Genomic DNA, 72,089 nt, shown 5'->3' on the forward strand with positions numbered 1-72,089 from the left:
CTAAGGCCTACATACTTCTTTTAACCATTTCTTAAAAACCCTCTAACCTTATGGATTCCAACATTTCCCCCTCTCCATTTGACCCAGAAGCCTTCATTTTCTTGTCGCTTGCTACTTGCGTTTCATATCTCTATTGCAAAATTTCTGCTTATTATCTGTTAGAGACCTAATTGCACTAGACTGAAGCATTGCTATATTATGGCACAGCAACTTAATGCTGTGAAGACCCAATTCCTGAAAGAGATATGATTCACGTTTGGCAACAGTCACAAGTCATCGTTTGAAAAACTCTGATCGATTCCAAGGCCTTAATTCAAAACCTTCGTTCATGTCAATACCCTCATCTACTGCTTTCGTGAGATTTCGTACACTCTCCGTGCTTCTACTTCCTAATTCTCCTGCTTGAATGACAAAAACTTCTCGGACTGTTTTGTTCATCATTCGCCGAACACAACAGAGTATACAAGGTACCACTATCAATATCAGTATTAGAACACCTAATACGTAAAGACCTATCTTGCAAAGTTGCCTTAGCCAAGGTGCAAAACTCCAATTTTGAAAAAAATCATCCAACCAGGAACCTCCATCTTCTTTAATTTGGGCTGTCAGATCCTTCAATTTTTGAATGCTTTTGTGAATGGATTCAGAATGATCAGACAAATTCATACAACACAATCCTTCAAATTCCTCACAACCATGTCCTTGTGCCAGTAAAAGAAAATCAATGGCTGCTCTGTTTTGAAGAGTAGCATGTCTAATACTATCAACATCGGTCAACATATCACTGATTACATCTCAGCAGTACACCTGGGACCTGTGGGGACCGTCCTCCAGTCCTTCTGCAAGAGGCCTTGACAGATTTGGGCAGAAAGATTTGGTGTCACTGCTTCCCTAAGTTTTGAAATTCAGGACACTTTCAAATCTTAGGCCATGACTCCATGTCTCTAAGCACTTGAAAATGACTGACTTATGCAACCAATGATCTAGACTAACCTGTAACTTTTATCTATGCCCACATACCATAGGGAAAATGGGTTTTTCTAATATATCACAAACTCATCATTTATCTCTTGCAACTTATCCCTGTGGGCAGGCTCCTTTTTTAACCAACAAAAAATGAAAAACTGTCCCTTTACTGGCCAGCAGAAGGAGACCTGAGTATTTTTTGAAACTGTGTCACCTGCTTAATATTTGAGCAAACCTCAGATTGACTTTTATCTCTCTTCTTTGGAACTACTTCTGGAGTTTGGGCACAGGTGAGCATGGCTGTGCTAGCATTTATATTTCAATTCTTTGAAAAAAGTTCAGGTAAGGAATATATAGCTTTTGGATTTAGGGCTGTGTTTTCCTGATTCTTCTCAGAGACACTCAGGACTTTGAACACTCAGGATGGAAGCTGTTCAGACTGCATTACTTTTTAGAGGCAAAAATTTCTATCATCATTGCTGACTCCACAAAACAACTGATATGGAAGAGGAGCTAAATATATACTGGTGCCTACAGGCTTACCATAGCATAGCAAATGTAACCTAAGATGTATTCATAGAAACATTCCCAGCAGAGGCAAAGAGGTCCAGTGATGCAATAAGATCACCTTCCCGGGACAGTTTAAGATTCTGATCAGACATGAAATATGAACTAACAAGGAATAGGTCCAATACAGGGTACCATGGTGGCTATGGAAATGGGAAGCATAGATTCTGAAGTCAGTGCAGAAGAGCTCTATTTTGTTTAGGCTGACAAGCCAAATACTGAAACAGAACGGATGCTAGTTCCCTATAAATGCATCAAAGAGATAAACAATAAAATTCATAAGCCAGAAATAAATCTTGGCACAAGTATACATGATGCTAACTAGCAATTAATAAATTTAGCATATGGTTTGAGAAAAAAATCCTAAATGTTATAAGAATGTCATTGCATCAAAGACTTGAGTTTGGCACAGTAGGTCTACAGAAGGAAAACACGGGCTTGGGTTTTTTTCAGTCAGTATGAAGGTAAATTTGTGAAGGCATTCATGTAGCACAGTGGCTGTGATCACAGAGGACTTGTCCCCTGCTCCCCACACGACACCACAGTTAAAAGACAGCTCCTGTTCAGCATCAGGAGTCCTTTAAAGTGTGCTGTCCACAGCTACAGTTGCACAACTCATGTTTGGACACCAGCCACAAGAGCCAAAAGAATCTTTTAGTTTTTCAGCAGAATCCTGCTCTGAGGCAGGTATTGGTGATTCACTTGTCTCTTATCCTGGAACAGATGATAATTTGGCCTGGCAGATCCCATAGACCATATCAACAACAGGGACAAATCTCTACAGACTGTGCTGGGGAAGTTGACAGTTACCTCAGATGTGAACAGCACACTGTAGACACTTGGAGGTAGGTGGCCTGAAGTTATTATGCCCCTGTTATATATATGCCCCTGCTTTTAACAAAAATAACCCAAAATTTCAAAGAGAAATGATAAAGAAAACCAAACAAAATGCACCTCTAATAGGAAACCCTTCACTAAACTGAGAACATCTCCTCTGGTTTTGGATTTGCAATCCACATATGGAAATATTATAAAAGGAAGTGCACTTCTGGTACACTGTCCAAATTGTAAGTTTATCAGGAAATGCTTGCTAGCTATAGGCTTGTTTAAGTTCTGTGTCAAAGATTTAAAGGATCATTTGCAAAGTTTAGAACTTTGCAACTTGGTGGCAAACTAGTTACTTCTGGCATGGCCTGTAATTTTATAAGTGTAAACTCTAGAGACCAAAGGCAAATTTGAAATGTACTTTTACTAAATTAACTAGAAAAAATTGCAGCTGGAACTACCATATGTACCCATGCTTTTGGTCTCAAATGATGATTTTAATCATATATTAGTCATGATTTACATGCTGGCTGTTTGGCATGCAGCATCTGGATCTATTTGTTCTGTGCTAAGGGGATGCAGAAACAACAACATGACCATAATCTCCAATTTAATGTAGTTTTAATGTATTTGTTTCTTTGTGTTGCATTCACAGATGTGCTGTGATAAGGACAGTAACTGTGATTCTATGGAAAAATGAATCTGTATCAAACAACTTGTCTAGCATAAGAAGAGAAATTATTTGCATGTGCCTGTAAAGACAGCAGTAATTTCTATAAGATTTATTGTACTTCAGAAAAACTTCATTAGTTGCTCATGGCATATTGCCACAAGAAAGACAAATAAAAGTTCTTAAGAAGCAATTCTAAAATAATGGCTTGAAGAAAGAAAGATTGAAATGCTTTGGTTGCTAAAAATGTGGAGACCTTTTGTAAAAGAATCAGAAAAAATTTCCATATGTATCAAGCATTATTTATATTCATTAGCTGACGGCAATTTAGCAGCACTATTTTCCAAAAATATCCATACTCAAATCTTATCCTGTAGCAGGAGATTCCATCAAGATAACTAATCTTTAATTAGCATCTCTTTCAGTTAAGAAAATAAGGGGGGAAAAGGGTGCAGGAACACATTGTCTGTTTTCAGGACATGAACCTGAAAACATTTTTTTCTCTGTTTTTCCTGTAGTTGCCCTAGTTTTCTCATTAGCAAGGGGACACTCAGTAAGGCCACACATCAGCACCCATCTGTGCAGCTACTGGGTGCTGAGGGTGGAGGGACCCTGACATCATCCGAGCTGCTGTCTGTATCCATCCAAAGACGCTGGATGCTTTGCCGACTACACGATTATTTCTCCTTGTGTGCTTCGCTTTGGTCTTCGTGTTCAGGGAGGGTCATGGAGTCTCCCTCCCTGGAGATATTAAAAATCCACCTGGACTCGTCCCTGTATCACCTGCTCTGGGTGATCCTGTCTTTGCAGGGGTTTGGACAGGACGATCCCCAGAGGTCTCTTCCACCCTAACGATTCTGTGATCCTGTATTTCATGGAAGGAGATCGCTGATCACAGCATAACCTCAACGAATGGGCTTCAGGACCCGTCAGATCGCACCTGAGTCAGAATACGCCTGGTTTTTGCAGGGAGATGCCCAGACCCGGTGCCTTGCTCCCTTGGGAGCCCAACAGGGCGCAGCCTAAGGGCGGGTGACATCTCCCAGGGCGGGGGACATCTCCCGGGCCCGGCGAGGCGGAGCGGGGCTGGCGACCCCCGTACCGGGCAGTGGGCGGGGTGCAGCGGGGGCTGCGGAGCGGAGCGGGGTTCGCGATCCCCTCAGCGGGCGGGAGGGGTGCAGCGGGGCTGCGGAGCGGGGTTCGCGATCCCCTCAGCGGGCGGGAGGGGTGCAGCGGGGCTGCGGAGCGGGGTTCGCGATCCCCTCAGCGGGCGGGAGGAGTGCAGCGGGGCTGCGGAGCGGAGCGGGGTTCGCGATCCCCTCAGGGGCCGGGGCGGTGCCGGTGCCGAGGCAGAGGCCGCCCGCCCGCGGGGCCGTGGCCGCCGCCCGCCTGCCCGCTCGGCCAATGGGAGCGGCGGTTGTTGGCGGGCCGGGCGGTGGCGGCGTTGCCACAGCAGCGGCGGTCGGAAACCGAGCCCAGCCCGAGCCGGCGGTCGGGGCGCGCCATGGAGGAGATGGAAGGTGAGCGGCAGCAGCGGGGCCGGGGCAGCCGGCGGGCGCCTGGGGCCAGGCGGGTCCTTTGTGCTGCGGCCGGGGCGTTCTCAGGCAGTGGCGGCGGTGGGAGCGGGGCCCGGGCGCCGCCTTGCCCGTTGGCGGAGTCCCCGCGGCCGGCAGTGTTGGGGGCGGCGGGGCTGAGGCGGCGGGGGGGCAGCGGGCAGGGACGGGAGGCGGCGGGGCCGGGCGGCGGCAGAGCGGGCTCCCCGCGCTTTGTCTCCCGCCGCTCCGCTCCGCTCCCCTCCCGCAGCGGCCCCGGCGGCCCCTCCCTGCGGCGGCCGCGCTCCGAGCCCGCTCGCCGGGGCCCTGCGGGCTGGGCTGGGTGCGGCGCGGCGTGCGGGCATCTCTGCCAGGAGCCCGTGGTTGTTTTTCTTTTTGCTAACAGATGGCTGAGGTGGGTGTTAAGATCAGCTTATCTTGCTAGGGAAATGTTCGGTGCGGTGAAGAAAACTAGGTATGAATTTGATGACAGGGTATTTTCAACTTTATCCTGTGCCGGTTCAGTTAATGGAAACGTTCTTGCTCTCTGGAGCGATAGCATCATTTTCATCGATGATGTTGTCCATCATAACATGGATATCAGCTTGGAATTCATGAAGTTACAGCTTGCAATCTGGGCATTTTTGTAGGCCTGTCATTACTACATTTTGCAAGCTGCTTTAACCATACTACTTTAAAAAATACCTGTTCTGAAAAACTGTACAACAGAGTCATTAAGTCTTCATGATCTACTTCTCTAGAGGTAACTGAGTGCTTAAATAGGAGTATGCACAAACTAGCCTTTGTTCTTTATCCCTTCTGGAACAGTTGGAGAACTGAAGTAATTTTCACAGAATACCTGTGTTCTGTCTTTCGTAGATTTTACAGTAATCAGACCCTGTTCCTGAGCCTAGTGACTTCATCAAGACTCTAAATTTGGACATAACTTGGCATTAAAATCCCAAGAGCTTTCTTTGATTCACTTGGCATTCTTTGCTGACTATTAATGCCTTTGAAATTTGAAACGTAGTGTCAAGTGTTTATCAAATAATGCCTTATCAGGCATTCCAGCTCTCAGGACAATGGTATGTTACCTCTCCAGAAGGGAAGAGCTTGCCTTGATTTTGAGTAAGCTGTGCATTTGACTGCAATTGAGACTGCACATCATCTGCAGTACATCTGTCAATTGATTTGGCTGTGTGCTAATTTACCAAGACCAGCTATGCTTGCTATGTTGTGTAAGCTCTAGCACTTTAATTGCAGGGGTAGGAGAAAAGTCTCTACAGATAACAGCAGAATCCTGAAAAAACTTGTGATTTTTTTCATAAAATTTGTCCCGCTCCTGACTTTGTTGGAAATGGCTTGTATTTCAGGAGGTACTGAGAGTGGAGGGAACTGCTAAATCATAGGTGAAATCTCATGTTTTACTTAACCTTTTCTTGAAAGTTCTTTCAAAAGCTAGAGCTTGTCAAAGCATTTTTTCCATCATGTGAAATTATTCTTCTGAATGCTTGAGATTAATTTCAGACTATCACAGGACATAAGTTATGTCTAAAACTCCAGTTATCCTTGCCTTGTGAACACTCATATCTCACACTGTTATCCACTGTCCTTGAATGCAGAAGTTTTTGAAACTGAAGAACAATTTTCTGCATTTATATGGGTCATTTTATGCCATGTTTTTATTTTTTTTAAATCACCACAAAATAAAATACTTCTCTTTCTGCTTCAAAACATGTGAAGCAAGTAGGTTTTCTTATATTTACAGTTTTTCAGTTTAGGCTGTCTCTGTTCATGTTTATTAGCTTATGCTCAGATTAAGTTTTTGTAGAAAGGTTGCCCTAGGACAGAAGAAATGTAAGCAAAGCCAATAACAATAATAATAAATTATTTAATTGGATATTGCACTTTTATTCAGTTATTGCTCCACTGGCAACTCAGAAGAGTGTTGCTGTCTGCCATCTTGGATTAAATTTATATTTGGATGTGCAATTGCACAGTCATACCCATCTGACATAGAAGTATGGGCAGCTTCTGAAATCTGGCTCGGCCTGCTGCCTCATTATATTAGTGCTTAGTAATGTCATGTCCCAGAGCTGGCTGGGGCAGTAGGAGCTTGGCAGCTGTGCCTGCGAGGGTCGTGGTCGTGGGGAAGGGCAGGACTTTGTTGGCAGCAGTCTCTTGGTGAGTCTGTGATGGTGGCAGACACCCTCAGGCTCAAGATGCTTGTCCTGGACTTCCCAGCCTCAGAAAGGTGCTGGTGCTTTCACTTTGCTGAGGATCAGCATTATAGATGAGAGATCTGTTTTACTTCGGTTTATATAAGCATGCTATTAACAAGAAAGGGCTCTACCCAGTTTATAATGATCTTTCCAAAAAGTGGAGAGATGAATGTGTAATGGTTGGCATGTGGAGCTGCATTAATGACATTTAAAATGCTAAATAATATTTTCAGTGTCACAGTTGCATTTTCTCACTCTGTGCAAGTTTAAATGTTCTGTGAGATGGCAAAGTATGTTTCTATGTCACTTTAAAGTTCCTTCTAAAGTTTACTTTTGTTGCTCCTTTAAGGCTGTTGCTCTATTAGGTTATTTTTTATCAGTATTGTTGTAGTACTAGATTGAGTCAACTTTGTACTTTTAAAGGTTTGGAAAAGTAATGAGTGCATACTTGTCATTAGAGATGACAAATCTGATATTAAGTCTAAAGTCGCTACCTCAACATTTGTTACTTTGCAGCTTGCATGCTGCTTGGCTGGTTTTTAATTTTCATTTAATTTACTGATGAAAATAGAGCCACAGACTGGCTCTGTCTGACAACCTAGTGATCTCTAAGGTGAGCTTAAAAATCCGTTCCTGAGTAGTTCACCATGTGGTGAATCTCAGGGCCGTTTTTGATGGATTAACATGTTCTTGTTGCTTTCACTGCTGGATGTCAGAAAGAAAGCTGTCACACTGGCTTGTTTGTTGCTCTCTCTGCTTTGCTTGAGCAAGATGGAACCAAGCACTGAATTCCTGACTTCATTTAAGCCAGAGCAGTCCAATGGTGGTGTTTGATCGGCTTCTCTCCAGTCTGTTGTTTTTTCTGGGAGGAAGCCGACGACAGCTGCTTGAGCCGGCTAAATGCCGCTTCCCACACTTGTTCACAGCCCATCCCAGCCTACGGAATAAGGGGCAGAGGGCAGCTGTGTCCGAGGGCAGAAGGAGTAAGGGGCAGAGGGGCAGCTGTGTCCGAGGGCAGAAGGAATAAGGAGCAGAGGGGCAGCTGTGTCCGAGGGCAGAAGGAATAAGGAGCAGAGGGGCAGCTGTGTCCGAGGGCAGAAGGAATAAGGGGCAGAGGGCAGCTGTGTCCGAGGGCAGGAGAAATAAGGGGCAGAGGAGCTGCTGTGTCTGAGGGCAGAAGGAATAAGGGGCAGCTGTGTCTGAGGGCAGAAGCTCAGCTCTCTGTGGTAGGTGATAGCAGCGCTTGCCCAGCCCCAGCTCGAGCAGCCAGGGAAGGCTGGTTGTGGTTGGAAGGGGCTGGCTGGCTGCTGCCTCAGGAAATAGCCTGCAGTGTCAAACCCAGAGCTTTCCCTTGCTGGTCAGCCTAGGGACTACACCCTGAGCAGTCTGGGTGTGTCCTCGAGGTCTCTCTCTGTACTGCATCTTCGGCTGAGAGCTGGGGTCTGTGCTGCCAGTTGTCCCTGGCATGGGGAATGTCTGAGATGCCCTGCTCCACCCCTAACAGCACAAGATCCCCCCTTTGGGTTTTGTGTTAGTAATGTGACTCTTGAGAGCAAGTGCTTATTCTTGCTTTGTCAGAATTTCTGAATGCTCAATCTTATTTTTTTCCTTAATAGTATAGAAAATTATTAGGTTTTAAAAATAATATTAATGTGAGTGTTCTTTTCCTTTTTAGAGTTGGTCTTTGTCTTGCGTCACTGGATCCATGCAGCAGCTTCCTTGCTTTGGTGGCCATTTTCTTTAGTTCCATTTGACTTCAGGCTTCAGCTTTTATTTTTTTTAATAGGTGTATCTTTTGTCCAACAGAAAAAAGAATTTGTTTTATTGTGCACTGTTCTTAAATCAGCAACTTGGAAACTATTAAAGATTGAAATGCAAAACTGATATTAATGTACATAATTTTTAGTAAGTTTTTAAAATAAGTTATTTGTCTCTGGTAGCCATTTAAACACAAAGATAAATGTGTCTCCACTGAACTGATGCTTCACTGGGCATACTCGAACCTCTGTTAAGTGATCTGAATTTGACATTGAGCACTCTATAACTGGTCAATTTATTTTACTCTTTTTAAGGCCATAATGTTTTTATTTTTTTAAATAATTGTTATTTTACTTCCCAAAAGCTAGTTTAGGCTGATACAATATGGAGAAGTGCACTACCAGAATATGTTTCACCTTTTAAAGGAGAGGAAGTAGACAGGAATGTGTGTAGACAGGAATTGGAATGTTTCAGATTAGTTTCTTCAGTTTCTTAGAAGTAATAGATTTTATGCCCTTTTCTATAGTTTTTTTAAGATTTCTTGCATTTTTAACTTAAATTGAAGAAGCTAGATTGATCTACTAATTGACGTCAGTTGTTTGAATATGGTGGAAAGATGAACATGTTTTACCTGCACACAACACGGTGTGACTGTCATCAAAGGCAGGTGTTGCATCTCATTGAAACCTGTTTCAGGACTGTGGTAAGCACTTGACTGGAGCAGCTGAGGAGTGGGCTTGCTTTCTAAAGAAATCCTGAGGGAGGGGCAAACTAGGAATCAATATGTTACAAATTAAGTTTATTATCAGGTTTTTTTTTAACACATCATATTTTGCCAATTAAGATTCTGATAAGCAAGCAGACTTAGGTATGGATTGCTCTGTCCAATTACACTTGTAGAGTGCCTGAGCCCAGATTTGCTTTGGGGATCGCTATGGCAAGACAGTCTTGGTTTAAGGCTGGTGTGAGAAGGCAAGTGTTTGCCTGACTGCCCTCACATCATCTCAGTGCCTGTAGCCTAATACAGGAGAACAGTGTGTTTATGAAGCCAGAGCAGAACTGTGTAACATTTACATAGGTTTTGCAGGTCACATGCTTTCTAGTGCTTCTAGTTGATCTTGCATCATCTGGCTTTCTATTAACAAGCCTTATCTGGAATTCAGATCTGTCAAATTGTACTTCTTGTTCACCATTTTGGTTGAGTTGCATTTCTGTAGGCTTTGCAGGGGAAGGTTTCATAGATTTTTCTGGGTGACCGTCACGACTGAGTGACTCTCTAGAATGCCTGCACATTTACCCTCAGTATGGGAACAAATGGGAGCAGTCAGAGGTCTGCTCTCTGTTGCAGGGCTAGGATCTGTTTGGGATCATGTGTAGGTGGTAGGACAGCTCACAGACCTACACAGGACTGCTGTGGTGGATGACTACAGGCTCTTCAGGAAGAACCAGCTGGACAGCATGGGGGGAAGTTGCCCTTTACGTGGGAGAGAACCACCTGGGGAGTATGAATCAGGGTTAGCAGCTGTTCCAGTGTGGGAACAGCTATTGTGGCTGTCTGCTAAAAGCCACTTGATCAGGAAAAAGATGAAGTCTCCCTCATAATTGGAGAGGTCAGTGTATTCACAGGCCTTGGTCCTCATGAGAGACTTTAACCTCTGAAGAGACTTTTAATCTGCTGGAGGGACAAATCAGTAAGGTGCAAGTAGCTAGGAGGCTTCTGGTATGCATTGATGGCAAACTCCTGACCCAGGTGATCAAGGAGCTGGCAAGGGGAGGCAGTGCTGCAGTACTTCATAAGCACAGATGTGTGAGATGCAAAGGTCAGGGGCAGCCTTTCCTGCAGTGACTGTAGGATGGTTGAATTCAGGATCCTGAGAGGAGGGAGCTGGGTAAATAGATCTCAGCCCCAGAGTTCAGGAATGCAGTCTGTGACTTCAGGGATCTGCTTGCAAGAGTCCCATGAGAAACAGCCATAGAGAGAGCTGGTTATTTTTAAGGATGTGTAATGTGAGTGGCACATTTTCACATTAAAAGTTACACTTCATATGAGGAAGGAAGCAAAGAAGGACAGACAGTTACAGTAAAAGGTATAGTAAACTCACTATGATGTGAGTTGTGTGTGCTGCTGTTACAATCATTCTTGACTGCATGGAACTCATTTCTCAGTCACCAAAAAAACCTATACAGAATCCTCCTCCAGGCTGTCACTTTGAGGCAATGGGTCTCACCTTGATGTGTTATTTTCAAGAAATGCAAACGAAATTTGCCATCATCAGACTCATTCATGTTCAGTGCAATAACAGGGTTTTTGAAATATAATGCATTTTCATTGTCAGACTGAAAAGCTGGTACAAAAATGTGCAGAGGTACTATGAAAGTCTTTTCAGCTTGAGGGAATGGATGCTACAGTGCTAAGGTGTTATCTTTTGGAAACAGAAGTGACAGGTTTATACAAGATTGTCAATGCAGGAGTACAGGAGAATTCATGAGGCTTTCCTATAAAATTGGGAGTAGATAGATAAAAGTAGATTGATTTGCTGTTAGACAATTGTCAAAACTTAGCTGCTTAAAAATTTCAAAGTATATGGATGGTTGAATACTAAGAAGCAGGACTTACTATGATTTCCTCTTCCTCTGTCTTTTCTGCAAACTGCAGAATAGCACAGATGAGAAGGGATGTGCTTGGTGGGATAAAACATGCACAGTATCATTTATCAAGCAGACTTGACCAAGGTATAGCAAGTACTGTCTGTTGTTAAGAATTACAGTCAGTGTATTTACCTTACTTGCATTTTCATTTCAAAATTCATTTTGGCAAAATAATGCAAATTTGCAAAACTTTGATCGTAATTTGAATACTTTTTTCCTATTTTGGTACATTCATATTTCCATTATGTTGTTTAATTCTCTTCAAAACTGCTTTTAAAAAATTAATGCTATAAATTAAAAAAAATTAATCCTCTCATTTAAAGGAATGTTCAAGGGTCTGTGCAACCTGATCTAGTTGGAGGTGTTCCTTCCCACAGGAGGGGAGTTGGACCTAGATGATCTTCAAGGTCCCCTTCCAACCCAAACCATTCTATGATTCTGTGAAGTGTTCCCTACCTGTGTCACTGCATTGGTTTAATTTTTAGGTGGCTCTTGCTTGTAGTATTTGCCATTGGTTAGGCTATGATTAGTTAGTGTGTTGATTAAAAAATATAACCTAGTTGTTATTGATTGTTGGACATATGTTAGAGACTGGGCAGTCCCTCAGAGAAGCAGATGCTGTGGCTTGCTGATGCAGATTCTAACTAATGTGGGGAATGAACAGCATTTTTTATTGTACTATAAATATGTGGTACTCATAAGTGACAAATACCTTGCCTTTGGGGATGAGAATGGAGTTATGCTAAAAGCAATAAATACAGTTTAGTGGAATAATTTGGCAAGTGCTCTTCAAGTGATGACTTTCAAACTTGCAGATTACTTGTTGGTTTCAAGTAGTCCCAAGGCAGGGAATTGTACCAGGCTGTTTCTGCATGTTTGAATTCAGAGAGGCTTGATGATTCTGATTATCGCTATTGTCTGGCCTAAACAGTTTACTACTATCACTGCTGTCCATAAATAAAAGGTTTTGATGGGCAGTCAGATTTTACAACCTGATTAAATACTGTTGCAAGGTGCAGCCTTGTTTTCTGCAAATTGTATCTAAGTTTAACCACATATTTGGGTATATAGAGCTCTCCAGATGAGAAAAGTGTAAAAAAAATTCAGTTATTCAGCAATAGTGGAGGCTTCTGCTCCCCCTAGGTGTGAAGTCTGTTTACACAACTGGTTTATCTGTAAGCATGACAGCAAGAACAAGTGACTGTGACAGCTATGGCTGTAACTGTGTCAGATCAAACTTGTATGTATTGATGGGTCCCCACATTGTACTGAGAAAGATAAATAGAACTGGCAGCTTGCCCTTTCTGCTGTTAATCAATTGTGCTATTTGAATATGAGAGAAGAGAAAGAATGAAGTTGTTCTCCTGAAATCTAGGTTTCAAAGAAGTCTAAGCTTATCTATAATACTGAAAGTACTATGATACATCTGGAGACTGTATAGCTGTGCTGTCAGACTTAGTGGTCCACCCAGACTTTACAACTGAACTCTTAACTTCAAGATCAGAAAGTACAGGCAACTGGACTGTAGCCATACTCAGAAGGGTTGTGTGCAGTAACTTGTGTAGCTGCCAACCCTGTGATTTGGAAGTAGAGCTGGAGGAGGAGGAGCCCTGACAGGGGCAGTTTACAAACATGAATGATAAGATTATTGTAGTCCTGCTAATGAGCTTCCAGTCTGGTTAAGCATCATAGTAGGTTGTGCATTGTGTTTTTGTCTGAGACCTGGTCTCAGGAAGGCAGTAGAATAGGATGTAAAGCTCAGCATCTTGTGAGCTTATCTCAGTATTCTGTGGTATTCACATAACAATTTTGATCATATTTATCTTTTCTCAAGGTGCGTTTTGATTAGATAAACAGTAATAAATATTTCAGTCCTTCTTCAAGTTAAGTAGATTCATTCATGTTTAATACAAGCATCTCAGCTGCTGGTGATTAGCGATATTAAAGTTGGTAAAAAGGAAAAGAAGTGTAGCTGCTGTATAAATAAAATTACTTTAAAAAGTCCTGCATTGTTGCTAAATTTAAAGAGACTGAAGAAAATTGCCATGACACTATCTTACTACCAATTTCTATTCTCAAGACCAATTTCTCAAGCATATCCTCTTTCTGATTCTTGATTTGAGAGTTCCTTTTTTTTTTTCCTTAACCTCCTCTCTGCAGTGCATCCCAGATTGAAAACTATTTCAGTTAACTTTTTCAGGAAAAAAAATTGCAGTAGATATCACACATTAACGTCTTTTTGTAAAAAATAAAACAAAGCCAAAATTAACTCAATTGCTACTTTCAAAATTTTATTCCCATGCCTTAATTTTAAGTTATCAAATTTCATGTGGATAACATTGCTAACCCTTCTGTAAGGGAAGACTCATGGACTCCTAGAAAGAAATGTTAAGGTTTTGTGGTTTTGATTTATTTGGTTTTGGGATGTTTTTGCTTTGAAAATGAGGAAAATCACAGAGGAGTTAAGCTGAAGGGGTGAGTGTGCCCCTTCATAAAAGACACTTGGCTTTCCATTTTCAACAAAACTTCAGGAACTTTCATTTTTTAAAAAGAACTTCCTTATATGCTTTGGGTCAGTGATTTGTGTTACATGGGAGGTGTTGGCAGTAGAAATAGCTCTAGGCAGATGTGATTACCTGCCAGCACCCGGGGAAGGTGGGAATGCTGTGAGGAAATCCAGCTCTGTAACTGCAGCTGCACTAAGTGGTAATTGGCATTCCTTGTGCTTTGGTATGTCATATGTAAATGCTGCTCATTCAGGTCAGCAGCTCTCAAGTCTGCCTCTTTTCATGTGGAATTTAAACACCAGCTCAAATTCTACAACACAGAAGAAAACTGTGTGATATGTAGCTTCTTTTACAAAGGCAGATATTTGAAAGAATTCTCTTCTCAGCCCAATTCTTAATCACATACTGTATACCTTGTGTCAAGACCACTAATTCTGATTTATTTCAGCTAATTTATTGAAGACACAAACAGTGTCACTTCATATTTTTGGAAAATGGCTCTCCCACTCATTTCTGCAAAGTTGAGGGCTGTATCAGAGTGATATAATAAAAAAAAGTTGAACTCTTTAGCAAAAGTGAGTTTGCAGTGATGTAGGTTATCATTATTAAGAGTGCTAGGGAGTCTGAAGAATGAAGTAATAAAATAAACAAATCTGTGCATATTTTGTATTTTTGAGTGAACTAATTGAGAAAAGGTTAAAATCATTGCTGCTTACCCTTCATTCAGATCAGTGGTGAGGGCAGGTTCCCAGCCATCTAAGCTTTGTACCAGTGTTCATGAGCTCAGCCTTGTGGATTTAAGAAAACAGACCTATGGAAAAAATTTCAGATGTGATTTTTTAAAAAAGAGTTTGAAAAAATACAGTTAAAAAACAAGTTCCTAGTAAATCCTTATCGCATTCGAGTACACTTCAAATACATGAATAGAAAAAACCCAAGATTCATCTGCCTGTTTCGCTTTTTTCCTACTTCTCGTACTTGTGTGCATCTAAATGCACAGATATTTAGATGGCACAAAAGGAAACTTGATTATGGTTTCCATTTGAACTTGGTTACTGTCAGTGCAGTCCTGCTGTGCTGTGGTAAGGATAGTTGTGTTCATATCTACATGGAAAAGGTATATAAATTAATTAAAGGTATGGACTAAATGTTTTAAACTGCACTTTTCATGTGATTTATGATTATTAAAATGCATTGTGCTCTGTAGTATGTTCATACAACTATTACATTGCATACAGTTAGTTACTGGGGGTGAATTTGCTTTAAGGAATTGAAAAAATCAGAAATAGACAATAATTGCTTACTGGTAATACAGATCTCACTCAGTTTTAATCTTTGCATTTGGGCAAAAAAGGTTTTCAGTGGGAAACATGGCTGCCTGAATGTTTGCTTTGAAGTATTTAATTAAATGATTCACTTTTTAGGACTGGTCATACACTTAGTTAGCAAGTGTATATGTTTAGATGGAAAACAGTTTTGTACTGGGAAGCTGGGAAAAAAAGCTGATGAAATGATTGAACATTGCTATGTTAATAACTTTGTTAGTTTAAGATGCTGCTTCACCTAAAATACAAGTCAATTTGCAGTGGTTTTATTTTAATGTGGTGTTAATAGAGGCAGTTTTATTGTCTGCCATAGTCAGATTGAGTACAGAGAAAGCTACTAGTACATCTCAAACATAATCCAAATTTACTGCTTCTTTCTTGATGTATACATGATATAAAAACATCCCTGTATTCCTCTGGTATTCTACTAGATATAATAGATGCCTTTTATTGGGAAGCCCTGCAGTTTTTTGTCTCTGCCACAACTCTGTTGCATAATGCATGCCATATAAATATATTTGCTTGCACAGGTCTTGATACTTAGACTTGTTGGTCTTTTGTCTGGTTCTGTGGATCTGCTGTATGTCAAATGTACTGTTTACATTTTTGTTACCAATGCTTGAATAGCAGCATCAGAAATACTTCTGTAAACCATCAGTAATAATCTGAATAAAATATATAGTAAAAACAGCATCAGGACTGTTTTCTTTACCAGGGAAAGTGGAATAGTTTGTCTTAGTAGAGCAAAATAAATAATGGAATGTGTCCTTTCTGTATTTGATACTAAATTTGATCTTTTCCAAAGGCACAGAAATACCCACTAACCAGCTTTATTCTTGATGTGTATTTGAGCTGTCTTTGGGACTTACAAGGGATTTTTTAGTTCCATATTGATATGCATTCTTTTAAGGGAGGGGAGTTATGTATTATAAGTCAACAGAATTGCTGGTAACGTGTTGCTGGGCCTGACAGCTTCCAAAAGTACCTAAAGACTTTGGTATAATTTTTGCCTTTCTCATCTGCATAGCCTCTGCACAAGTCAAAGGATGTATAGTGTTACAGTAACAAATGTTATTATGGCTAAGTGTATATGAGGTTAGCATTTTTTGAAATAATGTTTAGTCATTAATCAAATTTTCTTAAAGAAGTATGTTTTATTTTTAAGGTGAGGTTGCAGTGCAAACTGGAGATCTGTTGCCATGTAAGATTTGTGGAAGAACTTTCTTTCCAGCAGCGCTGGTAAGTGGTGTGAGCCCTGTTGTCTTTTAGATTTGATAAGTTGATACGAAAGTTAAGCAGGGCTTACTATAGCTAAATAAAATGGTTCTAGGTGCTTTGTTTTGGTAGGGGTTTTGTGTTTTTTCCCCTCCCAAGTAATTACTGATTCCAGTTGGCTCAGGTTTGAAGCTCCTTAGAAGGGGTTTAATTTTCTTTTAAGATCCCATCATTTTTAGAGACATGAAATACATGCCTCTAAAAGCATCTTTTCTAGGATTACAGAATCAATCCTTGTCTTCTGTAGTTTTAAGTCTCAGCTAGTAAATGAAGTGTTTTGTTTGCCATTTCCATGGCTGTCATCTCCATTGCTAATAGAAATCAGTCTCCTTAAATGTGAATATGAATTTCAGACACCTGGGATTTGTTTTGCACTCAAATGGCCACCAAAAGCTGCCTACCTATCATCAGTTTTTTATGTGTAAGGAGCAAATGTAGATGCCTTCAACATTTCTTCATTATCACGTGTGGTTTTGTGACTCTCTATATACATCTGTGAATTCCTGTAGTTCTGTTTTAAAGGTAGTGGCTGGCATAAATGTTTGAGGGAAAACAGTCTGAGCTTATTCATCAAGAGTTGGGGATTTTTTGCTAATATTTTTATCAAGAAAGAGGGAAATAATGTGTTAATAAGTTCTGTTTTCAAAACTAATTTCTGTATTCTCCTTTTATTTCGCTTCTGCTTACAGAAAAAGCATGGACCCATTTGCCAAAAAACTTCTGCCAAGAAAAGGAAGACATTCGATTCCAGCCGACAGAGAGCAGAAGGAACTGACATTCCCACAGTAAAACCTCTTAAGCCACGGGTATGTTATAATTTACTCTGAATATGAGCATTTTAGGCATACTATGTATGCATTTTAGTAAGACTTATTTCTGCTGGCAGTTCGTGTTAATTAGATCAACTAAGATTTGGAAGAAATCTTAACTATGATGTTATGTGCTAAAATAAGGTGCATACTTAGCTTCAAGTAAAAACTTCAAATAGAGAAAGCTTTTTTTTTTGCCTCTTAGCCAGAACCACCCAAAAAACCTTCTAACTGGAGACGAAAGCATGAGGAATTTATAGCAACTATACGAGCAGCCAAAGGACTGAATCTCAAAGACGGTGGAAAACTCCCTCCACCACCTCCACCATCATATGACCCCGGTATGTAAAACAGTCAAGTTCCTTAGAGATTTTTAAGTTAATGTGAAGAAGTTTGAATTGAAAACAAATTTGTTGGAATGCAACATTCACAGGTTCTTGAAGATGACTTACTATCCCTGTGCAGATGCTGGATTGTGACTTTGGGTCTGGCTGGCTCACACCCTGTGTAGATTTCAAAGCCCATGAGTTTGTTTTTAACGTGTGGAAAGATAGCTGGGGCCAATTTGCAGCTTGCTACTGTCTTGTACATCATAGGCTGGACAAATTGTTTAATACCTTGTTTGTGCTTACAGCAGTAGCAGATTGCCCTTTTGATTAACTGACACCCACAACATATCTACATTGTGGGAATGCACTTTTGTGTTTTTCAAATGTAATCTCTGCCATTTCTTGCTGAATTCACATTTAGTTTAATGTATGCAGTGTATTCCTTAATGCCTCGTGTGTTTTTGGTATGTGAGATGTGTGGAGTTAGCAAGGGCAGGACAGTCCTTGGGTATCTTTGAACTGAGCCTGGGTAAAGTGTTCAAGCAGTTTGATGTGAATGAGAAGGAAACACACCTTTCATTTAACTTCTGGGATATGATAATAGGCTGAAGAATAGATATCTTCCTCTTGTCCTAAGAGCTAAACCATTTGATTAGCTGAGTGGCTATTTCCAGCAGGATTGGAAAAAAACATGTGTTTGCTTCTGCCTATCTCTGTGGTCAAGTGAGGGTGTGAAGTGTTCCCTACCCTGTTTCTTTGCAGAAGATGTGTTAGTCCAGCATTAGGATTGTAATGATGCATTCATTCTAAGAGGATGTATTATTCATCATTCTGTACTCACCATCCTGAAAAACCATATAACTAATTTTAAAAAGTAAAGCCATCTTAAAGCCAATTGGAAATGCTTCTGGATGAGAATCACAAGGCTTGATCATGGAAAGAATCGTTAATAATTTATAAAGCATATCTATAATCTGTCTAGTTGTAGTTAGTCTCCTTGCTTCAATCCACTGCAGTGGGCTAGACTTAGGAAGAGGAAACCAGGAATGAAGAGACCATGCACAAAATGATCAGTGCATATTCTTCTTACAAACAGAGCAGGAGCAGCTACTGATGCTCCTTTTCTACTTATCATGTAGGAGAGTGGGAAGATTGTGAACATGTGTATCCCTCCTCTCCTACTCAGCTCTGTCTTGGGCACACTTGTTTCTAATAAGCAGCAAGTCTTTTTCCTTTTAATGGAAAGAGTCTCATATTCATACTTTCTACTTAACTGCTCTGAGCTGGCAAGTATCGCTGCATCTTTCATCTCCTCTTCCACTTTTTCTGAGAAAGTGCAGAATGGCCTCAGGTTAAGAAGGACCTTAAGTCACCCTGAACTTGACTGTATGTGTACTGCCCTCTTATTTTGATTAATTTTTGTTTTATAAAGCTTACATTGAATCCTAGAGGTTCTTCTGGACAGTATGAGCAGTACTTTCAGAGAGCAAAGTGTCTGACTGGCACTATGTTTTTACAAAAGGATGATACAATTCCTGATTCCTGAAAGTATACCTTCATCCTCTCTAGTCTGATACATTTGTGGGCTTTGAAAGTTTTCTGCGGAAATTGAGCTGTGCATTAGCCAATAATGGCATATTATCTAAGGGCTTTCACAGCTGCTTTATTTTTATTTTTTCCTTTTTTTTTTTTTTTTTGTTTCTTTTGAATAATTTTGGTTTAACTACATATCTATTACAGTTCTGTTTCTGGATTTTTTGTCTCCTAAGGTATAGTTGATGTTCAAGTGTTCTGACAGTAGCAGAATATATGTAAAATAAATAAATAAAAAATTATTGTTGTTACCCCATGAGATTCCCGTGCTGTCACTTCTCTGTGTTCTTCCTTTGTCCTTAGCTTGGGTCACTTCTTGGGTCACAGTTCATGGTTTGGTGGCCATTACATCATTTAACTTACTCAAAACTGTTTATAAATATTTAAAGGAACAAGTATTTAAGCCTGATCTGCATTTGGACTAGTAACATGTAATCCAAAACTTATTTTAGATTTTATGATATCTAATTGTAATTTTGGAGGCAGTGACTGTTGGATTTCATCTCATTTTCTTCAATACATTTCTAAAATGACCTAGAAACACATTAATTTACCCTGCTTTGCTGGTGTCAAGCTTTTTTGATGCTTGCATGGTTTTGAATGGTCTAATCTAAGCATACAGCATTTATATCTCTGGGCACTGAAATACACAGTTGTCTGAAACTGTAGTCCAAACATATCATTTTCCAAGGGCACTGTATTTTAAGGTGTGTATTTCCAGTGTACAGATTATGTATCTTTTAATATATTAAGCTTTTCTGTAGCTCTTTCTGTTTTATCCCCAATGAGAGTAAGATTCATGTGTGTAATGCTGTTTGCAATGTGACTAAATTAATCTTGCAGAAGTAACATGGCCACCTGTTACTTTCTTTTGCATCTCTCTAGAGATAGCTCCTTATTTTGGCTGATTTTCTTCTGATTCTCTTTATTTGTTAAATTTCTAATTTTTTTTATAATGATCACTTCCAGTATTGCAGTTGGTATTTCTCAGTTGTTTCAAGTTTGTCAGAAAAAACAGATTTGTTGTCTTTTGCTGCTTGTGTGGGAAAGGTTTTAATGTATTCCTGTATCTTGAACAAACAGAACTGTTAATAATTTCTTTAAATTTTTGATTGCTTGTTTGTTTAGCTTCTTCTCTACTTCCTTCCAGCTGATCTCTGTGCCATGTCCCTTTACCTCTTTGGCTACCTTCTCTGCACAATAGCATCACTTAAAGTGTTTCTGATTTTGCTTAGGTTATTTCTAATCCTCAGCTACTCTTATCCATCAAATCAGAATATGCTTTTACTTAGCAATCTGTATTTCATTTTCAGATTCAAAAAGCTATCATTTCCCCTGGAGAGGAGGTTGGTCTTTAAAAGACTTTAAAACACTGTCATTTTAAAAACAGATTATTAATGTTATATTTCTATGTTTTTAAGATTACATTCAGTGTCCATACTGTCAGAGGAGATTTAATGAAAATGCAGCTGACAGGCACATCAATTTCTGTAAGGAGCAAGCTGCACGTATTACCAATAAGGGGAAATTGGCAGCTGATGCCAAAGGGAAGCTTCCTGCTCGAACTCAGGTGAGCTAAAACACTTTTCTTAACTTGTAACTTGCATTCAATAGCAAATTAAGCTGGTTAAATAGTGTGCTGCTTTTAAAAAGAATGAACTATTTCATTCTGTAATTTTATTATTTGCACTCTCTGAAATTAGACACTAAGCACGAATGAGGCTTTTGCTTTCTTAAACTGCAGAGATCCATAAGTCAGATGGCAGCAGTTGCAAATGAAAACCAGTCATAAATGTAATTGAGAAATGTTCAAATGTCAGGTAAGGATAGCAGGAGGAAAGAGAGATGCAGTTTTTGTAAAGGAAGTTGAATTTCTGTTGTGCTAGTTTCTAAATTCAGTTGAAGACTTGCTTAAGGGGCAGACAAAGGTACCTGACTACAGGACAACTGACAGCAGTATAGTGGTTAATTAGAGACTTTAGAGGGATTCACATGTATTACACAGTATTTTGAATTAGTGCAGGGACTGGTCCGGACCACACAGGTGAAAGTAAGATTTGGATTTTTGAAAGACAAAAATAATTCTACCTTTGAGTATTCGCTTTGGTTTTTATTAATTAATTAATTAATTTGCAATGAGATGATACTTTTAATCTTAACAAAGCCACTAAGTTAGGGAATGTTTCCTGCTAGTATCATCTGTAGGTATTAGAAAACAGACTATCAGAAACCGTTTGCATGTTCCCATACCAGAAACAGGTTATCTGGTAGGAAATCATCCTCTGTTCTCCCACAGTACCTGAAAGAACTACCTGTTGTGTTATAGAGATAGCTTGATTTAATTGCTTAAATTTCTAGGTTGTATTTTGTTACAGTACAAACCTGCTCCAGTTAAGAAGATGCCTTCTGTAGGATCAACACCATCACCATCGTCACGCTTACCACAGCCAAGTGGTGTTAGCAAAACTGTTGTAGGTATGAAATGGATGTTATGAAGTGTTCCATGTCTTTTCTAAATAATAATTCTCAAACTATGCAGTAAAAATTGATTGTTTATTTGATATAGTGGTCTGTAAAATCTCATTTAAAATAAATTTGGAAGGGGCATTGATTGTCATCTGTCTAAAAAGACTCTTGAGCACTTAGGATTCTGGTTTATATACCAGGTCTTTTTATTTTTTTTTTCTGAATTGAGTATGAAAAATCTTTTGGAGTAGTAATGCATGATTGTATCAAAAACTGATCTCTCTCATGCTTAATTCTGTAACTGATTTGTCTGCTGAATGTGATCATAAATTGGTGAAAATACATAGTCAAGGCGTGTATATTAGAATGATGCAAACAGCAGTCTAATTTGGGTTTCAGATATCAGATATCAAGCATGTTCTGTTTGTACATACTTGGACTTTTCTTCCCCCTTTTTTCCTGAGCAAAGTAATTGTGATACAGTATCTTTTCTTAGAATAAAATACTATATCTCAATTACCTATTTTCTATACATTTCATGAAACATTTTCTTTTTGTATTATCTTGATACTGACTCACACCTCTGTATTTCTAAAACTCTTGTTAGGAATTTTGCAATTAAAATGTTTTTTAATAAATTGTATCATTTCAGCAGCAAAATCTTACATTTTCTTATATTTTTGTGCTTGCTTTTCAACTGCAAGGTGTCTCTTCAAGTAAAGCACTGTCTTCATCTGGATCCAGTGGGAGCAAAATTCAGACATTATCACCAGGTCATAAAAACTCACCAGGAGCGGTGAACCCACAGGCAGGGTGAGTTCCATCTAATGTTGTCATTTGTCCTTTATTTCATGTTTATGTTGTTCTAGTTTTAGAAATATTTATGGTTTGGTTCACTTACTTTTTATTTTTTTCCTATGAGCTTTGGAAGTACAGTGTTTTGCATTTATTCTTTATCTGTAAATACAGCTAATATTTAAGGAACATTGGAGAAGTCAAAGGTTTTATCAAGTTGATTTAACAACAAAGGTGGTCAAGCGATAAAAATAAAATATACTAAAAATGAAAGAATAGGCAGATGTGATTGGAGTAATGAATTTTTTGTCGGTAAAAGTGAAGAGTCTTAAGAAAGGAGAAAATATTAGGCATAATTTCCTACACTGCATGGAAATATAAGAAAGAGGTTTCTGCCATAGACTAGAAGGCAATTGTGACAGGATCTTCTTTCTTAGCACAAAAGGATGGAGGCTTTCTCTTTTCCCTTTCCTAAGAGGCAACAAATTAGTGAGCACAAATAAGAGAAAACCAGTGCACTTACAGCAGCAAGGAGTGCTACATGGAGATTATTATTGTTCAGTGTAAGTGCTGTTGTGATCAAGGCTGTGACTCATGCTTTGCGGGAGGGGTAGACATTTCACAGAATCTCATAGAGAAATCTGTGGAGGGCATTGAAGAGAAATTGTTGAGGAGCACCAAGGAGCACTGAAAACACAAAACATAGAAGTGATTGCAATTATAACATTGGTGATTGAAAAAGATTTATTTCTATAAAAATGAGTATCCAATTGATGAAGACAGTATAATGTGAAGAAAACCAGTGTTTTAAGCTCATGAGGAAGAAAAAGGACATTTTGAAAACTCGTGGGGTTGGACAGCAATTACATAAAACTAGAGATTTTTAATTTATCACTCTTAAATTTTACAGGTTATGCATGAATATGAATTTACAGCTCTGTCATGCTTCCCTCCTAATGCCCTGTCAGATCAGCATTCAATTCTGTCCCTCCCTGCTCTGTCTAATCATGATCACTCTTTCAGACACAGGTCACAAGTAGAGTTCATAAGGTTGACAGATATCTTTCTTTTTTTATTTCCCCCCTCTCCTGGTGTCTCACTAGTCTTTAGTCAGCTTCACTACCATTTGTAGGCATCTATGCTGTGACTGTCAGAAAATCCCAGCCCCTTGCTCAGTGATTTTCTTTGTTTCTCCATTTTTTAGAAGTTGAATTAGCACCTACTGATGAGTGGCAAACAAGCAGGTCTGCAAACCACAGTAAAAAAAGTCAGCTGGAATAATTTGAAGGAATGTTTCTGTATCCAGTAGTGTAACCCAGCTGTCTGGGAAGGGTTTTTTCTTGTTGAACGTTCCTAATTGAAGTCTGTATTTGTCAGTGAGGATGCAGCAATTTTGATCTTCACTTGTTAATAAGGAAGTTCTATGTAATTTTACCAGTCATTTGTGTTGCAATAAACATATGAAATTTGGTAGAAAATAAACACCCTTGTGTTCCATCTATTCCTCAGAGATCAGAGGGGCTGAGTGCAGCGTGGCTTCATTTCTGATTGTAACCCGTTAGGCACTGTGGCTAGTTATGTTCAATAAGAACTTATACAATTCCAGATTCACAAATAATGTAGCTTATTGAAGCAGCAGATCATTGACTCTTGTTAGATTGCTGGTGATAAATGAAGTAGATCTCCAAAATGTTGTATAACTGTTCCCAGCTATACTGTTGATGCAGCCAGAGGCACAAACCTTACCAAAGAGTCATCCCTGCTTTGGGGAGGGGAGAGAGAAGCAAGGCCATTGTCTATGAAGTAAGGTCATGTTCTCATACTCTAAAAATGGAGGATTTCAAATACCAATTTTAGACTTTTTGGAAAAGTGGAGGTATTACTGTAGTCAAATATAATTGTTACCAGTTACTGTGATCCTAGTTGGTGGAGAAGCAGCTTTTTTCTCATTTTCATATTGCTGGGTGCATTTTTCCAATGTATTAATTATCTTTGGATACTTTTGGCTGAATTGGTTGTAACAAAGGCAGCACAGATCCCTAATAATTCAGCATCATCCTCCACCCAGGTGAGGGAGCAGTGAAGACCGCCTGACATTACTCCTGTCAGCATGTTACCATCTCACATCATCTTCCCAAAGGAGCAGATTTGTGACAGAGGCTGGTTGTGGATGGCTAAGGTGGAGTGAGGCTGATACTGAGGTCTGGGAGCACTCCTGTGCTTCCCTAATACACCACTGGGCTGTGAGACCTCTGCCTCACCCCAGGCATCATTCAGTTGTTAAGCCTTGCTCGAGCCCAGTGCAAGATTAGCAAGTGACTCAGCTCACAGTTTTGCTCAGCTTTATGAATTCCCCAGAATTCAGAAACTCACAGCATCTCTGTATCTTGACATAATAAGTCTGGCAATTTTCCACATTTGCCTACTGGACTTTGTTTTCAGTAGTCTTCCATTTTCTCCACTGTTGCTTGGAGAAGAATCTGTAACATGATGAAGCCAAATAGCAGCTGGGGAGGTGTTTGCCCAGGTTCTCCCTGTTTATGCATTCTGCTAAGCACAAATAGATGGCTTCTGGCTGGCACAGCTCTCAGATAATGATCTCTGCTGAAAGACAGTAAGTGTTAGCTTGGCTTATAACCTCAATTGCCTACACAATTTCGACATTTAAAGAATATGGGTGTGATGAATGTGTTTCTGCCTGCAGTCCTTCTGAAAAACTTATTGTCTTCTGTTTTCCAACTCACCCTTCTGGCATTTGCTGCTTGTACTAACCAACCTTCCACAGGTGGCTGTTACATGTGCCTGGTTCCTAAGTGTTGCATCTATGACCTGGCATTTCTTTTTTTAGCTTCATTGTATTCACTTCTGGGGAAAAATTTGTCAGAAGTTATATTGAAGCAAAGAGGTGTAGGAGCCAGTTACATCATGGGAAAGTTAGATTTGTTGGATTGGTCACTGGTGACAATTTTGACCTTAATCATCTCAACTTCTGCCTCAGTATTGGGGCATGAAGGGGAAATATATATGGTTCTCTTGAAATACCTACAGAACTTTACCAAAGCAGGGATAGAGACACTGACAGTCAATGTCCTGCATGAGAGTGAAAGTAATTAATACTGCAGTGGCAGATTTTAAACACTAAAACATCTTACAATTTAGCCTATAGATAAGTGCAGCTGGAATTACTTTCTAAAATAGAAGAACTTTTGAACATTGCCCATCAGTAGGATTAAACAAGATCTATTTCTTTTACTACATTTATGATTTAACCAGTAGAATGAAGCCTTAGTGTGAGATTTGGGATTCTGTTACACTGAAATCAGACAGAGCTTATGCTGGAGGATAAGATGTTGTGCTCTTCTGAATTGATAGTGAAACAATTTGCTGAGCAGTGTTGTGTGGGGTTATTTTTAAAGGCAATCTTTTAAATGGAATGTTAATCAATCACTTTTTCTTTTCTCCTTGACAAATATTAAAGAGCCTACACACGTTATTTTGACCAGGTTAAATTTCAGGTTTTGCTGTAAGAGACAAGTTCCTGCAGTTTGCAGTAAGGGAAGCTGTAACTTTTGGTGGTTTTTGAGGTATTACTTTAGTGTGTAACCTTCCATCTTTGCCCAGATTCTTGTAATTCTGGATTTTCCCAGAGACGTAGTAGAAGAGGGGCTTAACAATTGCAATTCTATTGTGCAATATCAAGGATGAATTCTGTGTACCGGGTGATGAGGACACCACTGCGTTCTGTGGGGCCGCGGTCGCCATTCGTGCAGGGACGCGCGGAGCGGCCGCAGGCGCTGTGCTGAGCGCGCAGTGCCGCCCGCGCCCGCCAGGTGGCGCTGGCGCAGCGCGGGCCGGGCCGGGAGAGCTCGGTCCAGGGAGGGAGCTGGGAATTACCCATCCACCGCCTGTAAAGCTCGTGTGCGGCACCGCAGCAGCAGCAGCAGGCACTTTGTCTGTGCACGGCCAGGGGTGGAACCATAACTATGAATCCTCGCCTGTAAACCTCGTGTGCAGCATCGCAGCAGCAGGCACTTCTACTGTGCACGGCCAGGGGTGGAGCCCTACCTTTGAATCCGTGCCTGTAAAGCTCGTGTGCAGCACCGCAGCAGCCCCAGCAGGCACTTTTACTGTATACGGGTGGGAGTAGAACCCTAGCTTTGAATCCCTGCCTGTAAACTTCGTGTGAAGCATCGCAGCAGCAGCTGGCACTGTTACTGTGTACAGGCAGGAGTGAAACCCTAACTTACGACCTCAGTTATTGTAAGCTATTTTCACTGTGCACTGTCCTTTTTTTAAAAAAAAATTGAATTCTCCCATTCTGCTTCCCAAGTGAAGAACTACTGAGAGAACACAGTACAGTGTCATCAACATAAGCTGTGCTAGTGCCAGTCAGGCTTTGTGTGAGTAGATCAGGATGTGTCAGCTGAGTTCTCCTTTTTCTGCCTGGACAGAGAAAGGACACAGACAGTCCTTCCAGTATGAATGAAAGTGTTGCATAAGGGCATCATTTCAGGGTCATACAGAAGTGAGTGAGGAGTTGCATATGACTGTTGTAGTCGGTAGGAAAATCTTCATTCATTTGGATGAAAATAGATTTTTATCCTTTTGATCTTGAAGAACTGAAAAAAGGAAAATTAATTCTATATAAGTTATCTGTCATTAGGCTTATAATTTGATATCATGTTATGAAGCAAAGTTTGACATGCATTTTTTTACAGTATACAAGTTAGTGGTGTCTTACATTTCTTGAGGTATATGGCTGCCAGAAGTAATCAGATGTTCAGGAGAAAAACTTGGGTAGGTTCTTCCTAACCTAAGGATAAGCAAACAGGTGAACCCCACACCCACATGCAAACTGTTTTGTCCATCAGAACCGGACACTGTTTGTGGCCAGACAGGGATCTTTTGTGTGTACAGATTGTCTGTACATGTTTCATTTGTGAACAGGTATGTTTGTTTGGGTTTTTTTAATGAGACTTAGAAATTATATTTTTTAATATGGCAAATGAACCCTTAGAAATTAATGTTTAATTTTTGTTTTATTTTGGGGATGAAACCTACATTTTAATGTTAATGTTTCCCTCCTGGGAATCATGTCTGCTAGTGATACATCCACTACTGTCTTACAGCTGAAATATAATATGAGCAGCACACCAAATCAATAACAGTAAATTTTAAATTCCACTTACATGTTTGCCATAAAGCATTTGTAACCTTTAAAAGCATTATCTTTTTAAAGCGGTTTGTTCCTTTTATGAAGACCGTAACTTACAGGACTTTGTTTAATGAAATCAAGATATGTAAGTAGTTGTCTTCAAGATCTTTGCATTTCAAAAATTCTTGTAATCACGTTTTTTTTTCATCAGAATGTGAGAGCGCTGTCACCTTTGTTTTTTTTGGTTTTGTTAAGGTGTGAAAGAATACTGTAATGCTTTGTTTTGACAGTATTATGATGGCTTCTAGGATATTTATTTGATGTCCTATTCAGTATGTGCCTGGAGTTCACAAATTATGCTGATAATTTAAGTTCAAAAATAACTAAGAAAATCCTGTTAGGTTGGAGTATGTGTCTTACAGTGTCAAAGACCTCAGTCTTGCTTCTCAGTTTCTTGGGAGTATGTAGAGAGTATATATTGGGTCAAACAGGAGTTAATTAGTTTGAACTACAGCATCTATTTGGGATGCTATTTGTAGGTTTTACTTTATGATGATTAGATGATAAAAATGCAGAACTTAACTTGAAGATCTGATTTTCCAATCTAAGTTGCGATTTCTGAAAATCTAAAAGTTTTCCTTATGATGATGTGAGGGATTTTTTTATTATTTTGTTGATTGCCTTTCTTTAAAAATGTTTTGAAAATTTGATTTTTGATTTATTCTTTTTGGTTTGGAAATGTTACCCATAATACTAAAAAATAAGTATTAAATTATTGGCTGTGTATATAGTATTATCTATTTTGAATAAGGTTTTTGTTGTTAAAACAAAGATGGGTTTCTTTCAGGCTGTCTTCTATTCTTATTACAAATTTAAAAAAAAAGAAAAAGGAATTTTTACTTCTTGCTAGTTCTAGAGTTGCGCTTATGCATCTCTTAAATATTTCTAATGTTTAAATTTATTGTGACTTGTAATTATGAGCCCCCTTTTTTAGATGTGTTGTATGAAAGCTGGAAAGCTGTATCATATCATGGAAGCTGTTCTTTAAAGAAACCAAATGTGAATAAATTGTGCAGAGTTTGAGAATAACTGACATTAGTGTTTTGTTGGAAAAAGAATTTTAAATAATATATTGGAGACCTAATCCAATCTCTATGAAATCCAGTGTCTATGAAATCCATTCCTCATCAAAGCAATAAGAAACCTTTTTGTTTGCTGGATAACTAATTGTACTCTTTTTTTATTTTTAAGTCAATGGGATTTCTTTGGTAATATAACTGTTGAATTGTGAGTATTTTTAATTTCTTTTTTTGCATAACTTGAATAGCAATATAGAACTATCTTTATGAGCACCCCTTTATATATTTTAATAGTAAGATGGACAAGTTAGGCCCACCTCTGCGAACTGGAAGAGATGTGCAAAGGTTTTATGACACTGATACAAAAACAGACAGTACCATCAGAAGGCCAGATGAGTTGTTGCCAGTAAAGAAGTGAGTATTAAAAATCAGTGTGGTTTATCTATTTTGCAAAAATGTTTCTCCTGAGGAGAAAAGTGTGTCCTTGATGAGCACCAGCTTGCCGGTATGCCCTCCATATAAATGCTGTGGGAGAAAAGTAGATTATATCATTAGTATCAGAGTGAGGTAAACAGCCTTCTAGGACAGGGTAGATGAAGGTTTCCCTCAGATTTGATTTCTTCTGTCAGTGCTTGATTACAGATTAAAAGTAACAAATTTGCATCTTGATTGCAGATTAAAAGTAATGAACTGGTGCCTTTCTAAACCCGAGATAAAACTGATTTGCATGATGCAAAGCTGAAGTAAGCATTTATGCCTGATAACTATACTGGTTTTTGACAAAGTAAAATTGTAATTTTATTCTCTTGAGGTCAAATATTTCTCTAACTCCTACATCTGTAAGGTAGCTGTGATGATCCAAAAATATGAGGAATGCAGACTTTGTAATGAAAGGTGAAGTCTTTGGTTAAGTCCAACTTACCTCATATAAAATTTCTGGATATTCAGAAGTCTTTATAAGGTCTAAGTTAGAAAGGAAGGTTATTCCAATTATTCTAACCTTTTAGAAAGGAAATAGATACTAAATTGTAGCTAAGCTTTTGTTGTATTTTGGAAGATGCCAAATTCAAATAGGCTGCATTTTAATATTCTAAAAGAGAAATAAGTAATGAATTATGTGGCACATACATGGAATGTATTGCTTTACATAGTAGAAATGTGTCTGAATCTCTTAATGCTGTAACCAAAGCTGTAGTATCTTTGAGACAGGGACTTTGGTTTTGAAGAATCAAAAGCAATAAAAGGAATGGGAGCTCTTCTTAGACAAACAGAATTTCTTTGTTTTTATTTGCTCCTTTGCATGCTTGGTTAGAGTTATAAATCCTGTGAACCATCAAAAATTAGCTCTGTTTTATATTTTGTTATACATTATTAAGAGGTTGAAAATTTAGCTTGGTGGATTACTACAATTGCTTAAAACAGGCCCTATGCATAGAGCAGTGATTTGATTTTTCTTCTCAAGAAAAATTCTTTAAAAGTTATAGGCATTTCTTCTGCTCTTCATACAATCCTGTTGTTACTCAAGTATCTACTTAGTTCAAGAATTAAATCTGGCTTACAGGCAGTAAGTTATTCAGTATATTGCATGCCAACAGCATTCAGCAAGTGTGAATAGTTCCTAAACTTTCTTAAATTGAGCATAGCAGTGTGGATGGTTGCAGTTTATGGCAAAGGTTTCTGGACTTTGGGACGCATGCCATTAGTCAGCAGAAAGTTATTTATGACTTTACACAGAACTATGAGCTGTTGTGGGTAATATTGACAGCTGTTAAGGATATCTGAAAGCACTCTTAGAAGCAAGATTTATATGTCAGTGTTTTATGATAGAATTCAACCAAATCATACATGCATACATAGAAAAATACAGGCTTCTTTTACAAATTGCTTTCAGATTTTTATTTTGCAAGCAGTGGTAATTCAACTAGATGTACAACATGAGCTGCTTTAGGAAGGGTAGTCACTTTCAATCTTATCTCTTTTAAAATAGAAAGTGGATAATAAATTTCTTCAGAATATGTCTAGATTTTAGGAGTTCCTGCTGGTGTTCGTACACAGCCTCATCTGCTGTCAGGCTCTATTCATACTTCATGTGGTACAGTGTAGAGCAGGAATTTATATATCTTTTCAAAAACAAAACACAAAACCCAACCAAACAGGAAAAGTAACAGAAGTGGACAAGGATATAGAGAAGGCAGAGATGGGGCAGATCAGAAGAAAACAAGCTGTGGTGGGACAAGTTGAAATAACCAAAAATACCTGACTTTGTTGGAAGGCAACTGTCTCTAGAGATCAGATTGTTACTTAAGGATGCAATTTCAAGATTTGTCACCAAACATACATGAAACCTGATGCTGATTTTGTGTCCAGATTTAGGCTGAGTAAAGTTGTAGACAGTGGCAGCCTACTCCTTGTGTTCATTTGCTCATCAAAAATGTCGGAAATCACGGAAGGGGTAAGGTTGGAAGGGAAGTTTCTGTTCTGAAAACATATTTTAGGTTTCTTCTATATTTTTAGAAAACTAGTTGTGGAAAAAGACTGCAGAAATATGCAAAAAGCTGTTTTTAAACATCTTGGAATGAAGATGCCCTGTTAGACCTTTAATGAACCATGTTTTATCTGTTCATGGGACTTTACCTCCTTTATACAGGGTGGACTCTGCACTCTGCTTTTCAGTATTTCGATGTGCTCCCCTCCCCAGCTCAGTGGCCTGAATGCTGTATTAAGACACTGATTTCTCTGACATTTCTTTAGTATACACCTAGTACAAAAGCACCATGTGAATTTTCAGAGTACTTAGTGAGATAAGGGTGTTTGATACAGTTGAAGTACAGGGAAGAATAGTGGACTGGTTTTCACATCAGTTTATTTCAAATATCTGGGACTCCTAACATAATGTTCAAAATTGATTCAAAGTACACTCTGAAGAGACTTCAATTTAGGAAATGAATGTTGTTAGTTTTGAAAAAGTAGCATGTTGGTCCCAAGGTGAAAATGCAGAGAAAACGGCATCAGTAATAATTTTGAATTTTTGTTTTCCAATTACTTTAAACTGTCTGAACAGGAATTGAGGCGCAATTCTATTCTTAGCTTCATTGCATGATCATCCCTGATCCATGATGATCCCATAATGTTTCTGTGTTATTATGTTTCCCATAATGTTCTTTTTTTTCTTTATATGCTTTTCTGTCTTCCATAGCAGGTAAAGTAACAGTCCAGTATGTTCTTTCTACTATGGAACTCTAAAGAGTTTTACTCAATTTTAAGCAAAGGTCCCTCTTCACTGTATAATGAGATGGGGAAAATAGCACAAAATGAGTATTGAGCATCTGTACATCGCAGCAGTGTAACTTAGGTTACATTTAGAACTTTTATTCTAGAATTCTGTAACTCCTGAAAGACTGACGTAACTTCTACTAAGTTTAATTCTGATATAGCTAGTGTAGTGCTTTTCAGTCTGCACAATTTTTTTTTTTCTGTTAAGTCCATCTTTAGAATCTCCTTGCAAAATAAGGGGGCAGACAGGGAAACTAATGGAGAAGGTTAGTGTTCTGCCCAGTGATCCATAATGTTTGATCATTCCACTCTACCTGCTACAAGTAGAAGCCATTATTTTTAAACTTGAATGCTTTAGTTAGATATAATTTCAATTTAAATAATCTTGCATTTAGTTGCTGGTTTCCACCTTTGTGCTTAATTATTTTATCACTTCTCCACTGGTTGAAGTGATAGAAGGAGCTGAAAAGCCATCTTTATTCCATGTGCATGATATGAAGGGAGAAATGTTTTATGCAGCATGTCTATAATTAAGGAGTTATTACATGTTCCTTAATTGTGTCAGCGTTGCATTTGAAGTTACTGGAGTTGAATGCATTTCCTTGTATGTAGTTTGAAAACCAAACCAAGACCAGGCAGTTTATAATTAGGTTTATCTGAAGGGGTGAATGGTCTCTCGGTGACTAATTTTTTTTATGGAGTCTTGTTTTAATTTTTTTTAATGTCCTTGAGTGAGTCCCAACTTAAATTTTATTTATGTATTGGTGTTCAAGAATGAGAACAGAAAAATTTGGTCATGCCCAAGATGTCATAGTCTGAAAATTTGCCAAAGAAGAAGAAATCCCAGTGAATTGTAGTTCTTTTGAGCAATGATGAAAACTTCTGTCCTTGATCACTAATGATAAAATGATGCCCCTCCCAATTTATTTTTCTTAGTGCTCCTTGCGGTATTCTGATGTTCCTCTACTCATCAAAGCCAGCAGCGAGATGTTCTCAGTGTTTGGGATGTGCTGATCATTGTATACTGACTTCTCATAGTACTTATGAGTCCAGAGGGGAGCAGTTTCCATATCTGTGTGGTCATACTATTGATCCCAACTTCATGAACACTGTGACAGTTTAGAAAAAATTGAGGCCCTAATGCCCACCTGGATACACTTTCTCCTTCTACTTATATTCATAAATATAATTGTGCTTTGAAGAAAAAGTATTTACATCATTATCTAAGAAGAAAAAAAGTCTTGTTCATATTGGTCACAAAGTATTGAAAATATGGTATCCTTTCTACAGATCTTAAACTATTAAAAGCCGCAGTCATCTGCTCTCTATTTCCCTAAGAGACCTGCCAGTCCTAAAAAGTGACTTACAATTTGTCAAGGTAGACATTAGAATGTACTGAGCAATCAATAATGCAGGATCTACCTGTTAGTAAGTAAGACACATGAACAGGAAGGGACTTACTGTTTCATTTAGCTTGTCATTGTAAGGTACAATTCATAACAGTTTAAACCATGCAAGTTTGTGCCAAAGCTCCTTTGTCTGCTGGTCGGAAATGAGTTATTTTTCATACAGATAACTAATGTGTAGATTGATGCACTTTTATATGTGTGTATATATCTACATATATATTTGGATGTATTTCTCTGTGTGTGTATAAAACATCAGATATTTCTTCTACTTTAGAGGCGCAACAAAAACCCGGACTTCAACCCCTCCTGGTGTGGCAAGAGCAATGAGCACGGGTGCTTTGACAAACAGAAGGAAAACTAGCAATTCAGACATTCACTTAAGGTACCTTTTGACTTTGTGGACTTTGTCATTGATAGAGCCTTCATTAAAGGGGATTACCTACCACAAAAGAGGTTAGGGAATGTATTCTTCTCTGCAGTTAATTGATGATCAATATTATTTGGCTTGTATAAGGTGCTCGATATATTTTGCATGTTTATCATCTGACAGCACGCCTTTGTCGTTTGTCATGTGCATTTTCCCTGTTGGAAATGTGAAAAACTGCTTGGGAGCTGTTGAAAAAATAACCAAATATTTCAGTAGAAACTGCATTAAATCTGCATGCTAAGCACACAAATTGTCTTGCCCTTTTAAAAGGTAGGATGAAAATTGTATTGCTGGTTTAGTCTTCCTTTTTTGACAAGCTAAGTTTTAAGTTTTCAAACACTCCAGTTAATCTAAGTAGTCAATGAAATATTTGATCCTGCTCCTCAAACTCTGGTGGTTTTTATTTTCTTGCAGGGAAGGTGGGTATCTGGAGATATGTATGGGAGCCTGGCTAGCATTGTATATAAAATATACCACTCTCTATAGGAAGTGATGGAATTAAAATGACAGTAACAGTAACTATATTCATTGCAAGGATTATACTAATTTTACATTGTTATACTGAACTAACTAACAGAGAATGTTCTTCATCTGGGAATTTTCAGGTCTGATGGGAAAACTGGGTATGACAATGGAGACTGTGCATCCTCAGTGAATGGAGGAAGTGCAAAAAGCAGCGAAGGAATTTCACCTGCGCAGTTATCCAAGTTCTGCCATGAATGTGGAACGAAGTATCCAGTGGAATGGGCAAAGTTCTGCTGTGAGTGTGGAATTCGAAGAATGGCTGTGTGAACACATTCTTTAAAGCAGAAACAAGAAATTGGAACATCTGCTATGTACTGTGCATGGAAAGCTTGAGTACTCAATCCAGTTAGACTTCATGCTGAAAAAGTCAAAACATCACTTCCTAATTTTCTGAGTGCAATCTTCTGGTTACAAAGTTATTTATAAACAATGATATATACTGTATATAAAATAGCAGCTACCTAAAACTGTGCCATTCAAGGAAATACTCTTTACTCTTTGTTGAAAATATTTAAAAGTAAGGTAAAAATGCTTTAAATAACCTAGGTAGCAGAAGAGGTTCAATGCTATTTTTCTTTGTAAATCCTACTAGGCAAAGGATTTTTTAAATCTCTTATGTAGGATAATGCTTACCTATGGGGAGCTAGCCATGAAAAACTTGGGCTTCAAAAGTTTCTCTGTGGAGGCATTTCTTTCATCTATGACAGTAACTTAGATGCTGTGTTCTAAGTGAAAACAACATGAGGAACTCCTTATAAATTCCTAGATAAAAGTGTAAAAAGTTTAGATCTTTAAACTCTTTAACAGGAATATGCTAATAGGACTTTCCAGTTGCTTCCTAGGATTTTTTAAAGAATCAAAGTGGAAAGACTACCTGAGAATTCTCTTTGCATCTAAGAAGAAAGGCAAGATTTTCTTTTAGTGGCTTTCCATGTTCTGTTTTTCAGTAAAAATGTGTTAATATTTTTATGTATTTATAAGGAAAAATATGTTATTAATTTTATTATTATTCATTTTATTAAGTTCCTTTTGTTTCAAAATACTTGTCTTCCTCCTCCTGTGCTCCACCATGCCTAGCATATCTAAAGGTGTTGTGCTTTGACCTGTTTCCAAAGGTCCTCCTAGTTTTTTCCTTTTCCCTCATTTCCTCAACCAAAGTCGAAGTCTATGCTTATCCTACCTAAATGTTGAACTCTTATTTTGAAAACAGCCTTCTTGATGTATCCAATACCAAAAAAATAATAGTTCTATAAAAAGGAATGCTATTAGAGCAGTAGATCTTGATGTAAGTAGTGAGTCTTTTTTATTCTTATTCCTGTGAAAATAGCACAGCTTACACATGCGAATGAATAGGGGAGTAACTGTGCTTCACTGCTATATGTGTCAATACCTGAATTTTAATTTTTTTGGTGATTTTATGTATTTCTGATCCCAAAACAGCAGTTTCTTCAAGTTAGTAATAGACTTCACATTAATCCATTGGGAAGAAGGGAGAGACTCAAAGTTGTAGGGGTTTTTACTAATTACTCAGTAAATTAGTAAATTACACATTTAGTAATAAAACCATTCACAAGCCAAATCACTTAACTTGTATCTTAATATTGTAATTTATTTTGTGAAGTTTTGCTTTGAAGTACTTGCACCATCTTCATTATTTGTAACAGAACAATCTGAAATAACTGTGCCTTTCCCACAGTAAATACATTTTTTGTCAGAAACTGGTACTTTCAGCTCACAAACACCATTAGTTTCAATTAATTTAATTTCTTTACAACTTAGATAAAATATAATGTAGTGCTCCATGATAGTTTTATGGTCCTTGCTTACATTCTCAAAAATTGTGGTTATCAATGGTGCCAATTTGGAAGAAAGCATGATTGAAGAAAAACATCTTCAAAGCAGATACCAATCTAAGAGTGAGTGATTTAAGAGACTTTATGTAGTTTTGTTGCAGGCCACAAGCTATTCATGTTTTAAAATAAGTTCAGTGAATATCTTGCACTTTTAATACATTTTTTAAAATAAATTTTACTTCATTCAGTGTAATCTTTTCACAATTGGTGTAAACTGGCTACTGAGCAGGATAGGATGGATGACTGGTAATGATACTTAGAACTGACAAATCCTGGCCAGTTTATTTTCTAGGAGTTTAGATTCTAGGATCCATATTATGGCACATTCATGTTTGTATTTAGAAAAAACTGGAATTCTACATTCTTTACTTAGATAAGCCTGCTTTGGAGATCTTGCCCTGGGCTTGGGCCATGGAGGTCTGCAGACTGGTGTATTGTGAGCTGAGAGTCCAACAGCAAAGATACCAATCCAGAACAGGTTTGATCAGATAGTGAATCTACTCCTGCCTGATGAAGCTGCAGTTGTTTTTGCTGTAAAATGCATTTTTCCATTTATTAAAAATACTTTCTACAAAGGGAATATTTAGTACAGCACTAAATATATTTCAGGTTTTCCAGGATTATTGTAACTCCAGGAAAAAACATACTGACTCTTTCTCCTTTGAATTGTATGTGGCAGATCTCCTAATTTCAAATCAATACTCATACAGTTACTGTATTTTCTGCTTTGTGAGCTTCTGTGAGATTCTTTGCTTTCAATGCAGCATTTAGTAAATTACTTGAGTAGCTCATAATTTGTTTCATTTACACTTATGTGATTTATCATGAGGATTAGATAGGGAATTAACCTGAACAGAAAAAAAGGTTTTTAAGACTGATCTTTTTATCTGGCCCTACAAAGAAGGTCTATGAAACAAAATTGACTATTGATAGTAAAACTGGATAATGTGTATGCGTTGTAATCCACAGTAAATATAAGCAGACAATGAAATTCTTTTTGACTGTGTAGTTTGGTGCTGTATGGTAAAACTTACAAGGCCCAATATATTTTGTGTTTATCAACTGGTTTTGTTACTGAATGACATAGTATTCTGAATTGTTCGAGACCCTAGCCTGTATTACTCAAGGTATCAGCACAGATCGGTGTAATTTCATCTCAGTGGATGTTTGTACCATACAGTGGATTGGTTTTCATTACATCCCCAAAGAACTGAATGTGGGAAACAAATTTGTTATATTTAAAGAAAAAAAAATTCAGGGAGTTGGACTGAATTTTCAATCTTTAGTATATTACATGTGTCAGGAAGTTCCCAAATTTAATTTATTGGTGATCTACATCCAAACCCTCTTGCCCTAGTCTTCTCTACACCCTTATGCCTTGGTTTTCATGGGAAGAAAAAACATGAACTATGCACTGTCTGTTTATAGTGAAATATAGTGATGCAATCATTGTGATGATTCCCATACCAGTGTATAACCTTATGACAGATTTACTGTCTGCCATTTTATCTTCCTAATGTTCTTACTAAGGTTCTTCCATTCTTTAAAGAAGGTGGGGGGGGTAAAAGGTCAACGGTAAAATTCCATTTATAGAAACAAGAAGAGGCTGCTTTTGGTGTTTGGCTTGAGGGAGTTTGCATTCCCATTCTACTTTTGGATTTTCTCTTTTACGAAGGACCTCTCTGACCCAGGAAGTAGTGCAAGATCATTGGAACTATGCTGATAAAATGCAATGGAGTTATGAAAAATGCCAGCTTCAATAGTAAAAACGGCATAGCATAAAGCTTGATTGCTATATAATGTACCTTACACTGGCTTATATTTATGCATGATGCCCACAACCTAGGTAGTTTCAGAACTGGAATCTCCAAATGTACAGTAATTAAAATATGTATTTATATGAATAATTACACACCACTGCAGGGAGGTGGGCACAGGGAAGTGCTTCACCCCCATTTCAGGTTGTAACTTTGAAATGACATACAGGCAGAATTTTTCAAATTTGCCAAAGAGACTGGAGGGAGGGGGAAAGCTCCACCTGAGCGTTCCCTGGCTGGGAGGGGGTCAGGCACGGGCAGCTCTCCTTGGTGCTCCAGCTCTGAGCCTCTCCCGTGTGTTGGGCAGCGGCTGCTCCAGCGTAGCGACACGTCCTGTGCCTTCACAGCAGGGCAAGGCACAGGGTGTATTGTAGCACCTGACCCAGGCTTTATGCATCATGGAAGTGCTCTGCCATCTGCAAGGGACTAGCTCCTAATTCACCATCACAGCTGAGAGCTGGTGCCTGAAATGCAGGGAGAGCGTTTCCGTGATGCCTGCTTACCGAGTCAGCGGGAGGGAGGAGGTGTGACTGCAGTACTTTAAATGAACAAGATACATGCACACTGTTGTAGACTGTGTAAACAGTCTGCATATAAAATAGAATGGTATTGTCTATGTATTACAAAGGTCACAAGAAGTGCTAGTTTCCATCACATAGACTTTGTATATCTGCAAAGAACAAACCTGTTATGAGTGTTTTTAAATCTTGGCTGAAGAAATTGTGTTTAGTAAGAGCACTTTTTTCAATTTTATTTCTATCCAGTTTGACTAAGCTATGAATAGTTAAATGGGTTGTATGAGAAGGTGGAATTTTCATCTGTGGTAAAATTTGTTTCAGTGACTGGTGAAAATAGTTTAATTGCCTTTCAAGTACAGCTTATTCTAACTTGTGATTGTTTTGCTGCTGGTTGGTTTGGTTGTTTTTTTTCCATCTTGCTAAGTAAGGTTTGAGTGACCTAATTGTGTTGTTGGAAGAAGTGTTAGGTAAAAGACTTCATTAGCTGAATTCAATAGTTACTTGGTTGATATTTTCATTCCAGTATTCACAGTATAAGAGATTACTCTTGCATACTAGTTCATTTTTTATTTTGTTTTGGGTTTGGTTTTTTGGGTTACATCAGTCCAGAATAATACACATTTCTGGAGGATCCTATTCAGTCCCATTCTACTTCATCTTGCCAGAAAGCAGCTTCCTCATATTTTCTCTTAGTAAGTGTACGTTCTTAACAAAAATAATCAATAGGGAAATTATATTTTCCTAATTTAAACATTTTAGTCAGCAAATCAAATGCTCAGTTTAATATGGCTGAATACTGAACCCACTGAACGTGAATGCACGTTCTAAACAGAAGTGCATGGTTTACCATAGTTCTGTATTTCAGTTTGGCTTTCTGGCAGATCCATGAATGGATTTGGGTGGGATCTGTAAAGTGCTGAGTACAGTACAACTGTTACAAAACCTACTTTATTTGATTGCTTTAACTCTTGGTGTTTATCCTTCATATGACACATAAATGTTTCTCTTCATAAGTCTATTTATTAATGTTCTGTGTTTTTAAATTGTGTGTTCGTTCATGTGTTGGACGTGATTAATTTTTTCACCATTGCATTTATTATGTTTGCCTTGCCCCTCAGTACATGGGATATTTGTTTGCAACCATCCAGTGAGGTGTTTTTTTTGCCAGCATTCCTTGATTTGTTTGCCTCTTACTTTTTATATTATGTTTATTTTAAAGTGTCAGTTCTATTTTAATTAATAAATGTAAATCACCACCTAATGCTAATTTGGCACTTGTTAACAATAAAGCAAATATGCCAATAAAGCTTCTTGTGATGTGCAATTTTTTGTAGTCAAATGTAAAATTATCTTCTATAACATAGCATACAGGTAGGTAATATAATTTCAGTTGTATTGTGATGTCTGATCTCAGGTACAAAAAGAATAGGGGTTTTAATTGAGTGAGATGAGATTTGAATTCCTAAGTCACCTTGAAAAACATACCAGATATTTTAATCAGTGTGATCTGCTTATATAAAGTTAACCCTCTATCTCCTCTATTTCCCCAGCTATACTGAGAATTTACTTTATGTAGAGCCCATCACTATGACATCTTTGGTATTTCTTTTTTTTCTTTTTTTTCTTCTTCTTAATAATAAAACTGTAAGGGATAGTTAGCTTGATCTGGGTTTGTTCTCCTTCATGACATTAGAGCACTGTTGTATTGATGAAATTATTAAGAAAAAAAGGAAAGTTGTTTATATTTTTCTTCAGAAGTTCATTTATATGAGCAAAAATTTCAATAAGGGTTTGGATTGCTTTTTTTTTTTTTTTGCTAAATATGGATGAATAGAGATCAATGCCTCTTATAATTCTTCTTTTAGGGGAAACTTCCTTCTACTGAGCTCTTTAATGTACTTGGAGAGATATAGATTTGAAGGGTAGATTGTTCAGTGGAAAAGGAACTGACTGAATGGATTCAGCTGGAAAGTTGTGGTCAATGTGTCTATGTCCAGGTGGAGGCTGGTATCGAGCGCTGTCCCTCAGGACTCTTGTTTTAAAACTCTTGTTTTGGTGCTCTTTTAGTATCTTCATCAATGACACAGTGAGATTGAGTGCACCCTGAGCAAGCTGAAGGACAGGATGCCATCCAAAGGGACTGGAGTGCCATGACTTCTCGAATATCATGGATAGTGACTTGGACACTTCCTCTGCCAGTTCCCTCAGAACCCACAGGTGTATTACATCAGGTCCCATGGACTTGTGCAGGTTCTTTAGATGGTCTCAAACCTGAACCTCTTGCAACAACATTGTGAAAATCCTTTCCATTTAAATACCTCTATTTTTATTTATCCTTGACACTTTCCCAAAAATTCCATGTACTTCAAAATCATGGTTTTGACCTACTCATTTCTTTTCTGTGGCCAAATAAGTAACTAAATGCATAAGTGAAGGTGGCAGGGAGGTAGGCATGATGGTGATGATACCATGCACAGTTTTCATTCCTTTGCCAGTTGCTGAAAAGCGCTTTAGTGCCACATTTGTAAGTTCAGGAAACCTGAGGAAGTTCTCAAATTGAAGGAACAAATCAAAGAGCACAAATCAATGCATTTAGCAGTTAATGTTTACATGTAAGCGGTGACAACAGGAAATTTGGCAACAAAAATCAGGCAGGATATTCATTAAGAGAAGTAATCAGAAGAAATCCACAATTTCATAATCACTTCATTTAAATTTCTGCTCTGGATCTACCCTTGGTCTTTGGCCCAGGGTAGGCCTGGAATTGCTTTATTTCTCTCAAGACTTTAAGTTGTGGACTGCTGCTTAAGTAACTTAAACTGACTGACCTTTCAGTTTTGTAGTAGCTAATACTGCATCTGTGTATTTTTGTTTTAACTCACACTGCTCTTTGCTTGCCAAATGGTTATTAGGAAATAAGTGCTGGCTTTCAGCTGTTGTTGAATTTCCAAAAAAATAGCAAAACAACTGTTCTTCAGTCTCGGAGACCAACTGAATCCGCAGTCTCCTGGGTCCTCTTTCAGAAGAAAGGATTTCCAGTGAAGTCCTTACAATTGCGGTTACATTCTCTTTATCTGCAGTTGATACTGGGAAATGTTTCCCTGTTCCATAAAAGATTTATGGGTTGGGGTTGGTTTCAGTTTTTTAAGGTGTTTGGAGCAAGTTGCTATCTCTTACACAAAGAGCTAGAGGACATGTGAAATTCTCAGTCACAGTTTACAAAGCTACCACTCCTGCCTCATAGTCACCATAAATACATGGGGGGTTGGAGAGGGTGTATTTCAGGAAAGCATGGCATGCTTTGCTCTTAACCTCTTCCCTCTCAGATTCAGTACAGCAATCTTATTCCAGTAAAATACATAAACTAGTGCTGTTTACAATCAACTGAGCAAACGTGTCTGTGAAGCACATCCTACTGGTTTTTAGGGTGTTTGTTCTGAATACCAACATTTTTACAGAATAGTTTTACAGAAAAATTCTTTTAGCACGGACAAAACAATTTATGTTAGTTTACTTCAAACCAGGAAACAACAGGCTGACTAAACTAAAGCTTTCCTGAAGCTTTATATACTTTCCTGAAGCTTTTAATACTTCCTTGGACTGAAGTATTCAGTCCAAGGCAGGTATGAAAATGTTTACCTAAATTGGGCAGGTTACAAGCAGCTAAGAAATGGGTATTTCAGGATGAGAATTTGAAGCTGGGCTTCAAATGACTGACTATCTCTGAATAAAACCTAAAAAACGAGTAATGGTAGTCAAAAAGTGAACAGCCCAATTTCATAGAAGACAAATATTTTATTACCAAAGGAGTTATATCAAAGTAAGAAACTGCAAAAGTGTAATAACTATAAAAATACTTCTATTTATTCAAAATAAAATATGAGCATTTTATTAGTTAAATGCCAATATATTATTCTCTGACAATATTCACATATTTTAAGTCATGTTTGCCTAACATCTTAAAACATGTTACATAAAATATTTGCATATAAGAAATCACAATCTGAAGCTAAGGAATTCTAGCTCCTCCTGCAGCTAACACTGGGTTGATAAAATGAATGAGTGTAGTGCTGTTTCCAGTCAACTGAACAACTTACATTCAGGCATCTTTTTCTTCTTCCACAGGATTCAGTCTTGCCTGTGCTTCAGCCAGCAGAGGCATGCTGCATCTCTCAAAAGTCAGTACCCTTCTTCAGTTTTTCAAAAAGCTAACTTTTTCCCTGTTTTTCCAAACCGAAATCAGTTAGCAGACTCATCGGACCCACACCAAAACCACTTCTGTGTCAGGAGAACATATCCAAGATAATCTGCTGCTTTGGTAAATTGTTACTTTTGGTCCTTGGTGTGTTTTGCATGGATATAAAGAAACCAGCTATTTTTTCATACTCTTTTTTTCTTCACCTGCAGATTCCATGATTTTTTTGTAAAATCCAGTAGACATGTAAGTGGCTGCTTTCATATGACAGTACTATAAAGTTACTCAAAGAATCGGAAAATTCAGGGTAGTTTCCAGAGCACAAAACGTGGACACAGACTTCTGCAGAGTTCTTTTTTTCAAATGCTGGTCTTCTATTTCCACTTCTCGGACTTCAGCAGCTTGGTTCAGCCATTTCTGTTTCTGTCATCTCCAGGAACAAGGTACAGTAGCCTCCCATCAGAATTCTGGCATAAAGTGTTCATATAAGCGAGCAAGTTTACTTGAAGAATGCATATAAAATGCAAAGGTACCAAGTAATGCCACTTTGAAAGAAAAGAGCAGGATTCACCTGGAATCACCTGGAAATTATTTTTTCAAATTTATTCCAGCAGGATCGAAGGCTAGATATATTTTCTTTCAGTTCACAAACTTCTTGGTTACATTTCTTTTTGGACTGTTCACCTGTCTCTGTATCTTCTAAACTAAATACATCTGAGCAAACCTGAAAGAGAACAGATTGAATTGTTATCTGAGAACTGCTTATTCTATTTTTGTAGCCACCTTTCAAAGCAAACCAATTGCTTTACACCTGAGTACTGGAGAGACCCTGCCCATGGGACTGTGAGAATGTGGCTTTAACTCAGAGCAAATAAGGACATCTGAAACAAGCGTGTCCAACCGAGAACATGTACATCCTCCATCACAGATTAAAATTTATCCTCCATTGTCTGAAGGACTGAGAAAATTAATTTGTGAGCTAAACTTTGACTGTATGTGTCAAGACCAATGGAACAAGACAGAACAGTTCCAGGGGCTGATGCTGTGCTCTAATGTTCAAGATCTCAGCCAGACAAAACTACTGTAGTTCTTGTTCATATTCAATGACTGCTCATATTTTTTTTTCTAAATTACTTTAATTAAAATTAAATCTTTAAATAAAAGCAGGAATCCATAAGGTTAGGCAGAAGTTGCAAGGGTGACACTGACTTCTGTGACTTGACTGGGATACCTTTAAAGTAAGGCAAATGTTGGATTCACCAGAGGTGACAAAGCAAAATATAAAACACCAACATTTCTTTGAAGATCGTGTCCCAGGCTGTCTCTCTACTTCAAAGAGAAAAGTAAAAAGCTAAATGAAGCCTTCAATCCATCTGATTAAACATTATATTTTTGGTGCCTATGAGGAGACTTTTTGATGCTGGTTAATATTTTTGTGTTCAACAGGTAACACTGAGCCACACTTAAAAGAACATTCTTCCTTTGCTACAGCAGTCGGTAGAACGCTGTGCTACATTTAAGTAGCACCTCAAAAAGAAGATTCTGCCTAAGACTAAAAACCTAAATATTATCATACCCAATTGTTCTTGTTGAATTTGAGAGATTGTGGTTAAAATAAAGACCAAAGATATTACAGAAAAGAGAGAATCTCACCCTAATTGTTTGTTGAGAGAAACCAAATTAAACATTACTCTTAGAGTTAGTGAGAAGTTACAACTCTGACAATACTCCAGAGAAGTTTAAATGCCTTCTTTTCACAGGTCTGGTCCTTGTCTCTCACTGGAGAATTAGTTAGTGAAATTCAGTTCACCACTGGACCAGAGCAAGTATCTTCACCATAGACCTCCAGGTGATTTTCTGAGTCTTTGCACTGGGCTTAATGTCTATTACAAGACAAATATTATACAGAGGAAACTTCCTTTGGCATGGAACATGTGCAAGATGGTTGTATCTTTTAGAGGCAGATGTGTTGAAGAGCAGTCTGTGTTGAAGAGCTCTAGAAAATAAGGCAAGTAGTTAAACTATTACTCACTAAAGTTGAGTACAACTCACCTTTTCTTTTTTACGTCTTTCACATTTACACTGTAGAACTTGTAATGTCCCACATGAGACAAATGCTGCTTTCTGTCTAAAGGCTTTGTTGATCCTCTGCTTATAAAAGAACCTGAGCATGTTGCACGCCATGCTCTGTAGTGATTCTATTTCCTGTCAAGAGAGCAAGGAAAGTATGTCCTGAAAAGTTTGTGCACCATTAATTATTTGTAATGTTGGTCTATCTTTAAAAAACCCCAAACTCTCCATCAATTACTATTGGTTTCTCTTGTTTTCATAGTATACATCTTTTTCAATAAAATACATAAGTAATCTGACTTACCTGCCATCTTTTTGAGATATTTAAAGCAGCATTTTTTAGTAGTAATAATAGTAGCATAAGTATGTTAGGGAGAAATCACAGCTGTAATCAAATCAATTGATGCAGTTAGGAAAACAAATGATTTATGCAGCCAGTCCTTTTACCAAGTCGTGAAAACATCTGTAGCAACAGCTGACAATTGTGCTTTCTGTTATTTGAGATCTGGCCAAACTACTATTGTAAAGCTTTCAGGTCTGAAGTGAAAAGTTTAGCTAATAAAACTTTCTGTAAAAAAATTTAAAAAAGAGATTGGAAAATGGTAATATTTACTTCCATTGGTAAAAAGAAAAATATCTATTTTGTTTAAAAAATATAGAAGAATCTTCATAGTAGGGAATAAAACCCCATATTTCTTGAATATGGAATTGCTTAATATTAAATGTTTAAAATATCAATTTACTCAACACATATAATTCCAGATTCAAAAAACAAACCATCCATCCTGAATACTGTGATTTGACTTTTAAAACCAAATACTTCCCTATCACCCTATTTTATCCTGGACTGTAAAAAGAACTCACTTGGGCTTCTATTCTCTACATTCTGAAAAGTTAAATTTTACCTCAGTATCATTGCAGAAAAACACTTTGATATTTTCATATTTTTTCTTCTTGCAGCACCAGTCATAATTCTCTGCAGACATATTTACCTGTAAAATATCATATATGTTTAGACATGGAAGTATTGTGTCAGTGCTCAGTCACCCTGACAGTAAAAATCTCTTTCCTGATGTTCAGAAGGAACCTTCTGTGTGCTGGTGTGTGCCCACTGCCCCTGGGCCCATCACTGGGCACTGTTGATAACAGCCTGGCTCTGCACTCTTTGCCCACTCACTTGAGGTATTTCCACACATGGATGAAATGCCTGTGAGCCTTCTCTTCTCCAGGCTGAACAGCCCCAGCTCTCTCAGCTTTCCTCATCAGAGGGATGCTCCAGTCCCTCCAGCATCTTCATGACCCTTTGCTTGACTCTCTCCAGTAGTTCCATATTTCTCTCATACTGGGGAGCCCAGAAATGGATACAAATCTGTTCAATTTAAATCTTCACATTCTACCAAATTGCTTTGTTCTTTGGAAATTTTGAAACACAGAGCACTGTTTAAATCTTACAATTGAATTGTAGCATTGAATACAGTGTTTGTCAATGTTTGTCTCAATAAATACATGCCTCAGCTCTAAACAGATGGCAGCACCCACTTTGTATATGTAATAACAGAAGATGGCCTAAGCAACACCACATGGTCTTTTGCTTGATTATAATATTTTATCAACACTTTATCCTCTCTTGTAGTTTTTTGTTCCACTTTCACACTTGTCATCAAGATGACAATGGAAGTCAACTCAATAGAAACTTTGTCTTCAGCCTGTATCGAAACATTCTAGTTAAGCCAAAGGGTTTTAAAAAAGGCAGCTCACAACAGTATTGTTTTAGATCTCTTCACTTAGCCATGCGTATGAGCACATCAGACAGTTAATTCCTAAAGTTTTTCTGCAGAAATTGCCTGAATTTCAGACGGTCACCCAAGATAAACAGAACTTTATCCAAAATGCATTTCTAAAACCAAGAGTTTAGGGAATCAAATATTCACTGACAAAGGAAAAACCACAAAGCAGCAAAACCAAATTAAAAAGCCCAAACCACAAACATCAGGAAGGTAATGCACAGCTTTTCTTGCACCACAACAGAGATCTGTCACTTTATTTGCTAACTCCATATTTTCCCATCCTCTCTAGCTTCCTCAGATCACCTTTAGTATAATGTACAGTAACCACATCTGAAGGTAATTCATTGGCTGTGTCTAAACCAACCTAAGGGAAATCCTGAGCTCAGAAAAGGCATTAGTGAAAATTTAATTACCTTACAGAGATCTAGTATATGACTCACTATCCTGCTCTGCAGTAAACCCACAGCTGCTCCAAACATCTGGCTGAGGAACTGAAACCTACTGACTTTGGCTCTGCAGTTGCAGGAAACAACTCTTAATTTCTCTTAAACAGTGAAAAGTAAAGGCAGAAAAAATTAGGAAACTTACATAGTAGTTGCTTGTGTGTGTCTTCTAGGAAGTAAAAGCTTCAGAGCTCAGTACATTCCCATTAGTTTTCCCAAATATTAATTCATTAAGGTTTTATTTATGTATTTATTTTGATATATAACATCAAGCTCCATCCTACAATAGGACAGTGGCAAGACATTGCCCTATCCAGGCCAGGAGAGTCCCCCAGCCTCCCTGAGCAGGGCTGGGATGCACCTCATGGATCCCCAACACCAGAAGGCAGCAGGATCTGCTTCCCAGAGGATGTTATTCCTTCGTATCATTTCCTCTTACAGGTCAGCTATCTTCTAACTGCTCACCAAGAGAGTTTGGTTTTGTTCTCTAGGGAATACTTGTTCTTTGTCAAAAATATAACAGCAAACTAAAGGGAATACTCCTCTATTCTAATATGGCCATTAATATTATCTCTAAATTTAATGCCTCATTCAGGATAAAGTCATTTATCTGCAGAGAAATACCTTTCTCTCTTCATAATCTCAACCAACATAACATGATCAAAATGTTAAAAGATCATTCCTTGACCCTAAAGGTATTTTGTTTCCAGATGAGGGTTGATGTGTCTTGGGTTGGAGACCACTGCCATAATGCTCTGAAGGATGGTAGTAGTTCATAAGTGTGAAGAAATGCAATGATTCCTGATTTTTCCCTTGGAAAAAGGTTGTATATTATTTGTATTTCATGCAAATAGATCTTGATTTAAGACTGCAACAGTATGGTGAATTCTCATTTAGTGACAATCTGTCAGGAAAATCACATTTTTTGTGGGAATGCCTCTACTAATACAACTGTTTTAAGTGTTCCCCCATAGAAGTGTTCTTGACAGATTAATTTAATTGCTAATAATTCATGAGGAAGAATTGGAAGGTAAATTTTGGGCATGGACTGGTAAACTGTTAAGAAACTATTTTGCAAAGCTATAATAAATGTGGCTGATAAAGCCATAATGGAGGAGATTTACACATGAGAATGTTAAGCTCTTCTCTGCTGCTATCTAGAAAAGATAATTTGTTTTGGCTAAATAAGATATATTAATAGGTACGAAGAAACCTATTAGGACACAAACAAACTTTTACTGTCATATGAATTTTGTGCCACCGTGCATTTGTATTCAATGGACAACATAAAACTTCAGTCAAGAACTCTAAGTAGTAGAACAAATTACAGCTGTAATGCTTTCTTCTCTTGATAAAATCATATAAAGAGAAGTAGTAATGAAATTACTTTAGAAAAAAGTACTTTCTAATCAAATATATGATGTATGGCCAAATAGTACACATGTCTGTACATAATGCACAGGCACAAAAAACTATCACAGTATTTGTACATGCAAATAGGCACTATCCACAGATTTCAGAGATTTTAAAGAGACTGAATTGTTGCACCTCCTCAAATAAAACCACCATTCCAGCATAATATGTGACTTTAAATTGGTCTTTTATCATGTTTTAACATTAGAGCTTTTATTAATAATTGTTAGCATCTAAAAATAATCAGCATGTTTTGGAAGCCCAAGAGCTGCTACCTACCAGCTCATTGATGTCGTGACTTAGTATATTCTCATACTTCACACGGATTTCTGTTGTTTTATTTCCCATTGCACAAGTAGATGCATTCACTGGAGACAGAACAAGGAGCAGTGGCAGAACTGGTAAGGTAGATCTAAAAAAGGCTGGATTGTAAGAACAGTAAGGTACATGTTAGTTAATGTCACAGACTGTGTGCTGTATTAACAAATACATTCTGTAATCTGTTAAAATAGTTTAAAAGGGATCTTTGTACAACCAAATGACTTGTGCCTTGCTAGAGGGAAGGATTCATCTCCAGATTAAGCCACTTTTTGGGTGTCTAAACTCTCCCATACCACAACATGATTCAGCCAGTGTGGATAAGTGTTGTGGCGTTGTTGAGGGTCCCCAGGATGAGGTGAGAGATGAGAATTTGAGTCCAAGTTCTCAGAAGGCTGATTAATGATTTTATTATTTTATATTATAGTATATTAAAAGAAATTATATACTAAAACTATACTAAAGAAAGAGAAAGGAGACGTCAGAAGGTTAGACAAGAATGAATAAGAAAAACCCATGACTGACCAGAGTGTCCAACACAGCTGGACTGGGACTGGTCATTAATTAAAATCAATTCACATGGAACCAATCAAAGATGCACCTGTTGGTAAGCCACCTCCAGAACACATTCCAAGCAATCAGATAATTATTGTTTACATTTCTTTTCTGAGGCTTCTCAGCTTCTCAGGAGAAAAATCCTAGCGAAGGAATTTTTCAGAAAATGTCATGGTGAAAGATAAGAGCCTACAGCTATTGAGCTGACCAGCTACTTGGTGACTGCTTGGGCTGAATTCATCCTCAGGATTGACTGAATTCACATGGTATTTTATTGGACCGTAACCACATTGGACACATCTAGAGGAGTGTTTAATCATATTATGTTTAGACATTCAAGTGTCTTAACCTGCAGCTGGATCTTCACTGTCCATTTTTCCTTTGACAACTTCTACAAATCCCCATGAACACACCTCCATAACAAAAGCGTGTTTAAACACATTTTCAGGCTGACCAAACGTACAAATCCATGCTTACTGGCCATAACATGAGATAAAGCAGCAACACAACCTTCTCCACAAGATTTCTGCAATCTTTTTGAGCAAACTTCACTGCCCATCACTTTCTTTGTCCCTGTACTGGACTGCTTTCCCTTGCTCTGACCCCTGGTCTTCTGTCTTTGCATGACATCCAGGAAACTATGAGTTCTGTGAGGATGGGCAGAGAGAAAAGATCAAAACATCAAAAGAGCCTGAAGAAACTGACAGGAGGCCGCAGGTGACTCACCTGGTGATGGGAAAGAAGGAGACCAAGTACGTGATAATATATGATCAGGAATAATCGGACTCTGGCCTATTGCTAGTCTGGCTAGGAGAATGCTTAAATTGAAGGTTTGGGAAAAACAAAGGTAGAAATTTATGATGGAGGACTAGCAAAGATCACAGCAAGTTCCTGGAGGAGTATGCAGTGTTTCTGCCCATCTTCACCACTGGGTAAGAACAACAACTGCACACAGAGTAGCTGTGGAACAGGAGCCAGGAAAGGAAGAGGGGATGCCCTGGCCCCAGCTGCTGCTTTCCTTCCTCTCTGTCAGGGATGGGCTGTTGGGTACAGCCAGTCCAGCACTCAAGAGATGGGCACCTCTGGACCTGGGCATCACTAGTAAATCATGGCCTCAGAGAGCAATTTTGAGCAACTAATAAAACAGCAATGAAACTTGGCGATAATTTGCATTGACCCACCTATCCTCTGCAATGCAAAATGCAAGAACCACAGGCACACCTCATGCTCACTGCCATTAAAAGAAACACAGTCCCTTACAGCCCATCCCAGCCAGCTCCCACCACACACAGCAGACTGAATCCTCAAAGAAGAATGCATAGTGACTAGTGAAGCCTTCTCTTTCTGATAGATTGCATGTGAACGTGTGGTTATGTACAGCTCTGTCCTAGAAACAGGACTGGAAAAATTTTACCCGTACAAGCTGAATCACAGAATTCTTGAGCAAGCTGCCTGAGAAATTCTAATTGGAAATTTCATGGGTTGAAAACCAGATTTTCTGACCTTTTCATATACTGATCAACCAAGGTCTATTAATGTCTCAAGAAATCTAACCTGATGGGCTAAGTGAATCTTAAATGGATGCTACATGTAGTAAATTTTAAAACTCTGTGACTATTATGATCTTATGTGGAAGTCAGGACACACCTGACTTCCACAGAGCTTTATCTTTGTAAATCTCTATGCTAACTGTATCTCTGCTGAATGATTTAACAGTTTGAAGGACTAAGATTTAGTATTTTAAAAGACACAAAAAACATTGAAGAACTCAACAATAGGGCAACATTTTTCCAATCTCCCATTGCACCTCTTGATTCCAGTGCAAAAGATGAACTGCAATGCTTGTTCACCAGTAGGGTAATACAAACAATTTGGATATGCTGCTTCACAAACATACTTGAAGGGACGAAAATAGCAATCCTCTAAATTAAAACAATCTGACTCCATCACTTTAAACTTGGCTTGCCCAGCAACAAGTACAGATAAGAGATAAGATATTGTACAGATCACCAATCTTTTTTAAATGAGGAAATTACGGAATAAAAGTAGATCACATGTTGCACACTCATGAGGTCCCTTGAGCCACTGCAGGATGGTAATCAAAATTTTTCACACAATCCTAAATGAGTCCTCTGGAAAAAATATTAGACATGTGTCATAAAAAAATTCTATGAGATCTAGACTGAAAATTGAAAGGGATTTTCTTGAAGTTGGGTAACTTCGAAAGAATGGGAGTTTATGGCGCTCCACATGGCCAGCAATTCAAAAGAAAGACAGCATTACTGGTAATAACCCATTTTTCCAGTAAACTCCCAGAAACTCAAAAGTCATATCTGGAAAGCCCCAAAAATTCTCCTAGAAAATCTAGGAAGAGCTAGTTTTCCAGTATTTCCACATATCAAAAAAAAAAAAAAAAAAAAAAAAGGAAACAAAAAACCCCCCAAACCTCTTGGCTTTTTAACGTTAAAACACCCTCCTGTGCATATACCCCTCGGCGGCACCCAGCGGGATCCTCGCAGCAGCCCCTGTGTCTCACAACCCCAATCTCGGCGGGGGCCGCTCCCTCTGCCCCCTTCCCCTCTCCGCAGCCCGCAATTCCCGCGGGGAACGGGATGGGTCACTGCCGTTCTTTTCCCTCCGCGTCCCGCTGCACCCGTGCGGAGGGGCGAGCGGCGAGCGCTGCCGCCCGGGGGCGAGGCACCCCCGGCGCTGCGGGGCACCTGCTCCCCGGGCACCCGCGGGGCTGCAGCTGCCCACGGCAGGCAGGTGCCCACGGGAAAGGAGGTGCCCACGGCAGGCAGGTGCCCACGGGAAAGGAGGTGCCCACGGGAAGCAGGTGCCCACGGGAAAGGAGGTGCCCATGGAAAGGGCGGTGGGAGCAGCGCGGACCGGCGCCGAGCAGTGCCTCCCGCAGCTCCCCCGCCCCACGCTGTCCCGCTGCCTCTGCCACTCCCGAGCCGCCCTTCCCGGCAGCAGGAGTGATGGGAACCGGACTCTTTTACTTTCATTCTACGGGAAAAAGAGGAAAAAAAAGCAAAACCGGGAATTTCCCCAGCCGTCACCGAGGGTTTAAAAGGCACCGGGAAGCACCGCGCCGGCAGAGCGGGCGGGCCGGCTCGGAGGCAGCGGAGCAGGTGAGCAGCCAACGCGGCCGGGGTGCGGAGCGCAGCGCGGCCGGCCCGGGGGCAGGTGAGGCGGGCGCCTCCTGCGGAGCGGTGCGGGGCGGTGCGGGGCGCGCTCCTTACCATGGAACATGGTCCGTGCGGAGGCTGTCGGGGAGCTGCGCCGACGGGTCCGCGGTCATGGTGGCGGCGCCGCGTGGGCCATGACGGCCGCAGCCCGCGGAGCGCCGCGCAGGGGCCGGGAGGGGCCGGGCCGGGCTCAGCAGCCCCCCGGCGCCCGCCCGCCCGGGGGCACCGCGGCGCTGTCCGGAGCGGCGGCGGGACGGCGGCGCTTCGCCTTTCCCATGGGGCTCCGCCGGCCGCCGCACTTTCACTTTCTGCTCCGCCGCGGCGGTGCTGCCCGCGGGCCGGCGGCGGGCAGGGGCGGCGGCGCGGCCCCCGGGGCGGGCGGCATCCCCGAGAGCGGCTGTGGCGGGCCGGGCTGTGCCGCCCGGGGTTACATAGAGCCCCGGCTACACGCCCAGCGAGTGCCGTGTGTGTGCGGCCGGGGAGGGAAGGATGGATCTTGGCACTACGCGTGGAAAGAGCCGCTCATCCGCGGGGAGGATATCCTTGCAAAAAAAAAAAAAAAAAAAAAAAAAAAAAAATCACTGCGTGTTGTGGAGTGTCTTTTTCAGAGGGGAGCGGCTTAGCTTGAAAGCTGATGCGCTGCCCTTTCGCTCCCTCAGCTGCCCTTGGAGCGGTTGTGGAAGGCGGGACTGCCAAGAGGGCTCTGTCTCCGGTCAAGGGTTACCCCAGGCTCTTGGCATGGGCTCAGAAGCGAAAGATGGACGGTTTCTGCACAGTTTGTCTTCTGCACCCTTTCCCCCCCACCCTCCTGCTCTCTTTCCCCTCAAAATCATTTTGTGGAATCTGAAAGGATTGAGAAAGAATGGTGGATGGCTCAGGAAGGTGTTTCAGCCTGGAAGACACCCAAATTCTATAAGGCAAACATGTAGAAAGATGTGCTTTTCTTGGTAAATTCAAAATGCAAAAATTTTCATGTGCAGTTCAAAAGGCTTGGAATAAAACAGGGTATTAAATATCTTAGTAGAGTTCCCTTCACACGTCCTGCCCCAAAACTTTCTGAGTTTTGAGTTCTGCATCACTTTTCCTGCTCTGCATGAGCACAGAGAGCTGATTCCCTAACCCCTCTTTCTTCTCACATAAGTGCTTTTCTAAGGGGAGGTAGAGAGTGAGGTGAGAATATTAAGGAGCAAATATGTGGAATGCTCAGGATGGCTTCCTCCCATTCTCTTGAACTGAAATTGTGCTGCTTCCTTCCTGTGTGAGGAGGTCCTTTGTCCCCTTTATTGTCTGTGAATTAGACTCTGCTTTAGATTGGCTATACATTTCTCTTTTTCTTTGGAAAAGAATTTAGTCAATTCTTCTTCAGAAGTATTCTGTCAAGATTCAAGAGAGAGATGGTTTTCCACCCTTCAGCTCTGAGCTGCTTGATTTCACTAATGATTACCCGTGACTACGATTTTGCAGAGAACAGGGATCAGTATCAACACAAGGAGCGCCTGTGCTTGCTTGTTCCTTAAATGAGTGCCAGCTTGGATGTGATGTTGTGTTCAGTTCTTGAATTTGAACAAGGATTTTTCCTCTTTCATGGCTAAATTATCTAGTTCTTATTGTGTCTTAAGGTGTCACTTTTTTGCTTGTTTTCATTTACTGTTTTGTTTTTTCTCTTCTGTCAAATATTGTCTTAAAACATCTCTGTGCATTTCAATTTGCTGGCATGTGTGACTCAGAGAATGCCACAGGACTCTTCTTATGGGAGGAGATTAGCGCCTGGTGTAATGCAAGCAAATTTGTGAATATCTGTTCTATGGTCTGGTACTTAGAGACTTGCACTTTCAATAGTCAAATGTTTTGAAAACAATGCACTATGAAGCTCCAGTCACACAAAACTGTGTCACCAAAATCAACTTTCCTTCTAGGCAGGTAGTTCTTCCAATTTCGTACATGTGTGTTTACAAAATGAGATCGTTTATGCAGATTGTCAGGGCGCAAAGTATAAAGGAAATATTTTTTAGCTTTGTTTATGTTAGTTTTCTGGCTAAAACATCAGGAAGACTGGTAATTGCTTCAATTTATTTTTTTCTTTAAATAATGTAATTGATGGAAGAATTCAGTGTAAAAGCTTAATGAATTAATGAAAGTATAACTGAAAGGTGATGCTGCAGTCTTTTACAAGAGTTTTGCTCTTCAGTAGTGGCAGCATTTGATTTTTTTTTTTAAGATGAAGTCTGGTAAATGTATGAGAAACTTTTTATTCAGTCAAAGTGACAAGTAGGTGGTGTGATCTGTACTTTGCCCCATATCATGTGTTTAGATCCAGTCAATCCCTCTTATGTGACCTAACCCTGGACCGTGGCATAAACTTGTATTTGATGTATTTGTATGTAAAATATTCAAACTTTGTCTGTAACTTCTATGTGTTTTTAAAAAGATCTTGAATCCCTATATGCATTTTGTTTTCAAAGTGTTTCTTTTAGTGATTTAGGATTATTTTGGGGCTTCTTTCTGAAAAGATTACCTGCCAAAAGATCAAATTTGAGTGTTCAGAAGAATTCTATATTTTTTTAAAGGAAAAACCAAACACCAACCAGTTGAAAAATTAAATGAAAGAATTTAAGGTTGATTATGTGACTATTGTCTTAACAACCCATTTTAATCAAGAAACCATGAAAAGAGTCCTGAACATACAAAAGTCTATCCCAGCTGAGTCTTACCTTGTTTAAATGACTGGTATCTCTTTACCTATTTTGCAAAACACAGTTGATGCCGAGCTGTAATAGAGACTTCTTCCTCTGGAGTGGAATTAGGTGCAGCTAGTCTGGGGCTGTGGGTAAAACCTTTAGAGGTAGAATAAAGCTGAAATATTTCTGTAGAATTTCCAAGACATTAGGTATCCCTTTTCATTTTCATACCTGGAGAATTTACAGAGCTGACTGTTTTAATAGTAGATGATATATTAGCTTTATAATGTAGATAATTTGACTAAGTAAGATACCAAATAAGCAGTCTCTGGAAAGATGTAGTCCAACACAGGGCTTTGTTGCAAATGTGTGTAGTTTTCTCTTTCACACTATTTTTGAAAATAACTTTTTAAGCCATAAAAGAGAGTACTGCAAATTGTGTATCTAACAACTGAAAGGCACCAGTAATTTTAGCTGTTTGTGTATGAACATATGTCACGTTCAATACATTTCCTGAGGACAATTTCTCCAGACGAGTTTAAATTTAGAGATCATGCTGACATGGTCAAATTCATTCTTAGAAAAGCAGGCATTACATATTAACCTCTACCAGAATACTGATATTGCTACATGAGAACTACATGATTGCAAAGCACATAATTTCTTGTTATGATTCAGTTCTCCAAAGACTAAGTATGTCTGGGATTGTTGCTGTCTTATTGCAGATGTTGCTTGTCAGCTTGAAAAGCTCTTTTGATCATGACTTTAGATTTGACTTTAGGCTTCTTGCAAATTTACAGTATCATTAGAATTATTGAATAACATTAGTTAAAAAGCCATAAATATTTTTATGTCATTTTGGAATAAAAAATATGTGCTCCAGTTGCCGCAAACTGGTGGAGTTCAGAAAAGTATGACCACTGTTACGCTCTTATTTTTAAGAATAAATATGTCTGATTGTTAAATTTTTTGTAACTAATGGTGGGAAGGTGGGGAGAAAAAGAGACATATTGGCCCCTATTCCTTCCACTAAATAAATCTGAACGTGCAAGAGAATCCCTACTTAGCTGGGATTCAGAGTTATGTTTATTGTGCACCCAAAACTCTCATTGATGCTCCGGTCTGGTAAGTTCTAATCTGCTGCATTTGGGCTAGACCAAAGGACCTAATATTATCATGGCACTAGAACACTCACTTTTTATAAATTATTGTTGGTACCTTTTGTGTTCAAATCGTTTGCCCTGTCACTGAGGTGAGCACTGAAAAAACCACACAAACTGACTGATAAACAGGTTTTAATGTGGAATTAGATCTTCAGTTCTTTCAAATGTAATGTATGGATCTCTTTTTCTTTGGCAAGAATTAAAGAGAAAAACATTTCTGGAACACTATTAAGATAAGATTTGTGGGCATGTGGGAAACTCACAGGAATGTTTTGTTGTCAAGCTGCAGAATAGAAGGGGTAATTACTTTCCCTTCCTGTCTTGCTGTGCAGGATGATGCCAATAAAGATTTTATCAAGAGCAGTATGCCAAGTAAGTGTGTTTTGAGAAAACACCACGAGGAAGGGGAGGTGTCCCAAGGGCAGCACTACCAGTGGTGAGGAGATGGTGGCACTGGGGCTCCTCACTGCTGGCTGCCAGGGCTGTGCCCGCAGCCCGGAGCGTGGATCAGGCTTTGCCCCAGCCTCCCCCGGGTGGTGTCTGCTGGTGCCGGGGTGTGCCCGAAACCAGCCGGGACTGTGCCCCGGGTCACATCACTGCTCCAGCGGGACAGTGCTCCTCACCACGCCAGGTTTTGGGCAGATTCTTGTTTACTTCAGTGCCTCAGATGAGGCTGAATGTGGGAGAAATGAATATTTCAGGCAGGAAAAAATATGAAAATACTGTTCCTGCTTTAGAGAAGGCACAGAAGAAAGAAGGGGTTGGTTGTTAGTTTCTGTCAGTGCATATTCTTCTACTTTTCCTACTTTAATAAGTGACTTTTTAGGGAGGAGGGGAGGTTTGGTAACAGCAATAATCATTGCAGATATTAACCCATATTGAAATTACGACAATTTCATTGTATTTCAGGGTTGTGAAATTTCCTTTCAGTTTGGTGCTGTGCTTTGAGGAGTTTATTTTCCAAAATTATAATAAAATATTTTTTATGATTTGAGTAAACCTATGTGTCTTAGTGGTCTTTCTTTTTACAGTGTTGTATATACAAGTACAAAAACGCATTTATTAAACTTTTTAATTTTCTCCTCTCCTTCATTGCCCATTATTTGTTTGAGAAAATGTGGTTAGTGAGTTGGTTTCAGGCAAACTGTCCCTGAAATAATACTCAATTTCTTCCAGTTTTTAGCTTTTCCTTTTTTTCTTTTAATATGCTTTTAAATTTATTTTTTTTCAAAAAAAGAACTGGAAGTCTTCCTCCAGGGTGGTTTTAAAGGCAGCCAGAAAATCACCCTGAAAAGTCACAGCAACTTAATTGGAGCCACTATGATAGGGAGTAAAATTAAATATCTAAAATTTTTTAGAACCAGAAGACTACCTGAGGAATGATTACCAGGTCTTAAATCTTGGAAATATGATACAAGTGCTAAAGGTTATTTTTATCCTTGCTTTGGATTAATAAATGTCTGTGTTCAATTACAGATCCAATGAAGGGTTTAGGTCTGTTCCTAAATTAATTAAAAGACTTTTTTTCTGCATCTGAAAGAGGTATTGGAGGGGAGGGTTTGTTAGTTTTTCTATTGTTTTTCCTGTGAAATCTCCTCTCTGATTAAATGTTTATTTTAGGAAGAAATATTCTGTGTCCTTCCTACATAACATAAAGCTGACTCCTTTTTCACAGTGTGAAATCTTACTTAAATATGATGAATTCTGTGAACTTCAGGCTTTTTGATTTTGCTAATCATACCTTTCCAGCCTTGGTATGGTTTTACTTTATCAACTTTTACTTGATTTAAATTCATCCACTTAAAAAAACCTTATGAGATGAACATTAACTATCAAGAAGATGCGTTTATTGCATGATGGTAAACTATCCTGAAGAGGAATCCTGTTCTTAAAACCTAATTTTTTTATTGATTTTAATTTCATTTTTAATTAAATTAAAATTTATTTAATTTAAAAAATCTATACAAATGGTTTGAATACAGTGGTTTTAAATAGAGAATTCTTATTGTGGATTTTGTGGGCCTAATCCTGCAACCTGCGCCTGCTTAGCCCCAATTTACCATACCTAGCTTATTTGTAAGCAAAAGATTAATTTGCAGATTTGAAACTTGAACTTTGAGATTTCCCCTTTGAATATTTGAATTATTTCTTAAAATTATTTTGTTGCTGCCTGGAGTTGCTTTGAAATAATTCCAAACACATTTCTATCGTTGAAGATTACAAATTATGTTGTAGTAGTAGTGGAAACCATTACAAACAGGTCTTTCTTCCTTGAGTGTGTGATCTGTGTGTGGTTACAGTGGGAGGGGGTGGTTAAGAAAGAGAAAAACTACAATTAAGATATGATCTAATAATGCAGTTTGCCCAATAACCATCACCTGGCAAATCAAAACAGCGCACGCTGAGACTTGAATTTCTTTTTTTAACAATGTATGCTTATATATTACATGAAGATCTAGCCGCAGTATTTCGTAAGAACAGTGTGCAGGTACTGTGTTTTTTGTTTTATCCATCCATTTTAAAGGGCTAAATTTGAATGGATATGTGTGTGCTTGTTCTGAGATGTTTGGGCTTTTATTGCCTTTGGTTTATGTTGTTTCCCTCAGCAGAGCTAACACCACCAGCTTTAAAAAAAGACCTGAAATAATTCTAACCTACAGAAAATGGATCAAAAAAGTGAGTGCCAGTAGTAGATCTTTATTTTTATTGTTTTAAATTTCATTAACAAATTGTTCCCAAAATATTCAAGAGTGACATTTTACAGAATGGTGATGAAGACACTCGAGCTAAACATGACTGTTGAGACTCTCCATACCTTGCATCCTCAATTACTACTGTTGAATTACTTGGTCTTTAATAGGCTGTTGTGATTTCAGAAACATATTCTTGAATGTCCCACCTTGTGTTGAAAATTTGGGTCTCTTTCTCTTTCATTAAAAAGGCATGTAGTTATGAAGAAACAACACCAATAGGAGATGCAGCTAATAAAGGCTGGTATATTAATAGTAAAGGCTTCCTGATTCTGCAGTTTTTAACCCCTTCCTCTCTAGAGGTATTAAAGAAATATACTACACATCTCTTCATTCTTATCCCTGGTTTATTTGTTGGAATTCTGGGCTGTACAGTTTTGGAAGGAAAAATAACTGGCCAGTAATTCACAAGTTATTCCACAGACAGAGCTCCATTTTGCCACGTGTTTTATTTAATGTGTTTTTATAGGGGCACTGAGAAGCTGTGGCATTTTCTCTGTATGTCACACCCAGCGTTATCTGTTATCTTTCCTGACCCAGATGATAGAATTTAGTGCCTTTTGTCTGTGTATGGCTAAGATTAGGGCAAGGCTGTGAGCAAGGCAGCTGAAGATGTGTTTAGGTAAGACTGTGTGACTGGGACATTTCAGGAGGTGGATGGGGGTTTCAGCAGGGAGTTAGGGGTCTCTTTGGGAATGCTAGCCCACCACTGGCAACCTGGGCCCCTAAATCAGGAGGGCTTGTGGTGGAACTGCAGTATCTTCCACAGAGACAGAGCCTTGCAGATACTGGGACATCACACACACTGCCTTGAGCTGCTTCTGAAGAACACCCTGGCAAGAGATCCTGTGCCACAGTGTTTGCACATTTATGTTGTGATCCCCTAAGGGAATGTGCAAATGCAGCCTTACTTGGAGCACTCTTGGGAAAAATACCAGTCTCAAATCCATGGGACATTCTTCTTGGATTTATCCTGCACACAGGGTCTCAGTATGGAGATAGCCAGGCCAGGTCAGCTGAGGCATTGACCAACCTCCTCTGGTGGAAGGTGTCTCTGCCCACAGCAGGGAGGTTGGAAAAAGATGATCTTTAAGGTCCCTTCCCAACCCAAACTATTGCATGAACCCTGTTGGTCCCACAGCAGCCAAGGACCCTGAAGCCCCGCTCCTGCTGCCTCACCATAGCTGAGTAAAATAGCAGAAACAAACCAGTGCTATCCAAATAGGTCACAAAACTGTTTAAAAGCCAAGTTTGTCTCACAAGAAGTGTTTCAGTTGATACAGTGGAGCGTATGAAACCGCAAAGACAACATTATACAAGAATTTGGACTGGAATACCAGAAGTACATTCCTTTGATGCTGGATTGCACAAAGAACAACATGAGGACATGATGGTGCGTGGGCATCACTGTCATCCCCCCAGTAGGACTCCATCTCCCATCTTCCATCTGATTTCTCTTGGGCTGGGTTCTCAGTGCACTTTGACATGTGGCTGTTTGTATGTACACAGCTTACCAAGAGCTGCTTAGTGCATGGGAAATGCTAGGGAATCACCAGCTTTTCCATTTTTCTTCTTCAAAGATTATCAGTCCCTTCCTATTCTGTCCTTCCTGATCACACTGTTTGGAGTCAATGTGTGGCACAAGGCTGTAACAAGTCAAGTCACAAGTGTCTTCTGGTCATCTAGAAGCCACCTGAGGAAGGGCTCTGGAATAACTTTTAACCAGGTTAAAAGTTAACCAGAATCTTAAGGTCCCTTGAAGACTGCCTCTCCCTGATTCTGTGTGGATGCCATGGGACACAGAGAGAGAGAAACAACTAGCATTTCTCACAGCAACTTGTGAGAATTTTCAGGGAGTTGTAAGAATGAAATAACTTGTTAGTATAATCAATCTGCAGATAATGTTTTTCTACTTCATCTCTCTGTTCTTCTCAAGGATGGAGTATGAGAAAGGTGTTTTTGTTAACTAGCCAATCAAACAGAATGCATGGTATCACTCTATATAAACCACATGGTTCTCTTGAATAAAGCCTTCTTTGCTCTTTCTGCAATACTGCCTCTCACCTGTTCCTGTGATTCTCGGCACAAGAGTGACACTGTCAAAAGATCTTTTTGGCCATTCACCTGTGAAGAAGCCCTCCATTGTCAGTAATTTCTGCCTTGGCAAATTATCTAAGAGCCCGTCACGAAAACTTACATCCTACAGTGACCTTTCAAGCTTGTCTCCATCCCAGATGGAGATATCTACCCAGGCATTGACCAGAAATTGCTGTCAGAAATTGATCAGAACAAGACAGGACAGCCCCATTAGGGAGGGGGAACTGGAGGACATTCTTGTGCTCCTTGCCTGGGGAGGTGCTTCCAACGTAAGCCTCAGAAAGTGATCAAGACATTTTCCGCAAGGCACATCTATAGAAAATTCAATGGGATGCCAGCTTCCCTCCCTTGGATGTCTGGATTCAGTGGAACACCTGCCTCTCAGATCCTTCTGGTGACAATTAAGTCTATTCATTGCCCTTTTCTAGAAGTATCTCAAAAAGATGCCAGGTCCAGAAATTTTAGAATTGCTCCGGATTGTCGAGATTGGAGTTACCACTACCAAGCCCTGGAGCACAGCTTGGGTGAGAGGCTTAGGTCGAACCAGGAGGATTATCTAAAGGCAAGGCAGTGCCAGACCAGCTGGTAAGAAAGTTATCAAATATTCAGGGATTCCTTCCCTCCCTTTTCATTCCTGTGCCCAGGGTGTGCACCAGGGATGGATGGCTTGGTGTGCCAGTCTGAGAGGGCTGAAAGGGAACTGGCTCCATGGAAATGATAAAGTGTCCCACGTTCACAGGCAGTGGGATGTGACAACCTCCCCTTCCCAGATTTTCTGCACAATTTGTGGGCACAGGGGAGTAGAAGGCTACAGCATTTTGCTTTTTGCTCCAAAAACACTTTGTGAGACTATTTTTGGTTATTTTGCCTCACCACAGACACGAATTGAAGATTATAAATAAGGCAGATTCCTACTTCTTTTAAAATAATATTTAAAAGAATAGCAAGAAGGTAAAGTGTTTGTGATTTTTCTGGTATAACATTAATATTAAAATGTTGGAGATCTCCTTTGGAAAAGCTTAAGGGCTAGCCTGTTTTTTTCCATTATCAGTTCTCCTCACTCCATAGGGAGCCTGCCAGAATGAAATCAGTCTGATGATAACTCCTTCTTCAGAGATAGCCTGAAACACAGATGTGAGTCTGGTTATCATGGCAGGAGATGGGCTGATGGCTGGGTGTCAAGGAGGTGGGGTAAGGGGTAAGGGATGAATCTCTGTGGCCTGGGGCCATGTGTGCCTGTCAAAGACTGAGGCACTGCTCAGCACCTTGACCTCTTACAATGTGTTGGCATCACTGCACTCAAAGGAAGCAAAGAAAGAAGTTGTTTGAGAATAAAATGACAAAGCCATGCATAAGTGTGCAGTGTCAGCCCCAGCCAGCTCCCACATAGGTTCCTCCTTGTTAAATTACATCTCTACAGTTGGCTCTTCCTGTCTGAACAGGGGCACCAAATAACAGGAGAAGGGCAAGGAGTGGGTAGTGTGGGAATGGCTTTCACCTTTCAGGCAGGCAGCTCTCTGCATGATGCTCTGGGTGTGGGAGAGGCTGTGGTTGTGCCACATGTGAAACCCTGCCACGTGCCACATGGCAATCAGACAGAGTCAGCAGCTGAACCAACCAGTGAGACAGGGGAGAAAGGTGCCCGAAGCAGGGCAGGCTGGAAGGGCAGCAGCGTGTGTGAAGGTGCAGTGGCTGCTGCACGGGTTTCTGTGCCTCACGGTGACTTCTGGAGCAAGGCTGTAAGCTAGGCACTCTGAAAAAGCTTAAGGTGCAATCAGGAATGCAGGATACTTTAGCCCCAAGAGAAGGAAGTTGCTAATATGTCACCTTGCTTAGGAGGAGAGATCTGCCTGTTGGTGCTCTCCGCAGGGCTTGTGCTTTTAAAAATTAAATTGTCCGTTTCTTACTATTTGAAAACACTTTTGGAAGTGACGACTGAGATTGACATACAGGGTGTAGTTTGCAATATCTCTGTAATGAATGCTGAAGAATTAGGAGATTAAAAAAATTGCACTAAAAGTGAATAAAGCATTTTTCTCTAAGTCAGATGTCTTTATCTTCTATTATTATCAGGATATCTCAAGTGTTATCCTTTACTAGTATCTTCACCAAAAAAGGTTGAACATCTTTTTTTTTCCAAGGCTACTTTGAGGGGAGGAATTAGCCTAGAATAGAGCTTTTAAGCTGGAACACCCCCTGCACCCCCCCACCCTGATTATTTTTATCATTAGTTATACGTAAAATTCTTGATCCAAGATCTTCTCGGCTTCTGCTTTCTTCTCATGTCCCTTTACCTTTAAGCTGAATAAAGAGGTTTGTTCCCAACCCAACAATACTATTGATAGATTATTTTAGGAAAATTTAAGTAAAAACAGGCTGGTTGACTTCTGAAAGGAGAAGCACTGAAGAAAAATACTTGCTAGGATGGAACTTGTTCACTCTAGCTGCCCACAGGTAGGAGAAAATTGGCATAGCTCACACAAAACATTTCTAACGTTCCAGTTAAAACTTGAAATGATCTGTCATCTGTAGTAAATATTTGTTCTGGCTTTTGCAGGTATCTGTCAGTGCTGGCTGGGTCTGTCTGTGTGTGCCAAAGTTGAAGGATGGCCTTCCTTCCCTTGCTGTTTCACGGTGCTTACAGTAGGGTGGGAGAGAAGGACCTGCTTTGGAGCAGCTTGGAAATTAGTGGCAAAAGCTTTATGGAAAGTGTTTCATTGCTCAATGGAGTTAGGGCCAAAATAAAAGGTGTTGCATACAGTGGAAACATTTGCATGCTGTTTCTTATGTAATTTATTATTTGTTTTGTCCTTTATCAACAAGTGATTTGATTCCCTATCCTCCTTTTCAATAACCAATGGAGACTTTGTTTGCTTTCCCCTTTCCGTGTCACCTGTGAGACAGTTGTTTTGCCCTTGAATACAGATTGCCCATGAATACAGATTTGCCCATGGATGCAGATTGATTTCGGAGGTACATGTTTCTGAATAATATATGCAAAAATGTAATATCAGTAGAAGGCCAAGGCTGAAAGATGGTTCCTTTGATTTATAAGCTGATAAACTGGTAAGTGTATTGCTAACTGAGTGCAGTGGCATTCACCACAGTGATTATTATGCAGTTAACTGCTTCCTCCAAGTGCTGCTGTCAGTGAGTACCATCATTAAAAATTATCACTCAGAACTACCACTGCTAAGTGTCATCCTGATTGTTTCTCTGGCATGGAAAAAGAAGCATGCAGATAAAATTGTCTTTTATCTAACAGGTCATTTGCCTCTTGCTCTGAAGAAAATGACCCATTAGGTAGCAGTAGTGCTCTACATTTTCACAAAGTAGGAGATAATTATGGGATACTAGTATACTTCCATATGGGATATGAAAGGCTAGTTAGAAACCAGAAGAATTATTTGTTACATGTTTATCTCTGGTGCAACTTCAAGTCAAACAGTTCAGAAAACCCAGAAAACCAAAAACTTATGAATTTTGTCACTTACGCATTGAGTAAACCTGATGGTCATAAAGCACCTGATATTTTTTTAATTAGAATGAATAATTGTACACCTCAAGATGCCTTGTTATTTCAGATGTGTTTGTAGGAAAAATAACAAACTGATTGAGCCCAGAATAAAGATTTATTGAATAAAAGTACCTTTTTATTTTTTTGGCTTATCTAAAATCATACTGGAGAATTCTGAGTAGATCTTTAACAAAGAAAGTTGCCTAAATTCAGCAACTTGCAAAAAAATGAGAATATATATTCACTCTCATCTCCAAAACCACAAAGGCCCAGCAGTCATTCTGTTTTCTGCCTTATGGTTTAGGTGGCTGGAGCACTGCTCAGAGGTTGGGAGAGACATGCTCTGCAATCCTTGTTTAGTCTGACAGATTTAAGCCAACACATGCAGCTGAAACTTGGCAGTCCAGGTACCCTGCAAAATTAAATTCTGCCTAGACACGTTTACCTTTTTGTTAGCTACAAAAAAAAACACATTTTAAAGATTAAACCAAATACTGTGCTCTGATAAGTGGAGATGTAGCCTTGCCAATTTGGAAACTTAAATGGCTGATGGTTTACGCATCAGATTTGTACTTCAGTACAAAACTGCAGTGGGTATGAAGCTTTCCTTGTTGCTCATCTCTGGCTTAGGTCATGTCAATAAAACTGTCAATATACGGGAAATTAAACTGTCAATAGATGCCAGTTATTAAGGTCAGATATGCTGTGTACTTCTAGATGTTTTAGTAAGTTTTCCTAGAGATGCTGGTTAATTTGAGATTATAGCACTCTCACCTCCTGTTTTATGTATTTATCTGAAATTGTATGTGCTTCAAACATGGATTGAGTGACTTGTCATAGTAGTTTAATGTCTAATTCCTTCCAAATGTACCAGACTTTCCTAATGTACCATATTTGTACAGATGTCTCTTTCTGGATCCATAATCTTCATTCTTGGAAAGACAGAGTTGGAAAAAAAAACAACAACAAAAAAAAAAACAAACCCCAAAAATCCATGCAGAAGTGAATTGGTGTCTGGGATACCTGTTGTCTTCCTGAATGAATCTAAAAGTTCTGGGCTATAAATCTATACAGGCTACTACTCTGAGAAATGGTGGCATAATGATTTGATATGTGACGGTGTAAACTGCTGACAGTGAAAGACATAAATTCTTCTTTTATAAACTTCAGTGATTCACTTTTTTAATAACTTACTTCCTTGTAGCACCAAATCACACTATAATGCAGTGGTTGTTGGACATAGACCTGTAAAGCTTCTTTCATAGTTAAACCATAACCAATACTTACTGTTTGAATATTGCAAAAGCAGTGTCTTCAAAAAAGCAGAGGTTTTGCTTTCTCATTGATAGAATACTTTTATGTGTAATGTATTCCAAGTTATTTTATAGTTGATTTTTAACCAACTACCAATGACCAGTATACAAAACATCCTGTCATAGTACAGGTAACACTTGGTATGTAGTTGCAGATTTTAAAACATTTATAATCTCTAATTTTTTTGCATTAGATCTTCCTTTTTAGTGAAAGGATTATATAGGAATTGAACAACTCTCATTTCAACCTTTTTTTATGCAAAAAATAAAAGATTTTTGTGGTCAGGAGGAAAACATTTCAAAGGCTCCAGAGAATAAATAAGTTTGTTAAAACCAAGGCTTCCAAACCTTAGAACTAGAATCAACCTTAGTCAATTTTGGAAATTTTGAATTGTTGTCAGTACTTTACTGAAGAGAATTTATTTAGAGCCAGCTAATACTTGACTCATAAGCAAATATATTGTGTAAAGGAGTCCTTTCCTACACACTACATCGTCTCTGCAGCCTCCCTCCTCTTAGCCTAATGCTATCTTTGAAGCATTGCTGCCAAAGGATTTGTATCTTCCTATCTCAAAATGCTGGTTTTACTGGTTGATATGAACAGCAAGCTGGCTAACATGAAGATACACAGTTCCTCCTAGTTGGGTGAAAGAGACTCAATGCCTTGACAGGAGGAGTGGCTTTAATATAAACTTGTGCTTTGTTGTAAATCAGATAATCAACATGTGAGAGGGGATTATGAAACCTTGCAGTTTGCAGCCAACCTGATAGGCAAAGCTAGGGAAAGTTAGGTTCACTCCCTGATTTGGGGTATTTTCAGTACGTGGTGCTGTACTACCACCACTCTGTGCAGGAGCAGGGCTCAGGGTTATGTCTGAAATGTCCTAACAGAGCTCTTCATTCTTCATGATGGCTTTTCCTAACAGAGCAGAACCAAAAATTGCTTGCCCTTTTCTAAATAGCAAAGGTCAAAAGTAAATGACCCTCTAGTGTGCTTATATTTTTATCCTCAGATTTGTATTGCCCAGACAAATTATGATATATTCCACTTATGATCATGTGTGAGTTTGTATGAGTTTTGCAGAGCTTTAAAGATGCGCAGATGTCGGAATGGTGTTTTCTGGCAACCTTTCCCTGCCTTTATGTCTCTGAACGTTTTTCTGTGGGTTTGAAAAATGTAGCAAGAAAACATTTTTGTAGACATGGATGCACTAAATATTTGTTCCTTGAAGAGTTTTGGAATTTCTGATGTGCAGAACACTTGTTGGTGGCCTTCAGACAGCTGGCTGATGATGTTGAGCAGGCACTGCTCCAGGCTCTCCGTGCTTCCAGGATGGTATCTCATCCAGTTCTGCAGGGTAGGCAGGGATCCTGTGTGACTGCAAATGCAAGTAGGGAGTTTTGTATATTCACTGTGATACAACCACATCATAAAAGCACTTGAGAACTGCCATTTTATTATTAAACATGGGTAATGCTCCCTGTAATTAAATTATAGCCACCCAGACATTCTCTCTCAATTAAAAAAAAAAAAAAAAAAAACAAAAACCCAAAAACCTAAACAAACCATTAATTTATATCGTTTTATTTGCTCCTTTGCATATCCACCCTACTCTCAGGATTTTCAGGGGGTTTTGTGTGTTTGTTAGACTTCATCTTCTTCAGTTGTATGAGATGGCATTTTGGTGGTCTAATACGTGAGATATATTTTAAATAGATTTTCCCAAGCCTAATTATTGAGGATTTTAGTATATAATAAAAACTCAATTTGTCTTTAATGTCAAGATTTTGGGTTTATCCACATGTGAATGATGTGCACTTTCTAAACAACTTTTCAGGCTTGAAAATTAGTGACAATATAACCCCAGAATTTCTGTAGGCTAGCCCTTAATTTCTGAACCCTTCCCTGCAGAAAGAACAAGGAACTGGGAATGGCAAAATTACTCCAGGAGGCCTTGTCCTGAGAGGAGGTCAAAGCCTCCTGCTGTAACAAGGAACTGGAAGTATTTTGCACCAAAACAGGGTTCCAAGTAGGGATGCTTGCTCTGGGGGAAAATGAATCTATGTCCTTCTGACCTGAGCTGTAATCCTTCAAGTTCTTCTCAAACGAGGAAGGCTCTCTCTGACAAGCTTCCTTAAAATAAAGGGTTAAAAATTAAAGAATTGCACTGAGAAGAGTTGTAGATGAAAATGGATTTCAGTACTTCAGTGCAACCTCACGTACCACAGTTCTTTGTAGATTTTAGCTAATTAAGTGAAAACCAAAAGCAGATCCTTTCAGGGTTGGATACACCTCAAGATCAGCATCCCTCAGTATGAGTTCTTGGGAGGAAGATGACAAGCTGTCAGCACTAGGTAAAAATTATGGGTTTTTTTAAAGATACGTAATTAAGGGTGTGGCTAAGTAGTTGAGACTTCCAGGAAAGAGAGAGTCAAGAAATGAATCAGCAAACATGAAGGAAGAATATCCAAAATGTCAAAGACCAGACATCTGTTATGAGATATGAATTGTTTTCTTGTCTTCCATATCCATCAATTCTCTCCTTTCTCAGGCTACTCTGTGTTCTACTTTTGCAAATGTAGTGATTAGTATTATTTGACTATTCAAACACTTTGATTCAGAAATGAGGAGAGAAAGCAAAAATATGCCATGAAATAAATTATTATGCTTATTAGTGTAAATGTAATACTGTAATATATTCATATTTTTCACTCTTTGTTTCCAGTCTTTGATTTTTTTTCCCTTTCTTTAAATAGGTTATCTGATACATTCTTATGTAAAAGTTTCATAGAATTTTTACTGGTTACTTGAACATATTCCTGTTCAGTTTTTTACTTTATGTGAAGTGCAAACTTTTGTAAACCTTTGTTGGGAGATATGTCTGCAATTTATAGTTGAGATCTATTCAATAGTAGTCCTCTCAAATAAGAGAATTTAGAGCAGCAAGCAAGAGGCAGGGTGTTGCATCAGCCAACATAATATGCAAGCCCAAATTAAAATTGTTTGAAATTGTGTGAAAATTAGAGCTGCTTGCACTCTCTGAAGACTTGAAAAATGGGAAAAGTGCTGAGAAAATGGATGGGATAGGGAAGAGGAAGAAGGGAAAGAGGAAAAGTAGGGGTAGGTGAATGGTTTAGACCAGTCAACTATCTCCAATTTCCAGATAAATTCTGGAATGACAATTCTGAATATATATATAAGTACTTAAGAGACCAAAATGAGATGAATTATAATCAGCAAGTTGTGTTGAGCCAATATTTTTTCTTACTTTGTTAGGATAACATGTCATTTGAACAGAGAGGAAGTTGTAAATTTAATCTGCCTTGGCATTATTAGGGCTTTTGATAGTGTTATTTATGACAGGCTTGTACAGCAAGAGAAATATGGCCAAGATAAAGTATAATTAGCTGGGTGAGTGACCCAGAATTCAGATTTCAAACAAACTTGTCACTGAGAAAACTATCAAAGATGTAGAAAATACATTTTGCAAGAGTGTGCCCTGCTAACCCATGTTTTTATTGCCTGTGTAATGGAGAGTGTGCCATGGCACTGTGAGGGGTGTAGTGCATGCCTGAGGAGAAATACTGCTAAAAGCCTCCATGAGCTAAGGTAGTTCTGGGAGCAGGAGAAGGAGAAAAGGCATTTCAATAGGAAGATGTGAAAGATCTGCACCTGGGAGCAGTGAGCCAATACAAAGCAAAATACATAGTTGGGAGTGTGACTGTAAAGCAGACAATAAATAAACATTGACTTTTCTGTGCCATCTCTTTCTGTGCTTTTCCCATTACAATATGTGTAGACAGGGTATTTTCCTCTGTCCTTTATGACCTTTCCCTGATGGATCTGCCTTTGTACTTTGGACAGCCTCATTCTGTCCTTCATGCTTCAAAAAGATTTTTGCCCCTCTTTCATTTCGTCATTTCATTTCAAAGTTGCATACTTTTTCTTGAGTTCAGATAATTGAGGACACACAAGTGATCTCTTTTTAACTTTCATCTTTTTTTCTTTTTTTTTTTTTTTTTTTTAGATGATTCAATTGCTTAAATTTTTGTGAGGTGTACTTCTTTTCTGCCAGTCTAATATAATCAGTTCCTTTGAAGTGTTATCTTCCATCTTGGTGTCCCTTGCTCCTCTTCCTCCTTTTTTTCCTTTCCCCAGAAATGTTAAGCCAGCACATAATGGTTCTGCTGCTTGATCTACCTGTGTGTGCACAGCTGATTCTCCTGGCAGCACTGCTGACCTTTGGAGGTCTTCTCTCAGGTGTGCTCTCCTGGCACAAGGTAGCAGGGTGTTTTCCCCCCATGCTTGCTCTGCCACACATTCAGCCTACAACAATTACCCAGTCCATTCTCAGCTACGCTAACTGACCCAGGCAACCACACTTAGCATTTCCTACATTTAGGGGCTTCCATTCATATTCCTGCATTTCTTTCACTGGTACAGATGTCTGAAGTGTTTTGTAGAAGGACTGTTTGTTGTCATTCCCTTGCCAGCTTGTATTTTAAGGAACTTTTAGGAATTATTTTAAGAAATAATCGTGCCAGATCACTTTCTCATTTCTAGGCAGAGAGGATTGGCAGATCATCAGTAAAGACACTTCCTGTGAAGAGAGGAAATATTAGTGTTAGGTGCTGTTGGAATGCAAATCTGGAGGAAGATGACTCGAGCATACTCAAGAAAAATAAAAGTTGACAAGAACTGATGCATACAGTTGACATCAAGAGAGCAGAGATCCTTTGGAGCAGAAGGAAGTGAACTGGCTGATTATTGCCTGCCAAAGAGGAAGAATAGGATTTACTCATGGGTAAATCTAGAAACTGAGCACAGTGGGAAAGAGCTAGATAAACCAATGGGTGATTGATGTTTGCAATTAGTTCTCCAATAAATTCAGGCTAGATCTTTGAAGGTGTATTCTAACCAAGGGAAAAAAACCCCCATATTTCTGTGTTTTAGCCTTTAGTCTGTGTTGTGGCAGAGATAAATAAAGATTAAAAAAAAAATTGTGTGGTAACAATATGAAAATACTGTTGCTAGGAGGCTATTGGAGACAAAATAAAATGGCCAATAGCACTTTTCAGTCCTGAGCTATAGCCAAGATTTTCAATACACTAAAGTCTGTCTCTCATAATCATTTTTCTTTTTGTTTTTTGATACAAACACTTTTATATCCCCTACATAATTAAAAGCAAGAACAGATTTAGCAAAGCCACACTAATGTGTTTGCTGATTCTTTGAAGTTTGGAGGTAAAAAGAGTAGTTTTCTGGGGAGAGAAAAGATGATTCATTTGATTTTAATGACTACTTAAAGAATTAACAGTAGCTCCAAGTTATGTTTAGCTCTGTCCCCAAGAACTGATAACTCATCTCAAAATCAATGGTTGCCTAGTGACAAGCAATTATTATATAATTTTATTACCTGCAGACAAAGAAAATATTGTCTTGGCCTGTAATGATGGGCAGAAGCCTAACATGATTTGATCAGAGTTTTGGAGGTTTCAGCATGACACATACATTTCTGTAAGCCTCTGCAAGCCTCTCTCTAATCTCTTGTTATGCATGGAACAGTTTCAATTTTGTAATTTGTCTTTTTATCCAAGGGTGAAATAAGGAGGCAGACTTGGGTTTTCATTTTGTTTTGGTTTTCTTTTTTTAATTCTCTCATATTTTAAAAATATTTCTGCAAGAAAAAATCCAATTCTGTGCCAGTCATCTTTGCTGAGAGCTTTGGCTGGCTGAGAACCAGCAATACTGGCAGAATCAGTGTTTGCCACATAATTCTTCCAGTTCATCTGAGAAAGAGGGTAAGGTCCTTGTAGATGTGAATTTGCTGAATGTGAGCTGTTTCAAAATACTGAAAGAAAATATTGCAAAGGCCAGTCACAAGAACCACAATGGAATGAGGTCTTATTGAAACCAATGAGTTCTTATTGACTGAGCATCATTTGTGCTTTCACAGATTTGACTTGTTGCAAACTGGATTCTTTACAAGAGGCACTTATTTTTCTGAAAACTGAAAGTGAAAATAAAACACATAATGAATGTAAGAGGGAAAAATGCAACCAACATAACAGCCTCAATTTATGAGGAGCAGGAACTTTCCAAATATGTTTGTTGTCTCTGTCAGCTTTCACTACTACAGCAGTTTCAAATCAAAATTATTACATTCTCTCAAGGAACACTACATAATTATTATTATTCACTTTATTGCTGACATGAGTGCTTACACAGTCAGAAGGATTAGGCTAACCAAACAG

At 39.0% G+C, this 72,089-nt stretch overlaps 2 protein-coding genes across 2 annotated transcripts; one reads left to right on the top strand and one right to left on the bottom strand.

Moving 5' to 3' along the window:
- Nucleotides 1-1,262: 1,262 nt before the first annotated feature.
- ZC2HC1A (zinc finger C2HC-type containing 1A) lies at nt 1,263-39,628 on the top strand. The gene is made up of 10 exons (XM_058806690.1): nt 1,263-1,308; nt 4,075-4,548; nt 16,187-16,260; nt 16,986-17,102; nt 17,311-17,446; nt 20,449-20,597; nt 21,403-21,502; nt 22,198-22,306; nt 33,479-33,586; nt 34,237-39,628. Exons 1-10 carry the CDS (start codon nt 1,263-1,265, stop codon nt 34,421-34,423), a joined length of 1,500 nt encoding a protein of 499 aa, XP_058662673.1. The 3' UTR covers nt 34,424-39,628.
- Nucleotides 39,629-42,252: 2,624 nt separating this feature from the next.
- IL7 (interleukin 7) lies at nt 42,253-52,587 on the bottom strand. The gene is made up of 5 exons (XM_058814907.1): nt 52,371-52,587; nt 48,532-48,674; nt 45,515-45,601; nt 44,592-44,744; nt 42,253-43,263 (listed from the first exon to the last, which is right to left on the bottom strand). The coding sequence occupies exons 1-5, from the start codon at nt 52,378-52,380 to the stop codon at nt 43,117-43,119; spliced, it is 540 nt and encodes a 179-aa protein (XP_058670890.1). The 5' UTR covers nt 52,381-52,587; the 3' UTR covers nt 42,253-43,116.
- Between the last annotated feature and the right edge of the window lie 19,502 nt (nt 52,588-72,089).

The sequence above is a fragment of the Ammospiza caudacuta genome, chromosome 1, assembly GCF_027887145.1.
Source record: "Ammospiza caudacuta isolate bAmmCau1 chromosome 1, bAmmCau1.pri, whole genome shotgun sequence".
NCBI classification, from domain to species: domain Eukaryota; kingdom Metazoa; phylum Chordata; class Aves; order Passeriformes; family Passerellidae; genus Ammospiza; species Ammospiza caudacuta.

Coding starts and splice junctions, on each gene's coding strand:
- IL7 (XM_058814907.1), bottom strand. Junction 45,602..48,531: donor GTCACGACATCAATGAGCTG/GTAGGTAGCAGC, acceptor GATATTTTACAG/GTAAATATGTCTGCAGAGAA. Junction 43,264..44,591: donor AAAGACGTAAAAAAGAAAAG/GTGAGTTGTACT, acceptor GTTCTCTTTCAG/GTTTGCTCAGATGTATTTAG.
- ZC2HC1A (XM_058806690.1), top strand. CDS start 1,263: ATGGCTGTGCTAGCATTTATATTTCAATTCTTTGAAAAAAGTTCAG. Junction 1,309..4,074: donor ATTCTTTGAAAAAAGTTCAG/GTAAGGAATATA, acceptor GACATCTCCCAG/GGCGGGGGACATCTCCCGGG. Junction 20,598..21,402: donor AGCTTCCTGCTCGAACTCAG/GTGAGCTAAAAC, acceptor ATTTTGTTACAG/TACAAACCTGCTCCAGTTAA.